At 50.8% G+C, this 53,890-nt stretch overlaps 2 protein-coding genes across 10 annotated transcripts; one reads left to right on the top strand and one right to left on the bottom strand.

The window, feature by feature from the left end:
- Positions 1 to 4,705: 4,705 nt before the first annotated feature.
- Positions 4,706 to 16,266, bottom strand: SLC38A5 (solute carrier family 38 member 5). The gene is given in 18 exon segments (XM_033201240.1): positions 4,706 to 5,129; positions 5,132 to 5,186; positions 5,688 to 5,791; positions 5,883 to 5,978; positions 5,981 to 6,015; positions 6,786 to 6,912; positions 7,134 to 7,234; positions 7,860 to 7,939; positions 8,149 to 8,286; positions 8,371 to 8,432; positions 9,033 to 9,115; positions 12,098 to 12,176; positions 12,313 to 12,405; positions 12,879 to 12,952; positions 13,040 to 13,155; positions 13,792 to 13,867; positions 13,954 to 14,007; positions 15,408 to 16,266. Coding segments are annotated over 18 exon segments (1,425 nt in total). The 5' UTR covers positions 15,416 to 16,266; the 3' UTR covers positions 4,706 to 5,085.
- Positions 16,267 to 22,560: 6,294 nt separating this feature from the next.
- On the top strand, positions 22,561 to 33,178 carry FTSJ1 (FtsJ RNA 2'-O-methyltransferase 1). Of its 9 annotated transcripts, none has more exons than XM_033201104.1 (13): positions 22,561 to 22,935; positions 24,491 to 24,698; positions 24,979 to 25,048; positions 25,147 to 25,237; positions 25,570 to 25,648; positions 28,015 to 28,067; positions 28,153 to 28,206; positions 28,290 to 28,392; positions 28,493 to 28,579; positions 29,268 to 29,371; positions 29,462 to 29,659; positions 29,851 to 29,891; positions 32,571 to 33,178. In XM_033201104.1, exons 2-12 carry the CDS (start codon positions 24,578 to 24,580, stop codon positions 29,881 to 29,883), a joined length of 993 nt encoding a protein of 330 aa, XP_033056995.1. In that variant the 5' UTR covers positions 22,561 to 22,935; positions 24,491 to 24,577; the 3' UTR covers positions 29,884 to 29,891; positions 32,571 to 33,178. The 9 variants fall into 9 exon arrangements, with proteins under 9 accessions (XP_033056995.1, XP_033056997.1, XP_033056998.1 ...); XM_033201106.1 differs by having other exon boundaries at positions 29,274 to 29,371; XM_033201107.1 differs by having other exon boundaries at positions 28,496 to 28,579; positions 29,274 to 29,371.
- Positions 33,179 to 53,890: the final 20,712 nt, after the last annotated feature.

A 53,890-nucleotide genomic window follows, 5' to 3' on the forward strand; every position in this document is an offset into this window, starting at 1 on the left:
TCCTCGGTTCAAGCAATTCTCCCACCTCAGCCTCCCTGAGTAGCTGGGACTGCAGATGCAAACCACCATGCCCAACTAATTAAAAAAAAAAAAAAAAAAAAAAAAAAAACGGGGCCGGGCGTGGGGGCTCACACCTGTAATCTCAGCACTTTGGGAGGCCAAGGCAGGCGGATCACCAGAGCTCAGGAGTTTGCGATCAGCCTGGCCAACATGGTGAACCCCGTTTCTCTACTAAAAATACAAAAATTAGCTGGGCATGGTGGCACATGCCTGTAGTCCAGCTACTTGGAGGCTGAAACAGGAAAATCGATTGAACCTGGGAGGCTGAGGTTGCAGTGAGCCAAGATCGCACCTTGCATTGCCTCCAGCCTGAGCAACAAAGCAAGACTCTGTCTCTAAATAAATAGATAAATAAATAAATAAATATTGTATAGGGACAAGATCTCACTTTGGTGCCCAGGTTGGTCTCAAATTCCTGGCCTCAAGTCATCCACCTTCCTTAGCCTCCCAAAGTGCCGAGATTACAGACATGAGTCATCATGCCAGCCAAGACTTGCAGTTTTAAGGCCAGGTGCTGGAATTTCAGGTTATCATTATTATCAGAAAGAATGACTTGTTGAGCTTAAGTTTAGTGGCAGTAAAGGGAGTGGACAAAGCTATATACGAGCAATGTTTTGTATAGTATTGAAATTAAGCTGGTATTAATCTGAAATAGATTGCTAAAAATTAAGATGTTATTTTAATTGCTAGTATGGTTTGAATGTGTCCCTCCAAAATTCAGGTGTTGTCAATGTGACAGTACTAAGAGATAGGGTCTTTAAGAAGTGACTAGGCCATGAGGGGTTCTCCCTCATAAATGAGATTATGTGTCCTTATAAATGAGATGGAGGGAGTTGCTTCTCTCATGTCCTTCTGCCTTCTGCCATATGAGAATGCAGCAAAAAGCCCTGACCAGATGCTGGTGCCTTGATATTGGACTTTCCAGCCTCCAGAACTGTGAGAAAATAAATGTCTGTTCTATACAAATTACCCAGTCTGAGGTATTCTGTCATAGCAGCACTAAAAACTACTAAAATCCCCTAAGTAGGACTTGCATCCCAAGGAAGTGTAAGACTTCTGCACTGAAAACTACAAAACATTGCTGAAGGAAATTAAAGACCTAAATAAATGGAAAGGTAGCCCATTTTTCATGGATCAGAAGATTTAATGAAGTACTGATACTTACTGTGACATGCATAAACCTTGAAAATAGGCTAAGTGAAAGAAGCCGGACACAAAAGGCCACAGTGTATGATTCCACTTGTATGAATGCCAAGAATAAGCAAATCCATAGGGACAGAAAGTAGATTCATGGTTCCCGAAAGCTGGGTGGAGTGGGGAGTTACTATTAATGGGTATGAGGTTTCTTGTTTTCTTTTGTTTTGTTTTGTTTTTTGTTTTGTTTTGCTTTTTGAGACAGGTCTCACTCTTGCCCAGGCTGGAGTGCAGTGATCCAATCCAGCTCACTGCAGCCTTGAACTCCTGAGTTCAAGCAATTCTCCCACCTCAGCCTCCCTGAGTAGCTGAGACTGCAGGTGCACACCAGCATGCCCAGCTAATTAAAAAAAAATGTAGGACAGGATCTCATTTTGTTGCCCAGGTTGGTCTCAAATTCCTGGCCTCAAGTCATCCTCTTGCCTTGGCCTCCCAAAGTGCTGGGATTACAAGCATGAGTCATCATGCCCAGCCAAGACTTGCATTTTTAAGGCCCGGTACTGGAATTTCAGGTTACTGTTATTATCAAAAAGAATGACTTATTGAGCTTAAGTTTAGTGGCATTAAGGGATAAAGAACAGTGAAACAAGGAGCTATAGTATTAATCAACTACAGTCAACTGCCCTATTTGTAAGTAGAAGCAGGGAAATAATATATATGTGTAGTAGCTTATAAATGCATAAAAATTATCTGGGAAGATAAGCAAATGTCTCTCCAACATCTAAAAGCTTCCTTCAGGCTGGGTGCGGTGCCTCACGCCTGCAATCCTAGCACTTTGGGAGGCTGAGGTGGGCGGATCACGAGGTCAGGAGATCGAGACCATCCTGGCTAACATGGTGAAACCCTGTTTCTACTAAAAATACAAAAAGTTAGCCAGGCGTGGTGGCACGCACCTGTAGTCCCAGCTACTCGGGAGGATGAGACAGGAGAATCACTTGAACCTGGGGGGCAGAGGTTGCATTGACCCGAGATCGCGCCGTTGCACTCCAGCCTGGGAGACAAGAGCAAGACTTCGTCTAAAAACTAAAATAAAATAAAACAAAATAAAATAAGCCGGGTGTGGTGGCATATGCCTGTGGTCCCAGCTACTTGGGAGGCTGAGGTAAGAGAATCACTTGAACCCGGGAAGTTGAGGTTGCAGTGAGCCGTGATCTCGCTACTGCACTCCGGGCTGGGTGACAGTGACACCCTGTCTCAAAAAAAAAAAAAACCTTCTTTCATAAATATGGCTCATGCCTGTAATCCAAGCACTTTGGGAGGCCAAGGGTGAGGATCACTTGAGCCCAAGAGTTTGAGACCAGCCTAGGCAATATAGAGAGATCCCATTTCTACTGAAAATTTTAAAAAGTTATCCAGGCACAGTGGCGCATGCCTGTAGTCCCAGCTACTCAGAAGGCTGAGGCAGGAGGATAGCTTGAGCCTGGGAGGCTGAAGCTTCAGTGAGCTGTGATGGCACCACTGCACTCCAGCCTGGGTGACAGAGCAAGACCCTGTCTCAAAAAAAGTTAAAAATTAAAAATTAAGAATTAGAAATACACACACACACACACACACACACACACGTGAATTGTAATGGCAATACCATTTTTTCTATGAGTTGACAAAAATCTGTTTCATTGCTCAGGCTGTTGACAAGGCTGTGGTGAAAATGGCACTCACATACTCATGCTAGCTTCTCCTTGCTCTTGCTTGGACCAGCCATACTCGTTCCTACCTCGCGGTCCTTGCACCTGTTGCTCCCTCTGCCTGGAACACCCTTTGCCAAAATAATCATGAGGCTTGCTCCTTTCAGCCAACCTAGAACCAAACTCATTGTCCCCTCCTCAGCAAGGTCTCACTGAACGCCTCCTCACCCACCACCTCCCCACACCACTCTCACATCGCTCATTTTCTTCATTGCACTCATCTTTATGAGGAATTATTTCTCTTTTCTTCTCTTTGTTAGGTCAGAGGTCAGCTAACATTTTCTGAAAAGGACCAGAGAGTCAATAGCTCAGGCTTTGCAGGCCATATGGTCTCTGTTGCAAATCCTCAGTTCTGCATGAGAAAGCCACAAACAATATGTAAATGAAGAAGACACTGTAAATGATATGTAATTAATTTACGGACACTGAAATTGATATGTAAATGATTTAGACACTGAAATTTGAATTTCATATAATTTCCAAGTGTCACAGAATATTATTTCTTTTAATAATATTTTTTCATTTTCTTTTCTTTTCTTTTTTTGAGACAGAGGTTGGAGTGCAGTGGTGAGATCTCGGCTCACTGCAAACTCTGATTCCTGAGCTCAAGTGATTCTCCTGCCTCAGCCTCCTGAGTAGCTGGGATTACAGGCACGTACCACCATGCCTGGCTGATTTTTGTAGTTTTAGTAGAAACGGGGTTTCACCATGTTGGCCAGGCTGGTCTAGAACTCCTGACCTCAGGTGATCTACCTGCCTCGGCCTCCCAAAGTGCTAGGATTACAGGCATGAACCACCACACCCAGCCCCTTTTCTTTTTGAGACAGGGTCTCACTCTGTCACTCAGGCTACAGTGCAATGGTGTGATCATGGCTCACTACAGCCTCAACCTCAATCTCCCGGGCTCAAGAGATCCTCCCACCTCAGTCTCCCAAGTAGCTGGGACTGTAGGCGTGCACTACCACACCCGGCTATTTCTTTTAATATTTTTTGTAGAGATGGGGTCTTGCTGTGTTGCCCAGGCTGCTCTCAAATGATCCTCCTGCCTCAACCTCCCAAAGTACTGCACAGGCATGAGCCACTGTGCTGGGTCCACCTTTTTTCAATCATTTAGAAATATGAAAGCCAGTCTTATTTCAAGGGCCATACCAAAATAGCAGCAGGATGGATTTGCCCACTCATGTGTCAGAACATCAACTCCAGGGCACTATTGTCTGCTTGGTTCACTGCTATACCCCAGCACCTACAATAGTGCCTGGCACCCAGTAGGCTTTCAGTAGATGTTTACTGAGTGAATGAGTGAAGTCTTTTTGTGTGTGTGTGAGATGGAGTCTCACTCTGTTGCCTAGGCTGGAGTACAGTGACACGATCTCAGCTCACTGCAACCTCCGCCTCCCGGGTTCAAGTGATTCTCCTGTCTCAGCCTCCCAAGTAGCTGGGACTACAGCGTGCGCCACCACAACCAGTTAATTTTAGTATTTTTTAGTAGAGATGGGGTTTGCCATGATGGCCAGGCTGGTCTCAAACTCGTGATTTCAGGTGATCCGCCGGCCTCAACCTCCCAAAGTGCTGGAATTACAGGTGTGAGTCACTGCTCCTGCCAAGTGAGTGAAATATTAACTTGAGTAGCAAGTTACTGAAAGAGTGAAGTGAGTGAACGCATAGCAGGCACAGTCCCACTCATAGGGCTTCAGTTTGCTCCAGCCTGGACTCCGGCAGGCTCCCCCAGCAAGACTCAGAGAAAGATCAGAAGGCGGAGTCCAGAGTAGTAGCTCAACATCTTTATTTTTTCTCTTTAGCCCGAGGGTAATCCTGACAAACAGCTTCAGCCAGGAGAAGGCAGAGAGGACTGGGCTGGGCAAAGGCTCCGCCAGGACCTGCCCTCCTCCTCCTCCTCCGCCACCTTCTTCCTCCTCCTCCTCCTCCTCTCCCATGGGGTTGGGGTTGGGATTAGGGCCATGATCCAAGCTTGGCATCCCTGGGGAGGAGGGAAGTGGGCCAGTCTGCAGCCTCTGCTGTGCCCCGCCTCTGACAACCACGTTCATGGGAACCAGCCACCTCCACATGCTGGGCAGGAGGGACCCTAGGGATCGGCCCCGACCCCTCCATGTGCATGCGCACAGGGACCTGGGCCAGCAGGGCCTGATCAGTGTCCAGACAGGCTGCTCTGGCCTGTGGCCCAGTTGGCAACATAAAGCCTAGACGGACGGCCATGAAGAGGACTCCCAGGACTCCAAAGCACAGGGCCTGCGGGCCAGAGAGACAAGATGGGGCTGGTTGGGACTCCTCACCCAATTGCCTTCTGAGAATATTCCTCAAGTTTTCCACCTCCTTCAGAGAGTGCTTCATCCATTCCTGACCCTCCTCCGTGTGCCCTCTCCTTCCTTACAGCCAGCCCCTTTCTGCGAGTCCCCTTCTACCTTCCCAGGACCCATGAGAGAGTACGCTCCTCATCCTCCTTCTTGAAGGTGCTTCAGCTCTCTTCCCAATAGTGCTCCTTCCGTCTGTCTGGAGAATGCTCCCTCTATGCCAGCCCCTGTTTGAGTGCTCCCTGTCTTCCTGGACCCTGCTGGTGCTCTGTCTCCTCTGCCCTTCCTAAGACAATCACCTTCATTCTTCCAGACCATTCTTTCATATGCTCTCCCAGCCCCCTCCTATGCATGTCCCTTTCACTTCCAACCATCCTGGAGTGAGCACTCCCTCCTTGGAGTGCTCCCTCTCTCCCTAGCTCTGCCCTGGAATGCTTACCTGGATCTTGGGCCAGGATAAGAAAGGCTCCACCTCAGAGGGTACAATGCGGAGGTAGAAGATGCTGGGGAGGATGAAGATGAGGCTGGGGGCTGAGGTGGACCCTGGAGGACAAGAAGGAGGGATAGGAGTCAACTGACTTGGGGACAAGGCCCACATTAGATGGGGTATGGGACTGGGGTGAGGTGTACTGACCGATAACTCCAAAGATATCCTGGATGGTCGGCACACAGATGACAAGGACATTGACCAAAACAAGCAGGATCAGAGCTATGGCCACATGTCGCGGCAGCTGAAGGCCTTGCCTGGGAAAAGCAGCTGCTGCAGGCCCGGCGGATCTGTGGCCAGAGTAGGGTGGGATAGAAGTCAGGACCCTAGTGCTGCCCCGCTTCCACGTGATCATCTGTCTTTAGCTCCACCCTCTGTCTGAGATCCCTGATTTCCCGTTCCTCTGACTGTCTATGACTTCACCCCGCCTAACCCATCATCTGTGTCTCCATGTTCTGAACAGGCTTCCTGCCTCCATCCTCTGACAATCCACTTCTCTTCCTTCTGTCTGAACACCCATCGGCACCTGCACCCACTGTCTGAAATCCTTGCCTCCTCCTCTAGCTGACCATCTTCGCCTCTCCTTCTGTCTGACCATCCACCGGTCCTTCTACCCTGTGTGAGGTCCCTGCCTCTCTCCACCTGACCTCTACCTCCCTCCTCTGTCTAATTAGTTCTGCCTCCCCATCTCGGAGCCTTGACCCTCCTACATCCCATCACTTCAGCCTCCACCCTTTTTCTGTCCATCCCGGTTTCTTAATTGTACCCTCCAACTGACCCTTCCTGCCTCCCTCTTCTTTCTAGCCATCCATCTGTGTCTCCTCCCTCCAACTGACTACCCTGTCCCCTGACCCTCTCTCTCCTGCTATCTATGTCCTTCCCACTTCTGTCTATCGATTTTTGCCATCTCTGTCCATCTGAAAACGCTGCCCTTTTCTATCTGTCCATCCTTGCCTCCTTCATCCATCCATCCACTCCTGTCTCCAGCCTCGACCCACACATCCATGCCTACACCCTATACCCATCCATCCATGTCCCTCTGAGCCATGGGCCCCACGCACTGGGAACAGCACGACTGGCACAGTGAGGGTCACCGCGAGCAGCACGGCCAGGCGCACACAGAGGATGAGAGGGTCCTTCTGGCTGTACATGTGCAGCATCTCCGCCTCCACGTTGCCTGGACCATGAGACAGGGGGTACGGGATGCAGGATGTGGAGACAGCACCAGGACCAATGCCCCAGAAACCCATACATACATGCACAGTGACAAAATCCACACAAGTGAGGCACACCTTCTGTTTGGAAACTGACAGGTCCGTGGTCACAGAAGGAAAGAGCTCAGAGGCTCCGGCCCCAGGCCTTCCCCCTCCCCCCAGCCCTAGCCGCAGCCCCACTCACTGTAGAAGGTGAGGTATCCAAAGGTCGCCGTGAGCCCATACATGCAGAACATGGCCCCAATGGACACGTTGGCCACGGCCTGCATCCTGCGCTTGGAGGGCCTGAGGTGTAGAGGTCGTGGAACTGTCATGCCCAGACCCTGGGACTTGCCCAGGTCCCTCAAAGCCAGCCTCCACCCTCCAGAGTCCCCTTCTCCCAGACTGACATTCAGCTGGCACACATGGGGACACCCATCTCTGCCTCCCCTGTGACTAGCCAAAACCCCTTCTCTGACCATCCATATCTCCCCCCATGTGACCATCTCCCTCTCCCCTGCATCTGACTGCCACCGCCTCTTCCATCTGACCATCCATGCTGTCCCTCTGTCTGATCATCCACACATCTCCCATCATATCATCCCTGCCTCCACCTCTGTCTGTCGGTACCTCCCCATCCCCATACCACCAGCCATGCATATCACCCCCTCCATCTGATCATCTGATCTCTGCTTCCCGACTCTGTCCATCCACATTTGTGCTGGATATTAGGAGAATACTTAAGCCCCGATCAGCAAACCATCACTACCCTGAATCCCCCAAGACCTCCTGGCCACCCCAAACCCCTCCCATGGCACAAGCTAGCTTCCACCAAGTGACAGTCCCAGGACTGCTGTAGGGAGCGTCAGACATTCCGGTTACTGCCCCACTTGCTGGCCCATCATGCAGGCCCACTTGCCTGCCCACTCACCGGCAGAGCTCCGTATAGATGGGCAGCACCTCAGGGTGGCAGACAAAAGCAAAAGCCATAATGGGCACAGTGTAGGACATCTAGGGGAATGCCCGAGTACATGGGATTAGAGCCCACAGGGGTCCATCCCCTTCTTCCCATCCCCCTCCCACCCTGTAATTGCCCTCCATATCAGACACACAGAAGCCCCCAGTGTCCAATATCCAGCTCCACTCTGAACAGGATGCACCGTGTGACAGAACCAGAGGGCCTGAGTGTGTTGCAATCTCCTACATGCCTGCACACACACCTGTGAGTCAACTGTGAACATCTGGGCTTCACAGCTGCTGTTGAGCCCTTGGTTGTGGAGTCCCACGGGAGCTTCACTCTCCATTGCTGTTTCATTGCGGCCTATAGCACAGCCAAGCTGGAACTTCTTGTAGATGACCTGAGGATGGGGGCATCCGGGAAGCCAGGTCATGGGGGAGGCTATGTCCCAATGTCCCAAACTCTCTCTCCGCTTCTCTGTGACTCACCGAAACAAGGAAAACAGCATGCAGGTCAGTGAGAGACCACTGGTGTACCCCAGGTAGCCTAAGAGGGGCAAAATACAGAGTCTCAGAAATCAGCCAGGCGTGGTGGCTCACACCTGTAATCCCAGCACTTTGGGAGGCCTAGGCGGGTGGATCACCTGAGGTCAGGAGTTCGAGACCAGCCTGGCCAACATGGCAAAGCCCCATCTCTACTAAAAATACAAAAATTAGCCGGGTATGGTGGCACGCACCTGTAGTCCCAGCTACTCGGGAGGCTGAGGCAGGAGAATCGCTTGAACCCGGGAGGCAGAGGTTGCAGTGAGCCGAGACCACGCCATTGCCCACTCCAGCCTGGGTGACAGAGCGAGACTCAGTCTCAAAAAAAAAAAAAAAAAAAAAAAAATCAATGGAAACCCGTACAGTGAACTCAAACACCTAGTCTGGCCTTCAAGGTCTGCCCACCTCAGTTGCCTTTGCATAAGCTTCTACTTCCACCCAGAAAAACCTCCCCTCCATAGCAAACTCCTACTAATGTGTTCAAGCCCACATCAAATAAGCTCTCCTGGTGTTCTGCAGCCCTTGAAAATGAATAGGGGTTTTCTCAGTCTGGCTTCTTCTGTCTAACCCCACTACCCAATGGCCAACCCAGGGAACCTCTTACCCAAGTGTTTCATGAGGGCCAGGGGCAGGATGATTAACACACTGACGATGATGATGAGGAGGTTTCCCTTCAAAAACCAGTCCCTAGAGAGACAGGAAGACACAGTGCCTAGCCGCCAGTCAAAGGAAACTGTCAGGCCGACACTCACAGAAGACAGCTGAACAGGCAGCTTTCTGCCCTAAGTCAGGAGAGTTAAGCTGACAGCCTCAGCTATGAGAAGTCATTCAGGTGGTTACAGTGACAAACGGCACAATAGGGTTGACAAAAATAGGCTGATTATGAGATTGTCAGATACTGTTGGTGGGACACAGCTAACACATACATAGCTGGACAAAACTTGCCATCAGACGTCGCAAGTGGATGCACAACCAGATGGTCAAACACCCCAAATCAGTCAGACTCAATGTAAAAATCAGTCCAGGCCAGGTGCAGTGGCTCACGCCTGTAATCTCAGCACTTTGAGAGGCTGAGGCAGGCAGATCACCTGAGGTCAGGAGTTCGAGACCAGCCTGGCCAACATGGTGAAACCCTGTCTCTACTAAAAATACAAAAAAAGTTAGCCGGGTGTGGTGAGGAGCACCTGTAGTCCCAGCTACTCAGGAGGTTGAGGCAGGAGAATGGCGTGAACCCGGGAGGCGGAGCTTGCAGTGAGCTGAGATCTTGACACTGCACTCCAGCCTGACAACAGAGTGAGACTCCATCTCAAAATAAATAAATAAATAGCCAGGTATGGTGGCGCACACCTGTAATCCCAGCTACTCAAGAGGCTGAAGCAGGAGAATCACTTGAACCCAGAAGGCAGAAGTTGCAGTGAGCCAAGATCGCGACATTGCACTCCAGCCTGGGTGACACATCAAGACCCTGAAGAAAAAAAAAAAAAAGAAAGAAAGAAAGAAGAAGGAAGGAAGGAAGGAGGGAGAGGGGGAGGGAGAGAGGGAGAGAGAGAGAGAGAAAGAAAGAAGAAAAAAAAGAAGGAAAGGAAAGGAAAGGAAGGAAGGAAGGAAGGAAGAAGGAAGAAAGAAGAGGGAGGGAGGGAGGGAAAGAAGAAGGAAAGAAAGAAAGAGAAAATCAGTCCAACACAAGGTGCCAGACACAAAGAGAGTGAGTCACGATCGTGGTATGTCTGACAGGTAAGCAACAGTCTGATGATCCAGTAGACAAGCCACGATGCAGAGTCCATCAAAAGTCAGAAACACACATGCATGCTTGTTTGAACAGCTCAAGGTTTGTTGGATGCCTAAAAGTATGCCTGTAGACTGACTTGGCCGCACAGTCAAAGAAAGACTGAAATAGAAACGAAATCATCCGGCTGGCCACACTGTTGGAACCAAGCTCAGAGAAAAGGTGGGATCTGTACAGATATTGGAGGAAGGTGACCAGGCAAGACAGTCAGTTAAGACAGAATCAGCTGAACAACTGCTCATGCATTTAAAACAACTTGATTGAATGCCTGTGTTCTAGACATTCACACGTCTCTATCTCATACGCAGTTACCCAGAAATAAACCAATGGGAGCTAACTATATAATCAGACATCTCTGGTCACACTGTCAGCTATCTAGTATTTCAGAATCAAACCAAAAATCTAAAATGATACACACAGACAGTAAAAATCAAGCACTCGGTTAAAATTGTCAGACTGGCCATGTGTGGTGGCTCACGCCAGTAATCCCAGCACTTTGGGAGGCCAAGGCGAGCGGATCACCTGAGGTCAGGAGTTCAAGACCAGCCTGGCCAACATAGTGAAACCCCGTCTCTACTAAAAATACAAAAATTAGCCGGGCATGGGGCATGAGGCAGAAGGATCGCTTGAACCTGGGAGACGGAGGTTGCAGTGAGCCAAGACGGTGTCACTGCACTCCAGCCTGGGCAACAGAGTAAGACTTTGTCTCAAAAAAATAAAATTAAAAAATTAGCCGAGCATGGTGGTGCATGCCTGTAATCCCACCTACTCAGGAGGCTGAGGAAGGAGAATTGCTTGAACCTGGGAGGCAGAGGTTACAGTGAGCCGAGATCATGCCACTGCACTCCAGCCTGGGCGACAGAGTGAGACTCCATCCAAAAAAAAATGTCATACAGACCAGAGTCAGACTGACAAAACCAGAGACATCTACACACCATGCAAAGCCCATGGGACCAGAGGCAGAGTTAGCCACTGGACACACAGAGCTGTTCATGAAACACACAGAGGCAGCTCCACATGTGCAGCTGGAGCACAAGCACTGCAACACACTGTACATACACACTAACCCTGCTGGAGTCCCATCGTGCACATGCCCCCCACACATACCGAGCCAGCACAGCGGATCCAGACTCACACACAGTCAGCCAGATGCATAATCAGAACAGTCCAGCATATATGGTTGCAACCATAATACAGAGGACACAGTCAGTCACAGTCAGGGATCACACACACACACACACCAGAGAGAATTTACCAGAACAGCCACCAAATCAAACACAGAGATGGAGTTGGCTCGACACATACAGTCAGAGTGAGTCACACATAGTTGGTACCACAGCGTACTACATGCACACACACTGCTGGAGTCAGTGATCATACGCTTACAGCTAGACAGATTCAGCCAGATGAACCTAGAATCAAGCTCAAACAATCAGCTGGACAGGGGAAGTCAGAGTGATCGAGGGTCAGACACATATGGTTGGAATCACAGTATACGGGACACAGCTGTAGTCAATCATAAAGCCAGCCCGAGAGAATCAGCCAGGCCGGCAGACAGAGTCAAACCCACAGGCAGAGTCTGAGTCCATTGGCTATGTACATTCACACACACATGGTCAGCAGCAGACTAAATCGGACGTAAAGAGTCAGCCTCCGGCCAGAAGTAGCCAGAATAAGTCACAAAATCAGCACACGGTCGACTGGACTCCTGTGATCAAAGCAACAGTCACGCAGAGGAATCAGGCTGACCCAAGTGACCTGCCCAGCAGTCTCAAACTAGAACACCTGGAAGTCAGCTGCACAAACAGCGCTGAAGATACCGACCGGGCCTCGCAGGCAGAGTCAAGGAGCTGCTGGCCAGCCAAGGGGTGTTGCTCACTCACCCCTCGGGGTCCATGTACAGGAAGGTGCCGATAACCAGGGGGAGCTCAGATTTGATGATGAACAGGTAACTGGACATGGCTGGTGCGGGTGGGGGAGGTGTAAGCAGAAAGATTCTCTTCATGCCCCCACCCTGTCTTCCCCAGCCCAGCCTGGGGAAGCCCACCTCACTCCGCCCTCTCCCCCCAAGCTGACCCCCACCTCCCAGAGTCCTCACCCCCAACATTGTGCAGACAGATGACTGCGGCCACCACTACCTTCCCCGCAGGCCCGAATGCCCTCTGTCCCAGCTGCTCATAGGCTCGGATGCCTAGCGGGGAAAGCAGGAACAGGGTTGAAGGTCCAAGAGGCCAGGCCAGGGGTGCAGGCCAGAGGGCCCGGGAGCTGGGAAGTTGGAGCTTGGGGGAATCGGCTTTGACTGATGGAGGCTGAAGGTGGGGGTTAAGCAGTTGGGGTTGAGTTTGGGGGCAGAGTCTGGGAGGCGGGATCTGAGGCCAGGGAAAAGATGAGGGCTGGAGATGAGAGTAGGGGTCTTGGAGCCAGACTATAGACTGAGACCATGGTGGGAGCTGGGGAACTGGGGACTGAGGGGTAGGGGTTAGAGGTAGAGTGTAGTGGTCTGGAGGTGGATTCTGGGGTGCTGGGTCCGGCATCTGGGGTCTGCATTCAGGGAGTTGGGTCTGAGGTTTGGGGTTCAAGGTCTACGTTGAGCTCTGGATGTGAGTCCAGAGTCTGGGGTCCAAAGGGGTGGGTGGGGACTGGGATCCAGGCTCTGGGTCTCACCTACAATACCAGCACAGGTCAGCAGAAGGTGGATGGAGTAGGACGACAGAAGCGCAATGCACAGCAGCAGGGCCCTGCGGCAGGTGGCACAGCTCAGAGCTGTCCCCGGCCTCCCACCTGCCCTGCAACCCCCTGGCCCCGAAGGCCACCTATGGACTCACAGGAAGAAGATGACTCCCGTGTGGGCCATGGCATAGGCCAGCCCCAGGATGCCGCTGCCCATGATGGCATTGCTGAGGTTGAACACTGACATTCCAAACGACGTCTTCCCCTCGAACTGCATGCAAGGAGCAAAGCCCGGGCACACATTGGGAGGGTGCACCGGGCAAGGAGACTAATGCCAGGGCCAGGGAAGACTGGAGAAGAGCAAGCGGGGTGGAGAGAAGCCAAGGAGAGACCATCGGAGGAGGGAAGAGGCTAGCAGGGAAGAAGAGTTGAAGACGGAAGAAGCTGCGAAGGGGAGAACTAGGAAGGGGGAAACTAGAAGGACAAATTTTGGAGGGAGCAGCTGGAAGTGGAGAGGACCAGGGGAGGGTGAAGCAGCCACCAGAGGTAAAACAGCTGGGGAGGGGAGACGCTGCAGGTGGGGATCGGCTGAGGATGGGGAGTGCTGGAGGAGGAAGAACAGCTGGAGGAGAAAGGCAGGTTGGGAGGGGAGCAGATAGGGAGGGCAGTCACTGGGCTGAAGAGTGGGTGGGGAGAAGCAAGGCCAGGGAGAGAGCTGGAAAGGGCATATCTGGGGAAGAGGAGTATCTGGAGAGGGGAGCGACCGAGGAGTGCGTAGCTGTGGTGGGGAGATAGCTGGGCAGGGGAACAGCAGGGAGGAGGAGCAGTGGGGAAGAGGGAGCAGTGCGGGAGGAGATTAGCTGGGGAATGTGCCACCGGGACAGATCCTGTCTGTGGGGCCACTCACATCCATGAACTGGACCGGCTTGCTCCCAGGAGCAGGACCACGACTGGGCAGGAAGCCCTCACGTTCCTGCCTGTAGCTGGATAGGGCAGGGAAATAGGAGCCAATAAGAGGGTAACCCTGACCCCTAATCCCCGAGCCCACCTCCTTGGACCCCTGACTCACTCCACAGCATCCGAAGGGAGGGCTCCATTCATCTTTGCATCCTGCAGTTCCATCCTGTGGGCAGAGAAATGGGGTGGGGGATCAGAGACGAACGAGGGTGCTTCAAAGTGAGGAGAGCTGAAGAAGGGGGAGGGGAGTCCTATAGAGACCTACAGAAAGACGGAGAAAGAGATGAGACAGGGGAGCAGGAACAGACAGGGACAGAAATGGAGGCAGGCTGACAGAGAAAGAGATGAGAGAGAGAGAAGAAAAAGAATCAGAGGAGAGAAGCCAATAGTTAGTTAGTTAATTACTCAGAGAGACACAGAGAGAGAGCCAGTGAGAGAGAAATAGTTGGGGAGAGAGAGAGAGAAAGCAACAGAGACAACCGGACCCCAGCGCAGATGAGCCGACCACGTGGAGAAGGGATAGCCTCTCCTCCCAGACCCCAGACTCACGCTGTCTCTCTTGCCGTCTGTGTCTTTCATTCCCCGGTCCCCCGCGCCCCCCCCCTTCCCTCCACCCTCACTGCGTGGCCAGGCGGCTCACTCCTTGCAAGGACACGTGTCGGCCTGGCTGCCCCACCCCTCCTAATGCCCTCACCCCCCTCCTTCCCGCTTGGGCCCCCAAGCCCGAGCCCAGAGCTGATGCAACCTGTTAGTGAGCTGAGGGTGGGGGACAGACTCAGAGACCCCTGCCCCAGACGCTGCAGACTGCTCTCTGCCATGACTCTGAATATCTTCACTAGAAGCCAAAGACAAGTCCCCAAACCGAGCCCCTTCCCAGGGACAGAAATGACCCAGGGACTCCCATTTAACCCTGATTCTAGGGCCTAGAGGTATTTTCCAGAACCCCTAGCAAGTCTTAAACACTCGTCTTCTGACAGAAGTCAATTCGGAGACACTTCCAGACTTGAGAAACTTCCTGGGTGTGGGGTGTCTCAGGAACCTGGCCCGAGCCCTCATTTCCCCTCCGGAGAAAGAGCAGTCTCTGAGACCATCAAAGACCCCCTCCTGTGGCCTAATGAGTTTCCTGGGGTGGGGGTGTCTCTGCAATCCCCACCCGAGCCTGGAGTCCCTGTCTTGTGGGTAGAGCGTCTCTGAAGAAACCCCAGCCCCCTCCCGCGCTTACTCCTTGGGAAGGAGGTATCTCAGAAACCCCCATTCAAGGTCCCCATTAGAGCTCAAACTGGCTCAGGAAATCCTTTTCCCAAGTCCTGAATCCTGTTCCTGGGACACGGAGGGGTCTCAAGGAGTCCCATCCCCCACCGCCAGTGCCCTCCGGAGCCTCCCACCCACACCTGAATTCACTTCCTGGGATCAAGGTACCAAAAGGACCCCCCACAGTCACGCCATTCCATTCCCCACTAGTGCTAAAATGTCTCCAAGGAACCCCGAGCCCCTCCCAGGACCCCTACTCATATCTCAGGCCCCCAGGAACACCGTCCCCGCAGCCCACGCTTCCTCCTCACCTACCTGCTCATCTCAGCTCCTGAAGTGGCCGCAACTCAGACTCCTGCTCTGGCGCGGTATTTTTTTTTTTTTTTCTGAGAAGAAATACTAATTTTAATTTCGTTTCCCTCCTTCTGGCCCTGGGCGGGGGAAGAGGTGGAGAAGGGGCGCCCCCTATCTGGACCCACTTGGAGGGAGACAGAGGTTTGTTTGTGTGTTGGTGGGGGGAAAATGGCCTGAAAGATTGAGGGTGTAGACCCTCAGCTAGAGAGAGTACAGGCAGACAGAGGGGATGGACTCACAGAGCAGACGGACAGCAAGATGGGATGGATGGCAGAAAAAGGTGCAGAGAGGAGACAGAGAGTAGGAGAAACGAAGTTACAAAGAAAGCAGCCATGAGAAACAGCACAGGAACAGACAGACCACAGAAGGAACAGAAAGACAGATGGGTGGGAGGAGGGGATGCTAGGGGATCTTGGTAGACAGGCAGAGACAGAGAGAAAGGGACGCACAGGCAGACTCAGAAACAGACAGGTGGGTAGGGATAGGCTCGTGGAAACACCTGCAGAAAGGCAACAGGCAGTCGGGCTCAGTCATAGACAGGAGACACAGACTGGCAAAGAGGTGGGAGACAGAGCCAGACAGCTCCCCAAACAGAGGGTAGGACCAGACACATCAGCTCAGAGAGATAGGGACAGAGGGAGTGGTTGAGGCAGAGAAGAAAAGAGGCAGAGAAAGGCAGATTCAGGCAGAGAGCCTGGGGACAGCAGCAGAACAGGTGCAGGGATAGTAGCCAGGCTATTCCAGGCAGACCTCAGGCAGACAGCCTAGTCACGAGAGGACCCTAGATCTTGGAGGCCCCCAGAGGGAGGCAGGGAGGGCATTTGTGGCTGGGTGGGGAATGTGGACTGTGAACTCACACTGTCTGCAAACTGGGAGGGACTGTAGTCCTGGACCCCACCCAAGCGTGGGGTGGGGCTTGTCCAAGCCCTGAGAAGTCCCACTATCTGTCTGTCCGTCTGTCTTCTATGGGAGTCCGTCTGTTCATTCCCTCCAGGCATATGACAGGCATGCCTGTCCCAGGCAAGGCACATGTCTGCTACAGGATGTCAGGCAGGGTGGACTTGGGGTCTGGGCCCACCTCGACTGGGCTGCTTGAAGCCCAGGTGGACAAGAGGCCTCTGTCTGGGCCCCTTGCCCACCTGCCCACCCCCGACAGGGAACACAGAATTCCCGGAAAGGCCAGGAGCTGGCTGGGGCTTCAAAGCTGGCCTAGATGCCCTCACCCCACCCACAGTTGGAGGAGGACAAGGGATGGGGTGTTTACTTCCCCACAGCAGGAGAGAGACTCCTACGCACTCAGGGATCGCAGCTACACAACAGGCCCCATCGCAGCCCCATCAAGGGGCTCAGATACAGGGGCCAACTCGCCATCGCTCACAGAGGTGCACAAAGACTCACAGCCACACAAGAGAATAAAGACTGACAGACATGAACACATACAGATTCACCACTTCACATTAAGAGCACAGGCTCATGGGACAGTCACACACGTGGCCACACGGAGTGACGATAGTCTTACAACTATCAATACCCACAGGCTCAGAGCCGCTCACAGAGAGCACAGACTAACACAAATTGGCTTATGCCAATTTCCAGACACTCTAGACTCTGAACATCATTGCCGCTGGACCCACAGCCATGCCAAACAATCAACAGGTAAATCACACACACAGATTCACAGCTGCACACAGACGATTACACACAGCTGATGACATCGTTCATGGGTCCTGGGTCTTTCCCACACACACGATCCAGTTTCAGATGGCCCTGGATCTGAACCTGAATCCAGGTTCAGATGATCCTGGAGACAAACTTCCAGGTTCAAGCCCTAAAATCATATCTCTGTGTATGTGAACTTGAATGTGCACTTATGACCACAGGTAACCACATACAGCTCCAGTCACAGACAGAAGCATTCATAGGCTGACATGAATTTTGTACAAACAGAAAAGCCATAGTCTCCTTCTCTCTCTCTCTCTCTCTCTCTCTCACACACACACACACACACACACACACCAGCATTTCAGCAAATGGCTGCACACAGCCGTGTACACACACAGCTAGTCACAAATCAAGTCAGAAAAGAAATATACAGGGAAAGCATATACCAGCACACCAACACAAAGCACAGGAATGCAGAGTTCGCTTACTATCGTTGCAAAGAAAAAATCCAGAAACTACATGGAAAGCTACACAAGGAAGAAACGGGAGAACCAGATAGTACTCATACCATGGCACCAGAAGAAACACCCGAGGGCACACATACCTGCAGCCACTCATTAAGGAGAGACACAAATACAGCAGCAGACACACCAAGAAAGACACGTGCGCATAGATACACACATAGGAGGGACAAGTACTCTGATGACACACTCGTCACCCATGACTATTACAAAGGAGACAAACACCCAAGCTACACACGCACACAACAACATATAGATGAACTGCGTGGACAGACAGTACCAATGCACACGGTTGCCAAAAAAAAAAAAAAAAAAAGCATGAGTTGGGCCAGGCGCAGTGGCTCACGACTGTAATCCCAGCACTTTGGGAGGCCAAGGCAGGTGAATCACGAGGTCAGGAGTTTGAGATCAGCCTGGCCAACGTGGCAAAACCCCGTCTCTACTAAAAATACAAAAAGAAATTAGCTGGGCGTGGTGGCAGGCGCCTGTAATCCCAGCTACTCGGGAGGCTGAGGCAAGAGAATTGCTTGAACCCGGAAGGGGAGGTTGCAGTAAGCTGCGATCACGCCACTGCACTCCGGCCCAGGTGACAGAGTGAGACTCCATCTCAAAAAAAAAAAAGCAAAAGTTGGGCAGGCGACTGTAGACAGAACGCAGCACCAGACAAGTTACATAGGAAGACACAGGCATAGCTCACATATGTGTGGCTGTGGCTGAGAACAGGCAGGTGAGATACACTTAGCATATTCACACACACGCGTGCACACACACATACACACACTTCTGCCCAGCCTCCTCAGCCTCCGTCTCCTTTCCTATCTACTCTGATTTCTCTGTCCCCTCATACCCCTCCCCCACCCAGAGCCATTACACATCTGTGCTACCGGCTGGCCAGGGAAAGAGACACCTGTCACCAAAGGCTTTGACCCAGGTGGCTAAAGGTGGGGGGCGGGGATGCAGGTATCCATATTTCAAGTCTGAAGTGTCCCGTCCAAATAACTAGCATACCTTATTTGGATTTAAAAAATAAAAGACAACCCCCCTCCCCTCTGCATCCATTTGCCACCTCCTGCTCTGATTGCTCCCCTTCCCTCCCAGGGCCTGCCCCCACTGGCCTTCCAACATGGACCAACACAGGGCTACCAGGCACACAGCAGGTGCTCAACAAAGGCCACTTATCTAATGTCGTATTATTATCATTACTTTTATTTCTGCCAAAGGAACTCTTCTAGGGGAGAGATGAACCTCCATCCAGCTCTAAGAACCCCACAGCTCCCGTAAGTTTCAGGGCACTGCAGATAGCAGGTGCTCAACATAAGCCAGTATGGCAGTGGGAAAACAAAGGGAAAGTGTGATCTGGCTGCGTAGAGGAACCTGCTTTAGAAGGAACAGATGTCTTTAAGCAGGACCGAGGCCTTGAGGCTGTGCCAGGGATAAGAAAACTTTATTAGTTCATCAAAGTGGGCTCCTTCTCAGGGTCATTTAAGGTTTTTGTTGGTTCAGTAAAGCAGACCCTTGTGGACACATGGGAGTCCTGTGAAATCTGTTAAAAGTCACTTTGGGTTATCGTCAGTTCTAAGGAGATCTTTGATTAAAACAGCCCACTGCCCGGTAGCATCCAGGGGAGGGAGGGACACAGTGAAGCAGTTAACAGCAAAAGCTTTCTCAGCTGTGCCACTTATTAGCTGTGTGGCTAAACAAGCAAATTCCTAAACCTCACTGAGTCTCAGCTTCCTCAAGGGCCTAATAACGCCTAACTCATTGGGCTATTGAGACAATTAATTAACACAGGCAAAGCACTTAAGACAATACTTTACACATAGTAATGCTCAATACATATTTGTGGGAGGAATTAATGATTTCTTCTCTGTGAAAGCAAAGTCCCACTTGCTCGGCTGCATATGGGATTCCGATCTGTCCTTTCATGCAGGCTCCCCACGGAGTAACTCTTTCCAGTCACTTCCTTTCCTCAAAGCAGCCCCATGGGCAGCAAAGTCCTAGTCCCCTGCCCCTGGGCCACCCCCCTCGTTCCCTTACACTGCTAAGATGCCCCCTCCGGGAAAGAGCTGGCCTGGCAGCTCCCCCTTCCTTGACCCCTCCAGGAGGCCAAGGGAAGGACACCTTTACACTCAGTGGGGTGCCGGGTGGGAGCTGCAGGCCGACACCCTACTTCGGGAAGAGCCTGGAGAGTTCAGAGCCTGGCTCCTGTCCCCCAACCCCCGGCCCTGCTGGAGGAAGCAAGTTTCTTTGCTAAAAGTTAAACATCCTCTTCGTGAGCGCAAGAAAACAGGACGTGGGAAGCGTCCCACGGGGTGAACATGGGCCCCCAATGCCTGGCACCCCCTCCTCTCTTGTGGAGCGGAGGCCTGGTGGCTCGAACCCTTCCTTTCTCACACTCGCTCACCTCTGCAGGGGAGTCATGTTCCCACAGTCCCACAATGCCCTTGAGTTCTGCTGACAAAGCTCTGGCTTCTTCCCTGGTTCTCAGAGTCTCTATGCCTCCATCCAGGGTTCCACAGAAATGCAGGACACACCACTGGGGAAAAAATGAAGGAATGAAGCAACAAAAGGATGAATTCAAACAACATTTATTGAACATCAACTGTGCGCCACGCCGTTCCAGGCACTGGAGGCAGCAGTGAACATGACAGAACAGGAATCCCTGCCTGGTGAAGTTCGTGTGCTAAGGAATCAATCGTTCCGTTCTTTTTTTTTTTTTTTTTTTCCTTGAGACGGTCTCTCACTCTGTTGCCCAGGCTGGAGTGCAGTGGCACAATCAGCTCACTGTAACCTCAAATTCCTGTGCTCAAGCGATCCTCCTGCCTCAGCCTCTCGAGTAACTGGGACTATGGATGAACACCACCATGCCCAGCTAATTTTTAAATTATTTGTTGTAGAGATGAGGTCTCACTATGTTGCCCAGGCTGGTCATGAACGCCTGGCCTCAGGCAATCCTCCCATGTTGGCCTCCCAAAGTGCTAGGAGTACAGGCGTGAGTCACAGCATCCAGCCTTTTTTTTTTTTTTTTTTTTTTTTTTTGAGACAGGGTCTCACTCTGTCGCCCAAGCTGGAGTGGGGTTCAAGCGATCCTCCCACCTTGGCCTCCTGTGTAGCTGGGACTAGAGGTACATGTCACCACGCCCAGCTAATTTTTGTATTTTTAGTAGCGTGGTTGCACTATGTTGGCCAGGCTGGTCTCCAACTCCTGACCTCAAGTGATCCACCCGCCTCACCCTCCCAAAGTTCTGGGATTACAGGCATGAGCCACTGCGTCCAGCCCTTTTATTTTTTAAAGAGACATGGGTTCTCGCTATGTTGCCCAGACTAGATTCAAACCCCCGGGGCTCCAGGGATCCTCCCACCTCAGCCTCTGGAGTAGCTGGGACTAAAGGCACATGCCACGGTCCCTGGCTAATACTCATATGCATGTTGTCAGGATTAAAATGAATGAACAAAGGGAAGGACATGCTGGAGCCAACTTGTACAGGTTGGGAGGAACTGTTCAATTTTCAGGAATTTTGCAAACTGGTTGTTAAACAGCTGGTTTAGCCGGGCGCAGTGGCTCACGCCTGTAATCCCAGCATTTTGGGAGGCTGAGGCAGGTGGATCACCTGAGGTCGGGAGTTCAAGACCAGCCTGACCAACATGGAGAAACCCCATCTGTACTAAAAATACAAAATTAGCCTGGGTGGTGGCGCATGCCTGTAATCCCAGCTACTAGGGAGGCTGAGGCAGGAGAATCACTTAAACCCGGGAGGCGGAGGTTGCGGTGAGCCGAGATCACGCCACTGCACTCCAGCCTGGGCAAAAAGAGCGAAACGCTGTCTCAAAATAAAATAAAATAAAATAAAATAAACAGCTGGTTTAACAACTGGTTTTGTTTGTTTGTTGAGACAGGGTCTCACTCTGTCACCCACACTGGAGTGCAGTGGCACGATCAAGGCTCACTGCAACCTTGACCTCCCAGGCGCATGCAATCCTCCCACCTCAGCCTCCCGAGTAACTGGAACTACTCGCGCGCACCACCACCCCCGGCTATTTTTATTTTTTGTAGAGACGAGGATCTCACCATATTGCCCAGGCTGGTCTTGAACTCCTGGACTCAAGCGACCTTTCCACCTCAGCCTCCTAAAGCTAAACAGCTATGGTTAAAAAATGAAATTATATAAACGCACTCAAAACTGGTAACTTCCTAATTTTACCACGTTCCACTATTCTGTATGCTCTTGAGGTCATTTACCCCCATTTTATCTGTATGGTAAAAATAATACATGATAGTGCGGTACTGCACCTCTTTTGAACTCCCTGTTCAGTGACCACAGGTCGGTACCTTGAAATCTAACAAGAAGATTGTAGCTAAGCCATGGAAATTGGTAAATGCTAGAAACCAGCCTCCCTTCCCCCCGCCCCTCCCGCCACCACCCCCCCCCAGCCAGTGGTTAACCATTTACCAGCACACCACTGAGGGCATTTAGAACCTAGCACATGGTAAACACTATGATAAACGTTCTCATTATTTTTCCGTTTGTCCACTGGGTCAGGATGTATAGTCTTTTTTTGTGTCTGGGTTGGAATTTAAATGTTTGAAGGAGTGGCTAAGCTACACCTATTTAACTCTCCCAATAATGCTGTTAAGTCTGTACTATTGATTAACCCCACTTTCCAGACAGGGAAACTGAAGTTCTGAGGCGGCAAAACTCAGGCAGTGCCATCCATTAGCTGTAGTGCGATCTGAAATCGCAGCCGAGCAGCCTCCGCGCGCTCGCTCACTTCAAGAACGCATTTCTCCTGTCACGTTTATGCCCCCAGCGGTAATTTCGCTGCCCTGCACCCGAAAAATGAATGGGCGACGTCGTGCGCGTGGCATCTTGGGAAATGTAGTTTACAGGCTCAATGACAAGCACGGTCCAAGAAGGGAGGGGCGGGGGAGCAAGTCGATCTTGGCCTCGGAATAAAAAGAACAAAGAATCACCGGCAGTTTGCGCGTCGCGGCGCTTCAGCCACGCAGTGCGTGGATTCAGCCGCTTTGGCCGTGCCCGTTGCATGCCGGGAAACGCAGTTCGCGAGCCTCGGGTACGTCGACGATAGATGACGGGACTCACGTTGTACGTTCACATCAGGTCCCTGCACGCCTGAGCCTGGGCGGTCCACGATAGCGAGTGTGCCACGCTGCGACAGCTCATAGGCTTGTCCCCCGGGCATTCTGGTGGACTACGAAGGCAAACTGAAGCTCTACGACTTGTCGCCCGTTTGCGCTCTCGCCGAGGCACAGGCTGCTCGCAGACCACCCTGCTCCGAAAACTAAGGTGGGCCCTGGGGCACGGAGGACAGGGATGCGGGCGGAAACTATTGAGGAACTGTCCTGACTGCAGGGAAAGGAGGAGGTTCGCCCTGGGCGCCGCAGCTGTGTATGGTTCGGGCGGCTGGCACGGGTGGGTTCTAGACCCAAGGTTTGTCTGCAGAAGGGGACCCGTAGACGGGCTGGGTTCGAGGTGGGGACATGGGACGCAGCGGTCGGAGCCGCCTGGGACCGGTGGCCCCGATGGAGCTATGATCTTTGAGGTATTGATGAGGAGGGACAGGGAGTGTGGTCAGAAGGCTGTTTAATGGGAGGTTGGTTGGAGCGCGAGGGTGGGGTGTTACTGGGGAATCAATGGGGGCTAATAAGAATATTTTAGTCTAAGTGTTGTTCATTGATTGATTAATGAGGGGAAGGCAGAGTAAGCAACTAGAATATAACGAGTGGTGGATAGGAACGTGATCCCCCAGGGATTGATGGAGGTATGATATTCAACGGGTTAATGGAAAGTGATGGGACATAGTAATGGCAAGGATGATGGTGAGGCTGTGGGGGGAATAATAGATGAATGGGGGTCATGATCAAGGGGCCGTGGTGAAAGAAGAGATAATGAGAGGCTGATGTGTTGTAGTCAGAGTCAATAGTTGGGCTATGGTGGCATGACCATTGAGGAATTAGGGGACAGAGTGAGCAAAGAGAGGGTAATAGTAAACTAGGGTTGGGGGGTTAACTTTTGTTGCTACATAGTAGGTGAATAGTAAACTGTTGGAGTGTGATCATCCAGTGATGGATCCATGGAGAGCGGGGTGGACAGTGAGGGGAGAATGGGGAACTGATGTGTGATCATCAGGGAGTAACGTGTTTGTTAATGAAAGGGTTACAGGGCAGGGGGCTAGTGCTGTGATCTATGAAGGGTCTATTGGAGAAAACTGAGTTAATGGGGGCTGATAAATCAGTAATTGAATGCTCAATGGGGAACTAATAGACCATGATTCTCCAGGCATTATTAGAGGTTCATAAGGATGTAGTAATAAAGGGGGCCTAATCGTCTAAGGGATTAATGGGGAATGGGGCGAAATGAGAGAGATATAGGGAGTGGGAGGTACAATGAAGTAGTATTAGGATAAAGGTGGAAAGCAAGGGATTAATGGGGGCTGATAGGACTGTATGAATCTAGGGGCAATGAGGACAACTGGGGATACAGTCAGTGAGATTTTAATGGGCATGACGTGGGCAGAGAAGGGTTGATAGTGACAGTTACAGGGTTTAATGTGTGGAGTGTGGGTGACAGTGATGGGAGGTGGACAGGCTCACAAGTTGGCCATCTATGGGATTAATGTTGGGTTTATGGGGTCTTTTGTAGGAACTGGGGGGTAAGTGATGGGGACGAGGAGGGTCTGTGTGATAAGCAATGGAGCCTGAGAGTTCGGTGATAGGGTCCTTTGGACCCTATAAGGTCAGTGGGGTCAGTTCCAGGGCTTCAGTCAGCCCATCTTCTGTGTGAGCTATCATGTGGGTCAGATGAGCCCAGTTTAGTTTGTATGGTTCTCTCCACCCTACAGAGGTAGGTGGTAGCCCACTCATCTGGTTACTGATACTGGCCGGCATCAGCTGACTGTCGGCAGGTCCTTGGGCAACTGGTGTCTGAAATGGGACGGACGTCGAAGGACAAGCGGGATGTCTACTACCGCCTGGCTAAGGAGAATGGCTGGCGTGCTCGCAGTGCCTTCAAACTGCTACAACTGGATAAGGAATTCCAACTCTTCCAAGGTCCCTGACTGGTGGGCAGGTCACTGGGCGGTGAGGTGGGCACAGGAGGTAGACAAGTAGGCTAGGTCTGCAGAGCTCCCTATGGTAGGTAGGCTGATTCAGAGGGTCTCTGGGGCAGGGAGACAGGCAGGAAGATAGGCAGAATACCGGAGAGGAGTTGGGCACCTGGGCAGTGGAGATATGTGGGTGCTCCCCAGGGGAGAGGGGTGAACTTTGCAAGGGTCTCCAGGTTGGAGAAGTGGGTACAGCTGACCAGGATGCTTTCACTATGTATGCCCAGGCGTGACACGGGCAGTTGACCTGTGTGCAGCCCCGGGCAGCTGGAGCCAGGTGCTGAGTCAGAAGATTGGGTAAGTGTGGGGGTCCCAGATGGGCGACCCAGGAGGGCCAGCTGGGTGGGAGGGGCCCAGGAGTGAAACTAGGCTGATGTGGGCCATGTTGTCCACAGGGGCCAAGGGTCCGGCCACGTGGTGGCTGTGGACCTGCAGGCTATGGCTCCACTACCAGGTGTGGTACAGATCCAGGGGGACATCACCCAGGTAAGAGCGTGGCTGAGGGTATTGGGATATATCCTGGGTGAAGGCCCTTACCTGGGGTCTATGCAGAATGGAAGAGCAACGGAGAGGTGATGGAAACAGAGAGAGAGAAAGAGAATGAGAGAGTAACCATGGAGAAACAGCCAATGGGTCATCATTGCAGAGACACAGCAGAAAATGATGATGCTGGGTCCCCAGAGATGGAGTCCAATCTTAGAGAGGCAAAGCCTGGGAATTTGGCTGACCCAGGGTCTGTGGGCCAGGACCATGGGCAGGCGGGATCTGAGGGCAGCAGTGGAGGGCCGTGGGGCCACTCATCCTCCCTCTCTCCATAGCTGTCCACTGCCAAGGAGATCATCCAGCACTTTAAGGGCTGCCCTGCGGACCTAGTGGTGTGTGACGGGGCTCCTGATGGTAAATAGCAACAGAAAGTGGGAGGCCAGGCGGAGGCCCCTGTGTGTGTCCTTCTCTGTATCTCCCACCTTAGTTGACTTACTCACCTCTTCAGTTACTCCCTGCCTCTCCCTTCTTTTCTCAGCTTTCTCCCACATCTGGCAACTTTTCCCTACCTCTGCTGCCTGCTCTCTCTCTGCCTCTCTCTTCCTCCCACTTTGCACCCCACCCTTTTGAGTTTCATGTCTGTTGTCTACCTTTCCCTGCTCTCATCTCTCTGCAATTGTCCAATTCCGTTGCACTGTTCATTCATTTTCAGCCAGCCAGCCATTCAACACACATTTACTGAGCACCTATTGTGTTGGGAAAACATTCATGAATAAAATTCCATTAATCTTTAACCTCATGGAGCTGATGTTCTAGTGGGAGCAAATGGGAAAGAAAATAAATGATTGAGCTTTGTACCGTTAAAAGGGGATGCAGCCAGGCATGGTGGCTTCTACCCGTAATCCCAGTGCTTTGGGAGGATGAGATGAGAGGAACACTTGAGGCAGGAGTTTGAGACTAACCTTGCAACATAGCAAGACCCTGTCTAAAAAATTAGCTGGGCTTGGTGGTGCAAATGCCCGTAGTCCCAGTTACTAGGAGACTGAGGTGGGAGGATCACTTGAGCCAAGAGGTCGAGGTTACAGTACACTTTGATTGCACCACTGCACTCCAGCCTGGGCAACAGAGTGAGACCCTGTCTCTAAAAAAACGGGGTGGGCCGGGCACGGTGGCTCAAGCCTGTAATCCCAGCACTTTGGGAGGCCGAGACGGGCGGATCACGAGGTCAGGAGATCAAGACCATCCTGGCTAACATGGTGAAACCCTGTCTCTACTAAAAAATACAAAAAAAAAACTAGCCGGGCGAGGTGGTGGCCACCTGTAGTCCCAGCTACTCGGGAGACTGAGGCAGGAGAATGGCGTGAACCCAGGAGGCGGAGCTTGCAGTGAGCTGAGATCCGGCCACTGCACTCCAGCCGGGTGACAGAGCAAGACTCCGTCTCTAAAAAAAAAAAAAAAAAAAAAAAACGGGGTGGGGAGGCCAGGCATAGTGGCTCACGCCTGTAATCCCAGCACTTTTGGAGGCGAGGCGGGCAGATCACCTGAGGTCAGGAGTTCGAGACCTTAGCCTGACCAATATGATGAAACCCCATCTCTACTAAAAATACAAAAATTAGCCAGGTGTGGTGGCATGTGCCTGTAATCCCAGCTACTTGGGAGACTAAGACAGGAGAATCGCTTGAACCCGGGAGGTGGAGGTTGCAGTGAGCCGAGATCGCATCATTGCACTCCAGCCTGGGCAATAAGAGCGAAACTCTGTCTCAAAAAAAAAAAAAAAAAAAAAAAAAAGGTGGGGTGGGGATAGGTACCATAGGGAAATCATTGAGCAGGAGGAAAGCAGGAGTACCTGTTGGAATTTTAAATGAAGTGGATGGGGAAGTTCTCACTGACTTAACAGCAGAGACTAAAGGAGGTGGGGGAGTAAGCTATGGATATGTCTGAAGGAAGAGCAATCCAGGAAAAATTCCAGCCCATGCAAAGTTCCTGAGGCAGGAGGGTACTTGCTATGTATGAGTAATGACAAGGAGATCACTGTGGTTGGAACAGAGTGAGGGGGAGAGTGGTAAAAGGTAACATCAGAGAGGTGACAGGGGACAGGTCCTATAGGGCCTCGTGGGCCATGGTGAGGATGTTGGCATTTTCACCGAGATGAGAGCTTGAAGAAAACCATGAGAGGGTTGTGAGGAGAAGAGGACTGTGCTGGGCTTGGGCTGCTATGAGCTGTGTGAGGGCCAAGGGCAGAAGCAGGGGCTCCGGGGTAGAGTAGTCCAGGCAAGTGATAATGGGTGGGGGCAGTGGTGGAGAGAAGAAGATCAAGTCAGATCTTTTGAAAGTAGATATGTTAATGACTTCAATGTGGGTGTGAGGAGAGGATGCGGGGGGAGCATCAGAGGTGACTAAGGTTTTGGAGCTGAACAACTAGAAAGCTCAGATGAGATGGTGGGGATGGTGGGAGGAGCAGGTTTGGGAGGTAAGTCAGGAGTTTGGAGGTCAGGAGTATTGGAGATGTGGAATCTGATTTGTGAATCTGGAGTTCAGAGGAGCAGTCTGGGCTGGAGGTGGAAATGATAATGATGCTTGTACGTGAGGTCATTTTAGAATTGAAGTGAGTTCCTAAGGGTTAGGAGCTCAGAATGTGCATCCAGTTGGCAGATAGTAATTTGCATCCAGAACCTTAGCAGTAAGAGAGCCTGGAAAATGTTTTTAGTGTCTGATCTGTGTGGTACAAGAAGATGCACAGAGCAGGATGGGCCCCCCTAACGCTGTTCCTCTTGCCACAGTAACCGGCCTCCATGATGTTGATGAGTATATGCAGGCCCAGCTTCTCCTAGCTGTGAGTAACCCTGGCCACCCCTGACCCACTTTGGCCCCCTCCTGGCTGTCTCCACCTCAGCCTCAGCCGTCTGTCCTGCCCACAGGCTCTGAACATTGCTACACATGTCCTGAAGCCAGGGGGCTGCTTTGTGGCCAAGGTAAGTCTCAAGGAACCTGGTGGAGTAGAGAGAGATCGCTGAGGGCCAACCTCACCCGCTGTCTTTGCCGTCCCACCCTGCAGATATTCCGAGGCCGGGATGTGACGCTTCTCTACAGCCAGCTGCGGGTCTTCTTCTCCAGCGTGCTGTGTGCCAAGCCCAGGAGCAGCCGGAACTCCAGCATCGGTCAGTGGGGTGGAGGGGCCAGGCAGGCAGCCCCGGATTTCTGGGATGCCGCCTGCACAAGGAGGATGCGGCAGTCACGCCTCATTCCACCTTCCCCCAGCAGAGGCCTTTGCTGTCTGTCAGGGCTATGACCCTCCCGAGGGCTTCATCCCGGACCTGAGCAAACCCCTGCTGGACCATTCTTACGGTGAGAGCTGGAGCATGGGTCACCCTGGGGGACTCTGCCGCACCTTATGCCATCTAGGTCCCTTGAGGGCCCACAGCCTCACCCCCTGGTGGAGGCTCTCTCCCCTCATGGGAATTTTTTTCCCAAGGGGATCCTCAGCCCCATTTTCTGGTGGAAATCCCATCCCTTTATGGGTATTTTGTCCCAGGAGGAGCTTCAGCCCAGGCAGTCCTCTAGTGGTAACTCTTGGGCCTGGTGAAAATTCCATCCCAGGAGGATCCTGAGCCCTGCCCCAGTGGAGGCTCCACCTGCCTAAGGACATTCTCTCCTAGGAAGATCTCAGTCACGCCCCCAGGTGGAAGCCTCCTTGGTATGAAACTTTTGCCCCTTAAGCCTCTAGCAGGAAGAGACAGAGCCTGCCCCTGGGATGACATTTGAGTGAGGGAGATGTCATCCAGGCAGCATATAATCCAGTGTCAGGTGGACATACATACAGTGAAAAAGAGCAGGGCACCAATGTTTTAGAAGGCGTGATTATGGAGGGCCTCCCCAAGGAGGTGATCTGAACCAAATGAAGGATTTCTGGTGGGGTGGGAAGAGAGTAGCTGGTAGATCTGTGGGGAGGGCTTGGCAACCATACTGCTGCCTGTGTCATGACTGGCCCCAGGCATCTAGACCTTGTCCTCAGTTATCTCCCCCTGTTCCTAAGACCCAGATTTCAACCAGCTGGATGGTCCCACCCGCATCATTGTGCCTTTTGTGACTTGTGGGGACCTGAGCTCCTATGATTCGGACCGCAGTTACCCACTGGACGTGAGTGCCCAACCAAGAGCAGGTGGGTGGGAGCAAGGCTGTCCTAGATTCCCAGGTCCTCACTATCTCCCTACCCCTCTGTCTCTGCAGCTAGAGGGCGGCTCAGAGTACAAGTACACACCACCCACACAGCCCCCCATCTCGCCACCATACCAGGAGGCCTGCACCTTGAAGAAGAAGGGGCAGCTGGCCAAGGAGATCCGCCCCCAGGACTGCCCCATCAGCAGAGTAGACACGTTTCCCCAGCCCCTGGTCACCCCTCAGCGCCACAGCCTGCTGGCCCCTGAGGTCTGGAAATGTGACTCTCAACCCACATTGACCCCTTCCCCGTGTGCCTCTTTCTGACCCAAATCTCATGGTTTCTGGGGCCAAAATTCCCTTTCCTGCCTCCCAATAGCTATAAAAAATTGGTAAAACCAAGCATAATGAATGGAACAATTTCACCAAATATGTGAGTCACTTTTCTTTTTCTTGAGTAGATGGAAGACAATGAAATGAGTTGTTCACCTTAACCATTACGGTAAGTTTGCCTTGTTATCTAAAGGTTTGAGTAAGGGCAACCTTTATGAAAAACCTCAGTAAAATTTCACCTTTGAAATTTTATGTCAACTGATAAGATTTTAATCAACAAACCCTTTTCTAAACATCTATTGTTGTATGACAGGAACTGCTTTAAGCATTTTACATTTGAGGCATTCAGTAAACATTTATTGAGCACATACTGTGTGCCAGGCATTGTTCTAGGTTTGAAGATAGAGCAGGGAGCAAAACAGAAATATTTTGGCTCTCACAGTACTTCCAGTTTGGAAAAGAGGCAACAATCAATAAACAGTCTGTAAGTTCTAGAGTTTACATACACACATATACTATATAGCTTGCATTTTTCAATTTACATATCTTGCAATATATATAATAAGTAAAAGTAATATGGATATGAAAAATAGAAAAAAGTAAAGCAGGGTGAAGAGAATCAGGAATTCTAGGCATGGCAGTTTTCATCTTTTGGTGTTTTTGTTTGAGACAAGGTCTCACTCTGTAGCCCAGGCTGGAGTTCAGTGGTGCAATCTCCCGGGCTCAAAAAATCCTCCCACCTCAGCCTCCCGAGTAGCTGGGACTACAGGCGTGCACCACCATGCCCGGCAAATTTTTGTATTTTTAGGGGAGATGGAGTTTCACCATGTTGCCCAGACTGGTCTCGATCTACTGGGCTCAAGCAATCTGCCATCCTCGGCCTCCCAAAGTACCAGGATTACAGGCATGAGCCACTGCGCCCAGCCAGTTTGCACTTTTTAAAAGGGTTGTCATAGAAGGCCTCAGACACTCCTCAGAGGTAATGTCTGAGCAAAGACCTAAAGGCATTGCTGGAGGGAAGCTGTGTGTTTATCTGAGGAAAGAGCATTCCGGGTAAAGGAATAGCCAAGTCCCAAAAGTGGAACTGCACGTGGTATGGAAGGAAAGTTTATCCATAGCCAAATGTGCTAAAACCACAATATTAGAGGATGGCCCTTTCTGACAATGGCATAGCAGGTTATTCAGACTAAGTCAGCCATCACAAAAAGTCACCTTTTTTTTTTGAAGCAGAGTCTTGCTCTGTTACCCAGGCTGGAGTGCAGTGGCGTAATCTCAGGTCACTGCAACCTCCATCTACGGGTTCAGGCGATTCTCCTGCCTCAGCCTCCCGAGTAGCTGGGATTACAGGTGCCCGCCACCATGCATGGCTAATTTTTATATTTTTAGTAGAGACGGGGTTTCGCCATGTTGGCCAGACTGGTCTCAAACTCCTGACCTCGGGTGATCCACCTGCCTCGGCCTCCCAAGGTGCTGGAATTAGAGGCATGAGCCACCGCACCCTGCCTTTTTTGTTTTGTTTTGAGACGGAGTCTCGCTCTGTCGCCCAGGCTGGATGGAGTGCAGTGGCCCTATCTCAGCTCACTCAACCTCTGCCTCCCGGGTTCAAGAGATTCTCCTGCCTCAGCCTCCTGAGTAGCTGGGATTACAGACACATGCTGCCCCCTCACCCAGCTAACTTTTGTATTTTTCGTAGAGACGGGGTTTCGCCATGTTGGCCATGCTGGTCTCGAATTCCTGACCTCACAAAATCTGCCTGCCTCAGGCCTCCCAACGTGCTGAGATTACAGGCATGAGCCACCACACCCGGCCACAAGAAGCCACCTTAAGGGAAACTGAAACAGCAAATCATTGTGTGAAAGAGATTTACAATTTCTAATATTTAAAGGATCCTGTAAATCAATAAGGAAAAAAACGAGAGTGACCAGTAAGCACATGAAAAGCTGCTCATCAGGAAAATGCAAATGAAAACTCAAAATATCAACAACACTAAGTATTTGGAAAGATATGCAGCAATTGAAAGCCTCGTACACGCTACTGGGAAGGTAAAGTGGTACAGCCACTGTGGAAAACTTAGGCATTACCTACTAAAGCTGCATGTGTGCCAGTTCCACTCCTAAAAAGTGAGTCCTAGAGGCCGGGCGTGGTGGCTCAACGCCTGTAATCCCAGCACTTTGAGAGGCCGAGGTGGGTGGATCGCCTGAGGTCAGGAGTTCAAGACCAGCCTGACCAACATGGCAAAACCCCATCTCTACTAAAAATACAAAAATTAGCCAGGCCTGGTGGTGGGCGCCTGTAATCTCAGCTACTCAGGAGGCTGAGGCAGGAATCACTTGAACCTGGGAGGTGGAGGTTGCAGTGAGCTGAGAATGTGCCACTGCACTCCAGCCTGGGCGACAGAGTGAGACTCCGTCTGAATAAAAAAAAAAGGAATTGAGTCCTAGAGTGTTGTTAGCAGCACTATCTGTAGTATGCCCATGAAATCGTGGTACATTCACTGTAGAGAACTGTACAACAATGACAGTGAACATCCTGCAATTACACCAAATAACACCTTGTAGTTATTCATTAAACTGAATATATATGCATTTTCTGTATGTCATGGTTCACCACAAAAGTAGGAGGAAATGTCACAAAAATGTTAGCAGCAGAGTTAGCTGGGTGTGGTAGCACATGCCGCCTGTAATCCCAGCTACTTGGGAGGCTGAGGCAGGAGGATCACTTGAGCTTGGGAGGTTAAGGTTGTTGTAAGCTATGATGGAGCTCCACTGCACTCCAGCCTGGGTGACAGAGCAAGACCCTGTCTCTAAAAAAACAAAACAAATAAAAATTTTCTTTGACTTTTGGTTAGCTGGCAAGCTGATACAACTCAGAAACTGCTCAGTGTCAGAAAAACCAGAACTTGTTGATGAACTTGTTTTCAAATATCATCTCATCAACGAGGCCTGGACAAACAAGCCCTGAGGAGGGATCTGCAACAACCCTGAAGACAACAAGGAAAGAAAGCATAGAAGTCTGTCCGCACTGCAGTGGGAATTCTTGAGTGAGGTCTTACCTCTTCTTTAAACCTTTTCAGGAGTGTCCTGATTATATCCAGAAATTTCCCTAAAAGCAGGGATTCTTAACCTGGATAGAAGCCAGGGGTAACCATAAACTTGATGGAAGAAAATGTTACATCTTTATTTTCAGCAATAAAACAACTTTAGCCTTACTCCCATGTTATAAATGCTGGCAACAAATCACAATAGTAAAAGCAGTACCTGGGATTTTCCCACCAATACAAACCAGTTACAACAACTGTAATGTAACATAAAAAGGCATCTTGAAGTATTGTTCATATTTGTCACCTCTTGGAGTGATAGCAGATCCTATAAGTTGATGTATTAATTAAAAAGCCCATATATGACTGCAGCTCAATTTGTTTCAATTAATATATAGTAATATTGTAATTCAATGTAATTGGCTTCCATTGTCATCTGTGTGTGTGTGTGTGTGTGTGTGTGTATATATACTTTTAAAAATATTCTGTGAAGGGGTTCACAGATTTAACCAGATGCCAAAGGGTTCCGCAGAACAAATTTATTTATTTATTTGAGACAGAATTGTGCTCTGTCACCCAGGCTGGAGTGCGATGGCATGATCTTGGCTCACCGCAACCTCCACCTCCTGGGTTCAAGCGATTCTCCTGCTTCAGCCTCCTGAGTAGCTGGGATTACAGGCATGCACCACCACACCCAGCTAATTTTTTATATTTTTAGTAGAGATGGGGTTTTGCCATGTTGGCCAGGCTGGTCTTGAACTCCTTGCCTCAAGTGATCTGCCCACCTCGGCCTCTTTTTTTTTTTTTTTGAGACAGAGTCTTGGTCTTGTCGCCAAGGCTGGAGTGCAGTGGTGCGACCTCGGCTCACTGCAACTTCTGCCTCCCAGGTTCAAGCGATTCTCCTGCCTCAGCCTCCCAAGTAACTGGGATTACAGGTGCCCACTACCATGCCCGGCTAATTTTTGTATTTTTAGTAGAGACGGGGTTTCACCATGTTATCCAGGCTGGTCTTGAACTCCTGACCTCAGGTGATCTGCCCGCCTCGGCCTCCCAAAGTGCTGGGATTCCATGCGTGAACCACTGCGCCTGGCCTCCAGAACAAATTTTTTAGGTTAAGAACCTGACTTAAAGAAACGTCATGGCCGGGCGCGGTGGCTCAAGCCTGTAATCCCAGCACTTTGGGAGGCCGAGACGGGCGGATCACGAGGTCAGGAGATCGAGACCATCCTGGCTAACACGGTGAAACCCCGTCTCTACTAAAAAATACAAAAAACTAGCCGGGCGAGGTGGCGGGCACCTGTAGTCCCAGCTACTCGGGAGGCTGAGGCAGGAGAATGACGTAAACCCGGGAGGCGGAGCTTGCAGTGAGCTGAGATCCGGCCACTGCACTCCAGCCCGGGCTAGAGCAAGATTCCGTCTCAAAAAAAAAAAAGAAACGTCAGGGCCAGGCACGGTGGCTCATGCCTGTAATCCCAGCACTTTGGGAGGCTGAGGCGGGCGGATCACTTGAGGTCAGGAGTTCGAGACCAGTCTGGCCAACATAGTGAAACCCCGTCTCTACCAAAAATACAAAAATTAGCTGGGTGTAGTGGTGTATGCCTGTAATCCCGGCTACTCGGGAGACTGAGGCAGGAGAATCACCTGAACCCGGGAAATGAAGGTTACAGTGAGCCAAGGTCGTGCCACTGCACTCCAGCCTGGACAACAGAGTGAGACTCTGTCTCAAAAAAAAAGCAACGTCAGAAAGTCTACCTGGACTGCAGTCCTCAATTTCTATAACTTAATGAACAGGAGCTGACAGAAACTCCCCAACTAGACGAACAGAACTGTTTTCTACAGCTTAATCCTGTGTCCTTAGAAACTCACGTACTCTGTGATCCAAGGACTATCCACGCCACGGTCCAGTGACCTCAGGAGTATCCACATACCAGTCTGCGACCCCAGCTGTTTCCACACCTGACTGTGACTCACCCCAGTTACTGTGTGTGACCCCAGGAGTATACACACTCAAGTCTGGGACAAACATTGTCCAATCTGCAGTCAGAGATGGTGTTTAAACTCTGGAGCGTGTGTTCATAGGCATGCCTACACTCTAGTCTCTGACCACGAGAATAACCACACCCAAGTCCGTGTGACTTCAGGAATGTCCAGACCCCAGTTTGTGTCAGTCTAGGAATGTCCACACCATGGTGACTTAACCCAGGAGTCTTCTCACCAAAGTCAGTGTGACCACAGGAATGTCCACACCCCAATCTATGAATATGCACGGCCCAACAATGTATGACGGAAGTGTCCACACAAAAGGCCATGTGACACAGGTGTAGCCATACCCATTACAGTGCAAATTCAGCAGCGTTCACACGAGAGCCTGTGAGACCTCAGGAGTGTCCTCACGCCAGGTTCTGTGAGTCCAGCAGTGGCAATGGCTTGGAGTTTCCATAGCCATCTTAGTGGTGCCATAAATGTGTACCTCAAACTGTGACCACAGAGGAGGCCATACTCTAGTCTGGGTGACCTCATGGGTGTCCACAGCTCAGTCTGTGGTGCTTTGGGAGTGGTTTTGCCCCAGTCCAGCCACCTCAGGAGTATCCCCCCAATTTTTATGACACAAGTAATGTCCAGTTCCCAGCGTATGTGACCCTGGTGTTGTCCAAACCCCATAGTCTCTGGCTATTAGTGTGTCTATACTCGTCTTGACGGCCTCAGGCAGGTGCACTCCCCCATCTGTATGACCAGAAGACTATCGACTCTCCTGTCATTGTGACCACGGAAGTGTAAAACTCCAGTGCCAGTGACTACTGGTGGGTCCACATTCCAGTCTGGGTGACCCAGGGGAGGGCACAGTCCTGTCTGTGTGACCATAGGAGTCTTCACACCCCAGTATCTGTGACCACACAGGAGTCAATTTCCCAGTCAGTGTGACCAGAGGGATGTTCACACCAAATTGTGTGACCACAGGAGTATCCACACTTACCTGCATGTCCTGAGAGGTGTCTGTACTCCAGTGGGTGTGACACCAACAGTGTCCACAACACAGTCTGTGTGACTCCAGGAGTGTCTCTCCCCTCAGTCAGTGTGAGTCTAGAAGGATCTACACCAAGTCTTGGGGGCCCAGGAGTGTTCCTTCCCCAATCTTTATGACTCAGGGGGCATTCACCCCCCCGTCACACAGATGAAGCATATCCACAGCTGGGTCTGTGTGACCCCAGCAGAGTCTGCTTCACAAGTCATGTAACCACAGGAGTGTCCCCAGCCAAGCCTATGGGAATCCAGGAGTGTCCACATCACAGTCACTTGACCACAGTGGTGCCGACTTCCCAGTTTATGTGTCCTCAGTCATGTCCTTGTTCCAGACTGTGTGACCCCAGTGTCCACACCCCAAACTCGGTGATCCAAGAGGTTATCCTAACTCCAGTCTGCGTGACTCCACTGTTGCCCACACACCAATCTGTATGACCCTAAGAGAACACATCCCAGTCTGTGATGCTTCAGGAGTGGCCACACCCTACTCTGCGTGACCCCAGGAGTGGCTACACCACAATCAGCATGACCCCAGGATTTCTTACTCCAAAATCTAGTAACATCATGAGTGTCTACACCTCACCTGTGTGATTCCAAGAGGATCCACACCCCAGGCTGTGTGACCCTGGGAAGGTCCCTATAGCAGTCAGTGTAAACCCAGGAGTGTGTTCTTCCCCGTCAGTGTGAGCCAGGAGGGCATATCTAGAGGAAGAGTGATCCAGGGAAAGGCGAAGGGCTGGGTGTGTGGTAGCTCACACCTGTAATCCCAACACTTTGGGAGGCCAAGGTGGGCAGATCACCTGAGGTCAGGAGTTTGAGACCAGCCTGGGCAACATGGTGAAACCCCATCTCTACTAAAAATACAAAAATTAGCCGGGCATGGTGGTGGGTGTCTGTAGTCCCAGCTACTTGGGAGGCTGAGGCAGGTGAATCACTTGAACCTGGGAGGTGGAGGTTGCAGGGAGCTGAGATTGTGCCACTGCACTCCAGCCTGGATGATAGGCCAAGACTCTGTCTCAAAAAAAAGAAAGAAAGGCAAAGGCCCTAAGGCAATGGCCCTGATGTGCCTGGCACATTTGAGGAACAGGCCAGCGGGGCAGGAGCAGAGTGAGCAAGGAGCCAGGGCGGGCGGTGAGGTCAAGGGGGACCCAGGGGCTTGTGGGTCACAGAGAGGACTTTGGCTCTTTCTCTGAGAGAGATGAGAGCCACGCAGGGCTCTGAGCAGAGGAGGGCCCTGGGCTGACTTGGGTTGCAACGGATCCCTCTGGCTGCTGTGGTGCTGGCTACTCAACTGTTATTTTTGTCAAAAGTCAGAGAACTGTATGCCAACAGGGTGAACTTTTGTATGTAAATTATAACTCTTTAAGTTACAACTTTTGGAAAATGTGCAGTACTGGCCAGGCATAGTGGCTCATGCCTGTAATCCCAGCACTTTGGGAGGCTGAGGTGGGAGGATAGTTTTAGCCTGGGAGATTGAGGCGGCAGTGAGCTGAGATCATGCCGCTGCACTCCAGCCTGGACAACAGAGCAAGACCCTGTCTCAAAGAAAAAACAAAAAACAAAACAAAATAAAAAAAGTGCAGTACTTTGCAAGCAATAAAGATTGCTATTTCTGCAAGAGAGTCTGTGCTCATGCCTGTCCCTACTCCTCTCCTTTCTGCACAGACGCATCTCAGGAATGCACCTGAGGAAAAGGCGGTACCGGGGCCTCCCTCAACTGCTCAAGGTAGCGCTCCTTTGTTGTCTGCTGTGAACTGAATTGTGAATTCAGCAAATTCCTTGTTGAAGCTTTAATCCCCAATGTGACTGTACTTGGAGATGAGGGTAATTAAGGTTAAATGAGGCCATAAGGGCAGGGTCCTAATCTGATAGAACTGGTGTCCTCATTAGAGAGGGAAGAGACGCCAAAGCTCCCTCCCTCTCTCCCTGTGGGCACGCAGAGGAAAAGCCACGTGAGGACAGAGAAAGAAGGTGGCTGCCTACAAGCCAGAAAGAGAAGCCTCACCAGAAACCAACCCTACCAGCACCTCGCTCTTGAACTTCCAGCCTCCAAAACTGTGAGAAAATAAACGTCTGTGGTTTAAGCCGCTCGGTCTGAGGTATTTTGTTAAGGCAGTCCAAGCAGCTAATTGCCTCTCAGTTTCAAGGCTGATTTCAGGAGACTCATGTTGGCCAGGTGTAAGGGGAGCCAGTGCTCAAGCGAAGGAAGGAAAATTCAGTACATCTTCCTTGTCTAGCTGAAGGGGGCTCTGGGGCAGCAGGAGGGGCCCAGGGCAAGGCTGGGATGAAATCCGTGGCACTCCTACAGGTTCTGAGGGTAGCGTCATGGAATATCCTCCGCCACATTACAAAATGACTAATAATTGCTTGGGGAGCTTTCAGAACTGCCCCGAGGCTTCCTCTAACACTCCACCCACACCTGGCTCATGCCAGGTTGCTCCTGCAGAACACATATGCAGCTTTAGAGCCATCGATGCCTTGGTTTGGGAGAATAGGTGTGGTGTCATCTCAGGCTCGGTGGCAGCCCAAGGGAAGCGGCAAGTGTTCTGAGTCTCTCTAGATGACAAAGGAGCTGAGGAAAGCTGGAGTGAATTATGAGTCACAGCCCGTACCTCACAAGAAAGTTCTGCCCAATGCCAGAGCTGGGAGTCATCACCAGTTATGCAGCGTTGGTGAAGAAGAGCCTTGGGATAATTGGTATGCATGCCTGCACATAGGTGTGTGCGTACTAGCACGTGTGAAGTTATGCAGGAGTGCATGGTGTGCTTATGCCCGCGTGTGTGCACATTGACAGTCCTTTTGTGCATGCATACATACATGGCACATGCGTGTGCATTCACGCTTTGCTGTTTTGAATGCAGGTATGGTTATAAGTGCATGTGGGCAACATAAGTTCAAGTGTGCATTCTCATGGAGATGCTAGGGTGCAGCAGGCACATGGGGACCTGTTCCCTGACAAGGGTGTTTGTGAAAAGCAATTGTGCATATGCGTGAGGGTGTACTTATGTGTGAGAGTCTGTGTGCAAAGTCCGTGGGTGCTACCCTGAGTGTTTGTGTCTGTGTGTATACACATGTATGCCAGGTGCACATGCATGGCTGTGTGTGAGTGCGTAAGTGGAGAGAAGCACATTGGCCCAAGTTGGTAAGTCGAGTTCTCTATGCATGTATACCCCTGGGCAACCACCCCTGTGCAAGTGTGAGTAAACAAGTACATACGGGCCTGAGTGTAGATGTCCGTGCACATGTACTCCTGGGAGCCTGTGCGTCGGCATGCTGTATGCATGGCTGCAGGGATTTCCCACGTGTGTGTGTGCACAGATGCACAAGTGCCCAGGAACCTAGATTGTGGTCTCTGTACACATGTACCTCTGGGCACCATGCATGTGTGTGTGCAAAAGTGCATGTGTGCCTATGGGCTCAGGTCTGGCTGTCTGTGTACATATATCCCCTGGATGCCCATAAAGGTGTGAGTGTATACTGCAGGTGCATATTTGTCCATGGGCCTCAGTCTGGGTATTTGTGAACATATACCCTGTGTGAACATGCATGGGTGTGTGGATGTGATCAGGTATGCCCATGGACCCAGGCCGCGGCATCTGTGTACAGGTACCTCAGGGTGCCCGTGTGTGTGTGTGTGTGTGTGTGCATGTATGCATGTGTAACTCTGGAGGCCCATGCATGTGTGTGCACATGGCTTCAAGTGTGTCCAAGGACCTGGGTCTGGGCATGTGTGTACATGTATCCCTAGGAACCCATGTGTGAGTATGCTCATGTGTTCAGTGGTGCCAATGGCCTTGGATCTTGGTGCCTGTGTATGTGTACCCTTGGGGGACCAGAGATGGCATTCATGCATGCATATGTAGCACCATGGGGGAATCTGTGTACAGATTTACCTCCACCTCCACCTGGCTGGGGATCATAAAGAAAACCAAGGGATGTGCTACCTCCATGAATCCTGGTTTCAGCAGAGCTAAGGGAGTGAAATTTGGGACCATTTTACTTGTCTCAAACCTTGTTATCCGAGACAAAGCTAGAGCTTAGAAAATATCCCTTCCTTCTTTCAGCCCCCAGAGACAATGTGGCCAGGCTCCAGAGGGCTGGGAAGATGAGCAATGCTTGTGAACCACTATGATAGGAAGCAGAAGGGTCAAGAAGCCCCTGGGAAGGGATTAGGGCTAGGGTTAGGGAGAAAACACTTGGACCTGGAGGCTCAGGGGAGGCTTCCTAGATGGGACGGGTAGGAAGAGGCAGTGAAGGGGCCCACAGCAATGGAGAGGAGTTGGACTGCAGGGATGGGGTAGGGGGACAGACGACAAGGGGCACTCAGAAGACTAATGTCTGGGAGTGGGAAAACAGTGTTTGCTCAGCCAGGAAGCTGCATCCAGATCTTTTATCATTTGTGGAAGACCAAGTACCCATGCCTTGGAGGAGCCCAGAGACGAACCAGAGTTTGGAGCTAGGGGCGAGGTGGTTCCCTCTGTCCCTGTAACAGGCAGTCTAGGCTTAAAGAGCTGTCCAGGCTGGGCTTGATGGTTCACGCCTGTAATCCCAGCACTTTGGGAGGCCGAGGCAGGCGGATCACCTGAGATCAGGAGTTTGAGACCAGCCTGACCAACATGGAGAAACCCCGTCCCTACTAAAAATACAAAATGAGCCAGGCATGGGGGCACATGCCTGTAATTCCAGCTACTTGGGAGGCTGAGGCAGGAGAATCACTTGAACTCGGGAGGCAGAGGCTGCATTGAGCCGATATCACGCTATTGCACTCCAGCCTGGGCAACAAGAGTGAAACTCTTGTCTCAAAAAAAACAAAGAAAAGAAAAGAACTGTCCGGGATTCCACAGGCCCCTGGGGCCCAGGGTAAGCTGCCTGCCCTCTCTGGTCCTCGGTCTTCTTCATTGTCACATGGCCTGCCTGTCTGCAGCCCAGGCCCCAGGAAGCATTTAGCCTGAGAGAGGAGCCCATGGACAGTGGGCAGGCAGCTGGCTGCTCCCCAAGATTGGGCCACCCTCCTGCTCCTCTGCCACTTCCTCAGAGGCAAAGCTTGGAAATGGGCTGGGGGAGCCATGGCCACAGGCCAGTCAGCATGGGGGAAGCCTGGTGGGGTTGAAACCCTGGGCTAGGAGGAGGCACTTCCACCACGAACCCTGGTCCCCCACCAACCCACCTGAACATAGCAGGGGAGGCACAGGGACCCACAACCTTCCTCCTGACCCCAGCTGGAGAAGGATGTTGCTGCTCCTGCATTCCAAGCTGGCCCAGATGTAGAGTGGTCCCCTAAGGGTGTACTTCCACAGACACCAAGATTCAAGCCCATTGGCACAGCTGAATACATGAGCATTCCCACACATGGGCCCCTAGGGGTACATGGACACAAATCTCCCCTTCCAGTCATGGCACCCCAGCCCTGATCAGCTTCACCCCTAAAAGCTCCCAGGTGCAGGGTCAAGACCTTCTTGTGCCCCTACTTCAACCCCAAGCCAATGGCTTTTCTTTTTTTTTTTCCAGAGATTGGGCTGGAGGGGTCTCACGCTGTCACCCAGGCTGGAATGCAGTGGCACAATCATAGCTTACTGCAGCCTGATCTCACAACTGATCCTCCGACCTCAGCTACAGGTGCGAGCTACCACGCCTGGCTCTGAGCCAATGGCTTTTTTTTAGATCCTCCAGAAGGTCAACAATACTGACTGCAGAACCTCAGGCAAGCCACAGCACAGTTGTGCAGGCTGTGCTCTAACAAAAGTTGCCTGGCCACAGAAGACACGGGGAACAGAAACGCAGCCTGGGCTCCTCTAGCATCACTGGGGCCTGGCTTGGGGCTGTGTCCATCAGGAGGAAGGGGCATCCTTTTCTAAAGTTCACACAGGCATTATGTGAACTAGTGGCGCCCCTCAGTGTCCAGGTTTTTAAAGGCAAAGGAAACGTGGACATTCGCAGAAAATGAACATGGCCCCAGAGCCAGGCGTGCCTTCACCGGGGATGTCTCTGAGCTGGAAAAAAATACTCAGCCATTGTCTAGTGCAGCCCTATGCTTATCAGGAAACATTTAAAAAACCTTTTAAATGGACAAAACTAGTCCCAAGATGTCCTTTCAATGGAACACTGGGTGTGGCTACCCGACCCCCTTAAGGCTTATCTGATTCTATAGCGGGCTGCACTTTTGTCTTTGGCTGGGCCATTTTGCACCTCTGTAGAGAGAGAAGTTAACCTGTGCAGGACTGATAATTCCCATCCATAATGAATGAATTTGTCCTGTAGAGATACAACTGATCTCTATCCTGTAGAAAAAGATTATTCCAGATATATATTGCATTTATTGGCAAATCCATTGCAGTATCTCTGGGAGTTTATATATGTTTGTTCTTCAGATTCCCCTCTGAGCCTAGTGTAACATCTTATGAGTTCCTCAATCATAAATTATCTGGGCCAGGCGTGGTGGCTCATGCTTGTAATCTCAACACTTTGGGAGGCCGAGGCGGGTGGATCGCTTCAGCCCAGGAGTTCAAGAGCAGCCTGGGCCACATGGAAAAACTCTGTCTCTACAAAAAGTACAAAAATTAGCTGGGAGTGGTGGCGAGCGCCTATAGTCCCAGCTACTCAGGAGGCTGAGGTGGGAGGATCACCTGAGCCCAGGGAGGTCAAGGTCTGCAGTTAGCTGTGATTGCACCACTGAACTCCAGCCTAGGTGACAGAGTGAGACTCTGTCTCAAAAACAAATAAATGATCTAAAAATCTTTGACACATGTTCACTTTATATTAGTAGGAGTCGTGATGTTACCATTTTGGACATAATTTTTTAATTGCATCTACCAGCTCACAGTACAGATGAGATCACCAAGCTGGGGGAGAAGGGACTTGCTTGAAGTGACCCTCATGGACTGGGACTGGAAGGCAGAGCTGAACTCAAGCTACTCTAGGTGCTGCCTGCTCCCGGAAGGAGGGGGATGTGCTGTGCCCAGGTGTGGAATGGAATGGGGGGCTGTGACACACCTCCACCATGGGGATATGGAGTGACCCTCTGGGATGAGGGGCTCATCTGTCAGGTCCCACCCTCTGTGCTGTGCCTTGATTCAGACCCAAGACACAACCAGCCATCCACCCCACCCCAGGTGGTCCTGGCCAGGGGAAGTGCTTAAATGCCCCCATTGCCATCCTGAAATGCTATGCTGGTGGTGACCATAGGAAAGCTTTATTTTAGGCATCTTATTTCAACTGCTGGACCCCAGCTTCCTTATCTATAAAATGTAGTTCCAGTTCCTGCCTTATATGATGTGGAGAAGATTAAATGAGATCATGGACATGAAGCTCTTCAAATTGCCCGGCACAGATTAAGCGCTCAATATATATCAGCTGTTAGTCATTAGGTCCGTTAGGTTTGCAGAACTTCCAGTAGTGGACATTTTTGAAGGGATGCTTGGGAACCCCTCGAGATGCTGGCCTAGCAGGACCCAGCTGCTCCATCCTTGGATGAAACACCCAACAAGTGTTCCCCAGGTTGATGGATCAAGGAGCTCAGACTCCTGGTCAGGGAAGACAGGCCTGGCTTGCTCTCTGGAACCCCCATGTTGCCATCCAGGAGATCCTGAGGCCCAAGGCACAAAGGAGGAGTACAAGGAGTGGTGAGTTCCTGACAGGAAATGATGGGGTGCCCTAGGAGAAATCACCTCTTAGGGTCTCGGTTTCCCCATCTACACAGTGGGCACTTAGGACCTGTGAGTTGCTGAAGACCTTTGCAGCCACCTTTTGGGGAAGAACAAATGTTCTCCAAGAGTGTAACGGCTGGAGGCTGACCCTCTCCCAGTCCAGGCCCTGCCATTGGAGACAAAGTACACCAGACACAAAGGGAAAACCCAGTCCCCGCCACAGCATGGGAAGCTGCCCAGCAAGTTGAGTGTCAACTTGCCCAAGTTTTGTGGCCAGTGAAGGGGAGGTTTGCAGCCAGACCACTCCTGAGAACTACCTGGGGAACTTTGGGGGGTTGGGTCGGGGGGGGTGGACTCAGTGGCCTGTGGGGTCCCTTCCAGTCCAGACTCTCCTCTGTGGCTGGCATGCTCTGACCTCAGAGGGCCAATCTGCAAAATGGGATGATAACCCCATGTGGGCTGAGAGGGCAGGAAAATGTATGTATTCTTCAGGGTTCTGTGACTGTAAGTGGCAGAAACTCCAGTCAAACAGCTTAAGGTAAAAGGGAATACTCAGTAATAGAAGAGACCTGGGACAGAGTGAGCTTTGGCCATGCACAGCGTGTCTAAGGACTCTCTCCTCTCTCTCTCTGTATGAGGCCTGATTCATCTTTGAAAGTTTGGCCCTCAGCAGGCTCTCCCAGGTGGTGGCTGCCTCGCCTATCCCTAAACAGCAAGGAGTCCCAGAGGGCAGCAAAGCCTTTTCCCCTTCAGTTCCAGCTTTAGACCACGTGGCCTGGCTTGAGTCACACCATGCCTGACTCTGTGGTCACAATGACAGATTGCTCTGATTGGCTGGTCTAGTCATGAGTCCACACTGAAGATATAGGTGGGAGCAGGAGGTGGGGGAGTTAGCCCACAAGAACAACATGCACTGGAGTGAGGTGAGGAGGAAGGGGGTTGCCAAAAGAAAATGAAGGTCGAACCGGGTGCGGTGGCTCACGCCTGTAATCCCAGCACTCTGGGAGGCTGAGGCGGGTGAATCATGAGGTCAGGAGTTCAAGACCAGCCTGGCCAACATGGTGAAACCCTGTCTCTACTAAAAATACAGAATTAGCCAGGCGTGGTGGCACGCGCCTATAATCCCAGCTACATGGGGGACTGAAGCAGGAGAATCACTTGAACACAGGAGGCAGAGGTTGCGGTGAGCCAAGATTGTGCCACTGCACTCCAGCCTGGGTGACAGAGTGAGACTTCATCTCAAAAAAGAAAAAAAGAAATGGAGGTCAGATATGATGGTTCACATGTGTAATCCGAGAACATTGGGAGGCTGAGGCAGGAGGATCACTTGAGGCCAGGAGCTCAAAATCAGCCTAGACAACATAGTGAAACCCCGTCTCTACAAAAAATACAAAAACTAGCTTGGTGTGGTGGTGCATGCCTATAGTCCTAGCTACTTGGGAGGCTGATCTCTTAAGCCTAGGAGTGAGAGGCTGCAATGAGTCATGATCACACCACTGCACTCCAACCTGGGTGACAGAACAAGACCCTGTCTCAAAAAAAAAAAAAAAGAAAGAAAGAAGGTGGTCTTTCATAGAAGAGGAAAGAGGTGCTGAGTTGGCAAAGGGAATGCATGCCAATACAGTAGGCCACCACTGATCCTTAAGTAAAACAACTGGCAGCCTTAGTCCCTCGCTGCCTACCACTTTCAGGTGCTCAGCTTTATGCTGTAAAGTTACCCCATCACTCCTAAACTCAGAATTTCTGCCTCCCATGACAGATTAAAAGGCAATTTATACTAAAATGTCAATGACTACCAGAAGCAGCAGAGTCTGCCTGAAGAAGGCAAAGCCTTGCTGGATGTGACTTAATCTTCTAGTGAGATTCAGGGCCGTGTGGCAAAAGGATGGGGAGATGTCAAGGAGTGTGCCAAGTACTCAATGGACCAGGCAGCTCAAAGGCAGCCCTGGGAGGAGACAGCAGCCTCCTTCCCATGTTCTGTCTCCATTCAGAGCAGATGGCCCTCCCAGGCGCATCTGAGCTCCCGGCTCTTCTGCTTCCCTCCTCTGAAGGACCTGTCTGTGTAGCTATCAGCCTGTCATTTCCGCTCTGCTGCAAAGCTGTTGTGTAGGTGTATATTCATCGAGCGTCTGTTCCTAACACTGATTTCTTGGCAGAGGGAAGTCAGTCACCCAACCATAAAGGCTGAGTTCTGTGTGAGAGGTCAGAGAGGAGGATCGGGAAGCAGATGGAGCAGGTTAGAATATTAGAATTGTCATGGACCCGCTCTTTCTTGTAGATACCACAGTTCATCTACTCAACCACTCACTAGCCTTGCACCCATTCATCCACCCATGATTCACCCACTTACCCACCTATTCATTCATCTGTTTATCTAGCCAGCCATCCGCACACCCACGTAACTGATCACTGCTGTGGCTCCAGCTGTGCCATGCATTGAGAGCACAGAGATGAGTCATACCCCCTCCTGCTCTTTCAGCCCTCCCAGTCCAACTGGAGAGACATCCACAGGCAAATCGCACTGCCATGATTCTGTGATCAATGCTGTAGTTACCCTAGGGAGCATTTGATTATGACCCTGACATTTTAGCCAAGTGCTGACAGATCTGTTGGTGTTGCCAGGAAAGAGGAAGAGGAAGAAGGACATTCCTGGAAGTGGTAAAGGCGTAGGTAAACCCTGGGAGGTGTAAGAGAGAATGAGTGTGGTTGAAGCACAGGGTGGATGAAGGGCTGAGACAGAGGTTGGCACTTGGGCCACGCGCAGTGGCTCATTCATGCCTGTAATCCTAGCACTTTGGGAGGCTGGGGCAGGAGGATCACCTGAGGTCAGGAGTTCAAGACCAGCCTGGCCAACATGGTGAAACCCCATCTCCACAAAAAATACAAAAATTAGCCAGGCATGGTGGCGGGCACCTGTAATCCTAGCTACTCGGAAGGCTGAGACAGGAGAATCACTTGAACCTGGGAGGTGGAGGTTGCAGTGAGCCAAGATCACGCTGCTGTACTCCAGCCTAGGCAACAAAGTGAGACTGTCTCAAAAATATAACAATAAAAAAAGAAGTTGGCACTTGGAAGATGAGCAGGGGCTTTAATTCCTAGCCCTGGGGGCCAGGGATGGCTTTTGAGCAAAAGAGCCAGCATACAGAGAGTGTGGCCAGAGGTCTGGAGTAGCTGGCCTAGGGTAGCCAGCCCGCTCTTGCTCCAGGCCCCAAAAAGACACATGTGCCAACCCCTCAGCCTGCAATTCAAAGAAAGAAAAATACCTCAGGAAGAACACCATTTACAGAAACTGTCCCTGAGATGGATGGACAGATGGACAGTGGGATGCTGAGATGTCTGCTGGGTGTACAGATCCAAGCATAAATTCTGGTCCACACCGCACGCTTTTGGGACACATACCAGGGAAACAACGTGGTCAGGGGAATCAGGCATGTGCACCCCAATTTACCTGGCTCTGCAGGGCTTGGAGGGCTTGCAGGATGCATGGCCACGTTGCTGAGGGAAGAGGGCCAGAAGGTCAAAGCCACTTCCAGTCGGGACTCTAAGAATTTCCTCAAGGGGGCCGGGCGTGGTGGCTCACGCCTGTAATCCTCACATTTTGGGAGGCCAAGGCAGGTGGATTACTTGAGGTCAGGAGTTCAAGACCAGCCTGGTCAACGTGGTGAAACCCCATCTCTACAAAAATACAAAAATTCATCATGCTTGGTGGCGGGTGCCTTTAATCCAGCTGCTTGGCAGGAGGCAGGAGAATTGCTTGAACCTGGGAGACAAAAGTTGCAGTCAGCCGAGATTGTGTGCCACTGCACTCCAGCCTGGGCGACGGAGCAAGACTCTGTCTCAAAACAAAAAAGAATTTCCTCAAGCGCAGCAGCTTCTGAATTTTCCTGAGTGTAGCTGAATTTTTATGCTAAGAAACCATCCCAAGGCCTCTGCCAGGAGCACTGGGTGCAGTTAGCTCTGTCAAATGATGTTGTCCTTCACAGGGAGTAAGAGCCAGGAGGACAATTGAGGATGTGTCCTAAGAATGACACCCCAGGCAGGGGAGATGGGGCTCAGTAGTGAACCAATCCCTCTGCCCAGGACTGCCAACCTTCCAGGTGTCAGACTTGGTCAGGAAAAGTCCTCGGCCTTGATAGCTTGGTGTGAGAGTAGTGCAGTCAGATCTTAGGGTGCCAGAGGAAACCGGGTCAGGGGATGATATATGCCAGGAGGCCCTGGGGTGCCAGGAGCTGTGGGGAGACTTCAGCTGGCTCTAGAAGGAAGAAGGGCAGCAGTTTGCAGGTAGGGTAGGGTAGAAAACCAAGAGCGGCCAGGCACGGTGGCTCATGCCTGTAATCCCAGCACTTTGGGAGGCTAAGGCGGGTGAATCACCTGAGGTCAGGAGTTCAAGACCAGCCTGACCAACATGGAGGAAACCCCCGTCTCTACTAAAAATACAAAATTAGCCGGGCGTGGCGGTGCATGCCTGTAATCCCAGCTACTCGGGAGGCTGAGGCAGGAGAATCGCTTGGACCTGGGAGGCAGAGGTTGCAGTAAGCCGAGATCGTGCCATTACACTCCAGCCTGGGCAACAAGAGCGAAACTCCGAGGAATAAAGAAAAGAAAAGAAAAAGAAAGAGAGAGAAAGAGAGAAAGGAAAGAAAACCAAGGACAACAGGGCTGCAGGATGAGGAGCACCCCCCCAAAACCCAAAAGTCCTATGGCGGCCCCATTTCAAGCACTCTCCAGGCAGGGAGAGGCCAGCACCCAACCCTTCGTCACCCCTGCTATTCACTGGTTGACGGAGTCCTGTAGTCAACGCTTGCCAGACATTGTCTAGATGCTGAGCCTAGTGCAGGTGCTGGAGGTCGCAGACAGCACAGAGATGCAGCACTGCGTAGTGGGGAGATAGACACTTCTGTGTGATAAGGTTTATGGAGACGGGTCTGCCCAGGGTGTGGGAATCCCAGAAGCAAGAGGTAGGAAGGGTCTCCCGACCTGGGAAGTGATATCAAACTGCATCTTTTTCTGCTTTATTTTATTTTAGAGACAGGGTCTTTCTCTGTCACTCAGTGGAGTGCGGTGGCACAATCACAGCTCACTGCAGCTTGGAACTCCTAGGCTCAAGGAATCCCCGCTAGAGCCTCCCAAGTAGCTGGGACTACAGGTGCATGCCACCGTGCCTGGTTAATTTTTTTCTTTTTTTCTGAGACAGTCTCACTCTGTTGTCCAGACTACTGGAGTACAGTGGTGCAGTCTCGGCTCACTGCAACTTCCGCCTCCCAGATGCAAGCGATTCTCATGCCTCAGCCTCCCCAGTAGCTGGGATTACAGGCTCGTGGCATCACACCTGGCTATTTTTTGTATTTTTGGTAGAGATGGGGTTTCACCATCTTGGCCAGGCTGGTCTTGAATTCCTGACCTCAAGTGATCCACCCACCTTGGCCTCCCAAAGTGCTGGGATTACAGGCATGAGCCACCTGGCCTGGCTGGACCTCCATACTGTTTTCCACAGCTGTTGTACCATTTTACATCCCCACTGATAGTAGTTTCCCCTATCCTTGTTAATTTTTATTTATTTTTAAGGTATTTGAAACAAGATGGGTTCAAAAGTCAGAACTAAGCCAAAAAGTCTACTCAGAGAAGTGTCACTGTCACTTCTCTGTTCTATCCCTCTCACCCATTCCCTCTAGGAAACCAATCTTAATAGTTTCTGCTTTATCCTTCCATGTTTCTTTTTGTAAAGATAAACAAATGCATGTATGTTTTCTTATATCATCTTGTTTCTTACATGAATGCTTGCATCCTATATTTACTTTTTTGCACTTTGCTTTTTCCACTGGCCGGGCGCAGTGGCTCATGCCTGGAATCCCAGCACTTTGAGAGGCCAAGCCGGGTGGATCATCTGAGGTCAGGAGCTCAAGACCAGCCTGGCCAACATGATGAAACCCCATCTCTGCTAAAAATACAAAAATTAGCTGGATGTTGTGGTGGGCGCCTGTAATCCCAGTTACTCAGGAGGCTGAGGCAGGAGAAACGCTTGAACCCAGGAGGCGGAGGTTGCAGTGAGTTGAAATCGCATCACTGCACTCCAGCCTGGGCAACAAGAGCAAGACTCCATCAAAAAACAAAAACAAACAAACAAAAAAGAAACGGTATGTCCTGTCTGGGTGCAGTGGCTCATGCTTGTAATTCCAGCACTTTGGAAGGCTGAGGCGGGAGGATCACCTGAGGTCAGTAGTTCAAGACCAGCCTGGCCAACATGGAGAAACACCATCTGTACCAAAAATACAAAAATTAGCCCAACGTGGTGGCGTGCACCTGTAGTCCCAGCTACTTGGGAGGCTGAGCCAGGAAAACCACTTGAACCCGGGCAGTGGAGGTTGCAGTGAGCTGAGATCATGCCAGTGCACCTAGCCTAGGCAACAGAGCAAGACTCTGTTTCAAAAATCAAACAAACAAAAAACCGTATGTCCTGGAAATCATTCCTCCTCAGTTCATAGATGTCTTCCTCAATCATTTTACAGTTGCTTAGGACTCCATTGTGTGACTGCACCACAGTTTATTCAGCCACTGCCTATGTATAGGAAGTGATATGTTTTCAGTATTTTGCAATTATAAATCATGCCACAATAAATAATCTTGTGCATTTGTATTTTCACTGTTTGGGGGAGTATCTTCAGGGTAAATTGCTGGAAGTGGGAGTGCTGGTGCAGAAGAACAACATACATTTTTGTTAGATGTCAAATTCCCCTTCATCAGGGTTGTAAAAATGACTTTTTAAAAAGCACAAATAAGAAAAGCTGATCTTGGGAGGCCGAGACGGGCGGATCACGAGGTCAGGAGATCGAGACCATCCTGGCTAACACGGTGAAACCCCGTCTCTACTAAAAAATACAAAAAACTAGCCAGGCGAGGTGGCGGGCGCCTGTGGTCCCAGCTACTGGGGAGGCTGAGGCAGGAGAATGGCGTAAACCCGGGAGGCGGAGCTTGCAGTGAGCTGAGATCCAGCCACTGCACTCAAGCCTGGGTGACAGAGCGAGACTCCTTCTCAAAAAAAAAAAAAAAGAAAAGAAAAGAAAAGCTGATCTTTGCAAAAGAAACCAGTCTTTCTTGCTGACATCTAATAGTCTGTGTTGGTTTTAAGACTGAGGGATTTAATTTCACAAAGACTGTTTTTTACAGAGTGATTTAATTTCACCATTGTCACAGGCTCTGCTGTCTACGACACACACACACACACACACACACACACACACACACACGACCTCACATTGCCATAGGAGCTGCTTATCTCAGCTGAACCTCAGTTGAAGTCTCTGTAAAATGGGCGGCACCTGTCTGGCTACAAGTGGTTTTAGAGACTAAACATTTGATTCTCTGTGAGATTCCAGATTTCCCAGAAAATCTGATGAAAGCTGACAGCCCACTCCCTAGGAACATGCTGAGAAAGACAAGCAGTCCCTGACATCCCAGAGCTGGCTTGCTACCCACGGCTAGGCCTTAGTGCCCTCCTGTTGAATATGGACAATTTCACAAAACATCAGTATCAGACAAGGCCACTCTAATTGTGATGGATCGAGACAAAAACAAGATCAGTATGTCATCAGTATGTCACCACAGAAATGACTAAATATCCCCTGACTTGGCTATATAATGCACTTTTTTTTTTTTTTTTTTTTTGGCCAATAACAACTTTAGCCTCCACTTTAGTCTGTCCTCCTTCTAGATAAAATTTATTGTGATATCTAGTCATAGAATTAGCCCCACTTCCTATCCAGAGCAAAGCCCTGCTTCCTTAAACCACCCCCCAATCACTGAACACAGCCCCAATCCTATAATAAGTTCTAACTCCCTTTTACTGAGACGCCCCATGGTTCCCCACAGTATACACCCTTCCTTGTTGCAATGGACAATAAACCCAACTTGTTCAACCACCCATGTGTTCCTGGTGGGTTTTGGCTAGAGGATTTTGACAGCACCTAGAGTTGACTGCAAGCTCAAGGACTCTTTGGAACTCCATCTCTGCATGCCCCTATTCCACAGACTACTAATTAAGTGGCCTTGAGTCTAGAGCATCAGTAATACTATTAAACAGATGGAGAAACCGAAGTCTAGACAGATTGACTTCTTCAAAGTCCCATCATAAGCTAGCAGCTGGATAGGAACTGGAAACTGTGGCTGCTGGTCCCAAGGTGAGGTATGTCCAGCAGACATAGAACCTGTCCCCAAGCTCACCTCGGCTACAACAGTGTTCTCCCTGCACAGGCCACAGAACTACCTGGCAAGATACGCACATGCTCATCTCTGAAGGATGGCCTCATTCTCTCCCTGCCCTGCCATTCTCTCTGTAGAATGGGGCAGTGAGATCCCAGGCTGAGGTGAGGGATAAAGGAACCCCCACACCGGGGCTACCATTAAGGAGGCTCATGCACTGAGGTCTCAGCTTAAAGGAGCCTCATCTTCCCTGTCCAGCTGCTGTGTCCCGGAGTGTGCACCCTCACAGACCCTGTCACCAGGAGCACCTCATTCCCATCTCTCAATTTCCCTCTGCATTTGCCCAGGTCAGGTGAGCGACCTGGAACCCCCCTCCCTTCCTTTCTTGACCTTGAGCTCTCATAATTTTTCTTCGAGATCTAGTGTGGGGCCAGGCATGGTGGCTCACACTTGTAATCCCAGCACTTTGTGATATGGCAGGATGGCTTGAAGCCAGGAGTTCAGGAACAGGCTGGGCAACATAGCAAGACCCCATCTCTAGAAAAGAATTTTTTTTTTTTGAAATTGAGTCTTGCTCTGTCGCCCAGGCTGGAATGCAGTGGTGATCTCAGCTCACTGTAATCTTGCCTCCTGGATTCAAGCAATTCTTTTACCTCAGCCTCCTGAGTAGCTGGGATTACAAGGCACCCACCACCACACTTGGCTAATTTTTTTGTATTTTTAGTAGAGATGGAGTTTCACCATGTTGGCCAGGCTGGTCTCAAACTCCTGACCTCAGGTGGTCCACCCTCCTCAGCCTCCAAAGTGCTGGGATTACAGGCATGAGCCACCGCGCCCGGCCAGAAAAGAATTTTTAAAAGTCCCAGCTACTCAGGAAGCTGAGGCAGGAGGATCACTTGAGCCCAGGAGTTGTAGGCTGCAGTGAGTTATGATTGAGCCACTGCCCTCCAGCCTGGGCAACACAGTGAGACCCTAACAATCAATCAGTCAATCAACAAAATAAGAATCTGGCCGGGCACGGTGGCTCATGCCTGTAATCCCAGCACTTTGGGAGGCTGAGGCGGGCAGATCACCTCAGGTCAGGAGTTCAAGACCAGCCTGGCCAACATGGTGAAACCCATCTCTACTAAAAATACAAAAATTAGCCAGGTGTGATGGTGGGTGTCTATAATCCCAGCTACTCGGGAGGCTCAGGCAGGAGAATCCATTGAACCCAGGAAGGGGAGGTTGCAGTGAGCAGAGATTGCACCACTGTGCTCCAGCCTAGGTGACAGAATGAGACTCTGTTTCAATCAATCAATCAATCAATCAATAAAATAAAATCAGAATCTTACGAGTCCCAGAGAGAGAGAGAGAGAGATAAAGCTTTTCCTCACAGTAAAATCCCAGGTATATGTGTAAAAGAAAAATCATTATTTGGCCACTATCAGAGTAGTTACTGCTTCAGGCAAGAACCACCAATGGATTTGTCCAGGTCAGCAAACAACCTGGAACCCCCCGCTTCCTTTCTTGACCTTGAGCTCTCATAATTTTTCTTTGAGATCTAGTGTGACCCTAACAATCAATCTAGTGAGTAAAAGTTTGATTTTAAAAAAATTGCAGAGTTACAGTCTCAAAGTATCTCCCGACAAGCTACTTATTAATTACAGAATGGGATCATGCCTGTCATCCCAGCACTTTGGGAGGCCAATGCAGGAGGATTGCTTAAGCCCAGGAATCCAAGACCAGCCTGGCCAACATAGCGAGACTGTTTCCACAAAAAATTTAAAAATTAGCCGGACATGGTGACTCACACCTGTAGTCCTTGAAGATTACATGAGCCCAGGAGTTCGAAGATGCAGTGAGCTATGATTGTATCAATGCCCTCAAGCTTGGGTGATAGGGCAAGACCCTGTCTCAAAAAAAAAAAAGAATTACAAAGGGAAAAATAGTAAATGTATACTGGTGAAAACTGGAAGACCACTTTAACCAAAAGATCAATGCTAACAATTTCGAGACTAACTGAACCCTCCTGCCTCCTGATGACGCTGAGAACACAGCGTCACTTCTGTGGAATTCCTGCCAAAAATGCAGAATTCAAATCTAATCATGAGGAGACATCAGATAAAACCAAATTGAAGGACATTCTTCCAAAGAACTGGTCTGTGCTCTCCCAAAACATCAAGATCATGAAAGTTAAGTGAAGATGGAGACATTGTTCCACATTGGAGGAGACTAAAAAAACCTGATAACAGAATGTATCTCGTGACCCTATGATTCCCTTTTCTTATA

This window comes from Trachypithecus francoisi, unplaced genomic scaffold (genome assembly GCF_009764315.1).
Source record: "Trachypithecus francoisi isolate TF-2019V2 unplaced genomic scaffold, Tfra_2.0 Lachesis_group6, whole genome shotgun sequence".
In the NCBI taxonomy this organism is placed as follows: domain Eukaryota; kingdom Metazoa; phylum Chordata; class Mammalia; order Primates; family Cercopithecidae; genus Trachypithecus; species Trachypithecus francoisi.

Coding starts and splice junctions, on each gene's coding strand:
- FTSJ1 (XM_033201100.1), top strand. CDS start 24,578: ATGGGACGGACGTCGAAGGACAAGCGGGATGTCTACTACCGCCTGGCT. Junction 28,393..28,492: donor CAGCCGGAACTCCAGCATCG/GTCAGTGGGGTG, acceptor ACCTTCCCCCAG/CAGAGGCCTTTGCTGTCTGT. Junction 28,580..29,267: donor CCTGCTGGACCATTCTTACG/GTGAGAGCTGGA, acceptor CCTGTTCCTAAG/ACCCAGATTTCAACCAGCTG.